General features: G+C 42.7%; 5 protein-coding genes across 5 annotated transcripts; 3 read left to right on the top strand and 2 right to left on the bottom strand.

Moving 5' to 3' along the window:
* Positions 13,236-27,707, top strand: LOC8083854. Its single transcript, XM_021451944.1, has 3 exons — positions 13,236-13,794; positions 13,999-14,099; positions 27,270-27,707. The coding sequence occupies exons 1-3, from the start codon at positions 13,236-13,238 to the stop codon at positions 27,705-27,707; spliced, it is 1,098 nt and encodes a 365-aa protein (XP_021307619.1).
* Positions 37,143-39,234, top strand: LOC8083852 (thaumatin-like protein 1b). Its single transcript, XM_002467307.2, has 2 exons — positions 37,143-38,086; positions 38,672-39,234. Exons 1-2 carry the CDS (start codon positions 37,317-37,319, stop codon positions 38,865-38,867), a joined length of 966 nt encoding a protein of 321 aa, XP_002467352.1. The 5' UTR covers positions 37,143-37,316; the 3' UTR covers positions 38,868-39,234.
* On the top strand, positions 45,641-49,446 carry LOC8062805 (pentatricopeptide repeat-containing protein At1g62670, mitochondrial). The gene is made up of 2 exons (XM_002467306.2): positions 45,641-49,125; positions 49,202-49,446. The coding sequence occupies exon 1, from the start codon at positions 45,712-45,714 to the stop codon at positions 48,250-48,252; it is 2,541 nt and encodes an 846-aa protein (XP_002467351.1). The 5' UTR covers positions 45,641-45,711; the 3' UTR covers positions 48,253-49,125; positions 49,202-49,446.
* On the bottom strand, positions 52,405-53,466 carry LOC8062804 (polyubiquitin). The gene is made up of 2 exons (XM_021451938.1): positions 53,243-53,466; positions 52,405-53,020 (listed from the first exon to the last, which is right to left on the bottom strand). Exons 1-2 carry the CDS (start codon positions 53,464-53,466, stop codon positions 52,405-52,407), a joined length of 840 nt encoding a protein of 279 aa, XP_021307613.1.
* Positions 61,339-62,565, bottom strand: LOC8083851 (polyubiquitin-B). Its single transcript, XM_021459099.1, has 3 exons — positions 62,412-62,565; positions 61,984-62,284; positions 61,339-61,778 (listed from the first exon to the last, which is right to left on the bottom strand). The coding sequence occupies exons 1-3, from the start codon at positions 62,528-62,530 to the stop codon at positions 61,476-61,478; spliced, it is 723 nt and encodes a 240-aa protein (XP_021314774.1). The 5' UTR covers positions 62,531-62,565; the 3' UTR covers positions 61,339-61,475.

Here is a 71,881-nt window from a genome sequence, read left to right as displayed (position 1 = left end):
GGCTGCGACTCCCGTGTTGGCGTGCGTGGCCGCCGCCGTTCGGTACTCCGGCCGGCCATCCTCGACGTCGCTCAGAAACTCCGGCCGGCCACAACAACTACCTGGAACTGGAGCGCTGTCCATCATATGTGTCCCGTCAGTAGCAGCAGCAGAAGATTGTTGCGGTAGGCTTCTACTCCAATCAGCAGCAGCAGCAGCGACAAGATGTTTGGCCACGCCTTGCAACGACAATAATTTCTGGGCACTGAGCCACTCGCGCGCGCGGGAAGAGGTGCGCTCGCGCGGGACAGCGGCCGGCGATGGACAAATTTCGCGATAGCAAGCGACCTAGGCGCGCGTAAATCTCCGCAATCGAGCCATACCAGAAAATTTAGCAAGTTGAGATAAGAAGTTGTTGGAGGAGAGGTTTTCATGCTTTTAGAAAATTTTAAAGGATAGCAAGTTAGGATAAGGAGTTGTTGGAGGTGCTCTATGGAAGTTTGGGAGGGATTCAAATAAATAGCCCTTAAATCATTAGTACTGTAAGCCATAATTTTTAGACAAATTAAGGCTCTGTTTAGCACGGCTCCACTTCACTAGTGAAGCTATTTTTTAGGTTTTAGCTCCATGAACAACTCTATCGGCGGAGCTGAAGCCGTTTTGGTAATCGTTTGCCAAAATAGCTCATTCCTTAAAATATGCTCTCCTAAAACGCCATGTAAGATGGGGTGAAGTCAGGAGAAGCCACTATTTTTGGTTTCTTCACACCTCAAAGCTATGTGAAAGCATGTTTTTAGAGGCTTTATCGGTGAGAGCCATTTCATTTTACGCCGTTTGGTAGAAAACGGCTCCGAACGACTCCTGAAACCGCTAGAGAAACCCTGCCAAACAGGGCCAGAGAATATAAAAGGTGCATGTACTCTTATTTTATTTCCTAATTAGACGTTATTATCAATGTGATTAGTGGTGATTGGTTGATATATAAAAAGTAGTTTTTGTCCTTAAAATATATTATATTTGATGACAAATTTTGAACGCTAGGACGCAATATCTTACTTAAGGAATTTATACACAGTACCCTTGTGAAATTTACTGTGCAAACCTTACATCTAGTAATTAACTTCTAACCAGGTTTGAACTAAACCAAACAACGAAACGTCCCCTTCTCTTGATCGCATAAGCTGGAAATTTCTACCATAGCCGCAGGTACTCTGCTGGGTGGCCTACAGAAACCTCCACCAGCTGCCTCTACAATTTTTGCGTACGTGGTGAGCACTGAGGCACTGAATAAAGAGTGGCCTTTATCCACTCGGCACTGCCTTTTTTTTGTTTTCCCGAGAGCTGATCAGCCTGCTCGCCCATCTGGCGAATTGGCAAAAGCGGATGAGAGAAAAGATATCGAAAGCAGCTTATGGCCTGCACTGCAGTCTGCATCCATGATCCATGCCGACCAACATGACACATACCTACGTGCGTGGTTGGTAATAGTACACTACAAGCAGAAGCATGCATGCAGATTTCATTTTAACAAAAACAGTCGACAAAAAGCAGCTGTATATTGGTTTCTGTTTGTTCCACTTGCATGATGCGCAACACCTAGTTCTGACATGGCAAGGCAAACACTATCCAAATTCCTATCCATATCTTTTGGTTTGACCAAAGTCCATATATATACATCTCCTTTCCCCCGGCCGGCTTTCTTTTACATGAAGTCTTCTCCTTTCAGTCACAAGGAGAATGCAACGAGCCAAGTACACTTTCTAAAACGGGTGGGTGGAGGTGGGGGTGGACTCTAAATCGATCCCAAAATAGAGAGCATATAACACTAAAATGGCCACTTTAATATAGTTCTGAAATATATACTGGAAGCGAGCGTGCCTCTCCGCTGCCGCGAACTAGCCTCCGCGGCCACACACTGCCCCCGCCACAGCTCTCTAACAGCCGTGGCCACGAGGTAACATTTGCCGGAGCTGTGCGCGCGCGAGGTCTGGCCCGGAGTGGTACGGCGCCGGCGTTAACGTTGGCGTCGTCGTCGACTACGACGGCGGCTGCGGCGGCCGCCGACGGGTAGTCGTCGTCCAGCAGCCGCGCGGGGCGCTCGGCGGCGGCGTCGTGCTCGGTGCGGAGCCTACGGATGTAGACGCAACGACGACGCTGTTCTCGCTCGGGGCCAGGATGATGCGTCCTGCTGCACTCCATAGGTAAGTCTCCATCTCCATCTCTTTGCCCCCTCCCTCATGGATCTTGCTGGTCTCTCGTTCGCCCCAGGAATTGCCACCCAGCAGCGTATCTGGCAGCGCTTTGCTGCTCCTGTCACCCACTCTGTTCTTGATCGTCATTCCTTCCTCCTTGTGGCGGCCTTCGGCCGGTGCAAGTTCAAGTTGTCCACCTCCTCTGCTAGTTCGCTTCTCCAGGCTGCTCTCGGGGGCTCTGCTACTCATTTCTTTGCTTCTCAGCTTGGTGAACGTACCTTTAAGTTCGCCGTTTCTTCAAAACAAGTAGGGTTGTTCATTGCTTCATTGAGATTTTTTTCTTGCGATGCGTTCAAGGTTTTCTTCTTTCTTTGGGGCAATGGTGGTCCCAATTGGAGAAACGAATTTCGAAACTTCCTAAAGGAGGAAGAACTCTCTTGGTCGCATCCCAAATCGTTCAGACGCTCCTTTGCCCAGGTCCTTTCTGGGCAGCCGAGCTCGAGCGGTCATGCCCTCTTGTTGTCCGGCGCCAACGCGACTCCGCTAGGACATAATCGTGCCTTCAGCGCGGCCTCTAGTGCCGAGAAGACCGGTCTGAACTTCTCTTCCTTGGCTCGCCTCCCCGCTGGTGCCAAAACCATCCCGGTTTGTGCCGCCTCTGGTGCCATGGCTGCCGGACCGAGCTTTCGCCTCCCTGCTAGTGCCAAGGCCGTTCCGTTCAGCGGCAGAAAGCTTTCCGGAGCCAATGCGGTCCCTCTTGGAAGCGGTCCGAAGCTCACCGGCGCCAATGCGGTCCCCCTTCAATCTGGTCGGATTTTTCATCATGGTAATCGCGGCTTCCCCAGACTGACGGAGCTGACAAAACCCAGCGTCAGCAGGCAGACAAGGCTCTGCTCTCGTTGCCTTGCCTCTAACCACTGGCGGGTCAACTGTCGTCAGCCAATCCGTTGTCACGCGTGCTTTCTTCCTGGTCATATTGCTGTCTCCTGTGCTGCTTCTAAATCATACAGGGGACAACAAAATCTTCTGAAGCCCAATGGCAAGAGGACCGAGGTCCAACAACTTCGTTGGTTGCCCCTCGACTCATCTGCTCAACCACCCGGTGCAAGGATCACTCATTCAAATCCCTCTGCCCAGGATTCCCGGATTCAACGGCCCTGTGGCAACCTGCAGTATTAGCTCTTCCTTGGATAGCCAGTCTAGGCCCATTAACGATACTTGGGCTGGGTGTTGACGGTCCTTAATGCTCATATTTAACCATCAATTAATCATGGAAAAGGATCCAAATGCAACCAACACCCAGACTTAGGGTTTTATCTGACAGAATTCCACGAGTTTTGGTGTTTGTCTATTTCTGCAGGGGGTTATCAGGAAATACGGAAGAAAGGCCCACACGTCGGGATTACATAGAGATATTAACGAGCCGCGCAATTTTCTATCATCTAGAAGACTCCAGAAGCCACGGAAACGAACGGGAGGCCGAGCGGGCCCGGAGGCAGGGCGCCCGCCCTCCTCTGCTGGCCAATCAGCACGAGTCTCGGGGATTATGCCCCACCGACTCTAAGGATCGAGGAAAATCACACGATGAAGGTCGGTTTGATCAGATGGTGGAGAATAACGTGGAAATTCCTTGGGAGCTACTCTTCCTAGATTTCTTGGGGGCTACTCTTCCTAGATTTCTTGGGGGCTACTCTTCCTGGACTATATAAGCAGACCCCCACCAGCCCCTGGAGGCATACCTCTTCTACAGAATCAAAGCTAGGGTTTCAATTCTTCATCCAAGTAGAGAGGATCCCTCTAGTTCTTCTAGTTCTAGTTCCTCTAGTTCTAGTTCTAGTTAGTTCTAGTTGTAATTTAGAAAATAGGGAGAGAGAAGAGGAGAGCGGAGGAGGAGCCGGATCTGTCGGATCTTCCTCAACATTGTACTTTTGCAGCAACTGGTTCGTTCTTCATCGTTCTCCAGGTTCTTCAATTCATAATCCTGAGTTCTTTAATTACTTTTATTTACATTCAAGTTATTTATTGGATTCCCGCTTGCATCAAGTGCTCTAATCTTTGCAACATTAGAGTAGTAATTAATAGATTAGACGTGGTGTTTAGTCTTGCAATTACCTGGAATTGCACCCAATCCTGCGGATTGTTGTGGTAGCCCTAGGGTAGTGACAGCCCTAACGGTCGACGTATTCCACCTCGTTCGGATCGGTGTTTGTAGGACCGTAGTCAGACCTTCCTAGCCCCCTTCTCATCTCTTTCTGTGGTTAGTGCTCTGATGTCCCGAAATAGATAATCTTGAAGTAATTCTTGATTCTTAGATCAACTAGAGAACTCTCAGGAAACTTCCTCTCTTCCCACCAAAAATAATTATATAGTTATCCTTGGGCGATCTTGGATCTTAATTAGTACACTCACGTTCCCTGTGGAAAATCGATACTCTGGAATACTCCCGGGTGAAAGCTACATCGGTATCCGTGCGCTTGCAGATTTTTCTGTTTGCGTTTAAAATACCCAACAAGTTTTCTGGCGCCGTTGCCGGGGAATGGTAGCTGTGCTAGTTACGAACCAAGTCGTCCGTGTATCATTTTTCCTTTCCTTTTTACCACACTCACCTTACCATTTTCACCACACCACATGGATTTCACTCCTATCTATAAATTCTTTGCTCCAAAGGACGAGTTATTAGAGCCACCACCATCATCACATCCAATTCTTACAGATGGCTACGACCTCGGCCCTGATCTAATAGCCATGATTCAGGAGCAACCCTTCTCTGGGCAAGTAGATGAAGATCCATACACCCACCTTAGAGAATTCGAGCAGTTGTGCTCTTGCCGATCTATTTTCGGCATGACACAAGACACCCTTAAATGGAAATTATTTCCGTTCTCCCTTTCGGGAAGAGCAAAAAAGTGGTATGCTCATTCTGTAGGAGGCATTAATGGAAGTTGGGATGAACTTCGGGACAACTTTTGTCTCGCTTTCTTTCCACTTTTTCGAATTGCTGACCTTAGAATTGAAATTCTTACATTCAAACAAAGAGAGAAGGAAACTTTAGAAGCAGCTTGGGCTAGGTTCACAAGCCTTACCAATTCCGGTCCAAACCTTTCCCTGCCTGACCATCTACTGTACTACCACTTTTATCGTGGTCTAAACAAGGAGGCTGCTTTTCACCTCGACATTGCTTCAGGAGGCTCATTCACACACAAACTCACAAATGAGGGGAGAGCTATCCTAGAAAGAATTCTTGAAAATACCCCTTACACAGGCATTTATGATGAGTTTCCTGAAGAAGAAAAAGAAGTCGAGCCTGATCCTAAACCAAAAGATGAGGAACTTGCAACCGAGTTAGAAATTCCACCTGACCCACCTATTAATTTGGTTGTAGAGAAACCTCCTGATAAGGGAATGCAAAACCAACTAAAGGATGATGAACCACCACCTTTAGAGCATCCCTTTGAATTCGAGGAAGATCTTTTTGAAGATTATGGAAACACCTCGAATTTTCCTATCCAAACACGACCTCTAGTAAGGACCACTCAATCTGTTCTAAGAGTAGAATCTGTTGACATAGAACACATCAAAAGCCTTTCGGCTATTCTAAGTTAGGAATGGCTAACAGAAGCAGAGCTGTCTCCTGAGGTAGCTCGAATCATCACTCCTTCAACCATTCTTCTGTGCCAAATTAGAAGGTCCCCTAGGAAGGTCCACTACAGTCCATATGTTGGGATAAATGTTATTTCCAAGGAGTTAGCTGACACTCTTTATCCCAACGAGTCCATAACCCCATCTCAAAAACTTTTACAAAGTCCATCTGGATTAATCCTAGAAAGCCATGGGGTATTAAGGGCAGTTCCTATTAGAATCAAGGACTCTGGAATATGTCTAGATTTTCACATTTATGACATACCGGAGATTCCTCTCTTGATTGGCAGACCAATCATGAAACTTCTACAGGAACAACCACAACGAGGTCATTTAGACTTCAAGGTTGGGAATTCCACTATTGTTGTTCCTCTTGCTAGATCAATTAACACGATAGTGGAACCCAAACTTGACCCAGATCCTATTGAGGAGGTCTTAATGGTAACTCAAGAGGAGATGACCCAACCATTCTTTAATCATGAACACTTTGTTCAAGAAGAAGAAGAGTTGGTAGAACCCGTTGAGCTAGATAAAAATGAACAACCTTCACCTCCTTCGATAGAGTTAAAACCTCTTCCTTCTGGCCTTAGATATGTCTTCTTGCACAACAACTCAAAAACTCCAGTAATTATCAGTGACAAGCTTTCCGATTATGAAACACAACAACTTGTCATTGTTCTTGAAAGACATAGATCAGCTTTTGGCTACTCTCTCGAAGATCTCATGGGCATTAGTCCCATTCTCTGTACTCATCGTATCCCTATTGATCCCAATTCTACACCTTCAAGGGAACCACAACGGAGACTTAACAATGCTATGCGAGAGGTTGTTAAGAAAGAGGTCCTCAAACTCTATCGTGCTGGGATTATTTATCCTGTGCCACATAGTGAGTGGGTTAGCCCTGTCCAAGTAGTGCCAAAGAAAGGAGGAATGACGGTCGTTAGGAATGAGAAGAATGAACTCATCCCTCAACGAATTGTCACTGGGTGGCGTATGTGTATTGACTATCGAAAACTCAATAAAGCTACAAAGAAAGATCACTTTCCGTTACCCTTCATTGATGAAATGTTGGAACGGCTTGCAAACCACTCTTTCTTTTGTTTCCTTGATGGTTATTCTGGATATCACCAAATCCCAATCCACCCAGATGACCAAGAAAAGACTACCTTTACATGCCCATATGGAACTTATGCATACCGACGAATGTCGTTCGGATTGTGCAATGCTCCAGCTTCTTTCCAACGGTGCATGATGTCTATTTTCTCGGACATGATTGAGAAGATCATGGAGGTTTTCATGGATGATTTTACCGTCTATGGAAAAACCTTCGATCATTGTTTAGAGAATTTAGATAGAGTCTTGCAGCGATGTGAAGAAAAGCACTTAATCCTGAACTGGGAGAAATGCCATTTTATGGTTCAGGAAGGAATAGTGCTAGGACATAAAGTGTCCGAACGTGGTATAGAGGTGGACAAAGCAAAGATTGAAGTTATTGAAAAACTTCCACCTCCCACGAATGTGAAAGGAATCCGTAGCTTTTTGGGACATGCAGGGTTCTATAGACGCTTTATCAAGAACTTCTCTCAAATTGCTAGACCCCTAACTAGTCTCCTAGCTAAGGATGCACCTTTCATCTTTAGTGATGAGTGTCATGAATCTTTTCAAATTCTTAAGAAAGCACTCATCTCAGCCCCAATCATTCAACCACCTGATTGGAATCTTCCTTTTGAGATCATGTGTGATGCTAGCGATTTTGCGGTTGGGGCCGTTTTAGGACAAACTAAGGATAAAAAGCATTATGCCATATCCTACACTAGCAAAACCTTGTCTGGACCACAGCTCAATTACACTACAACTGAAAAAGAGCTTTTGGCTGTTGTCTTTGCTATAGACAAGTTTAGATCTTACTTAGTGGGGGCAAAGATAATCATCTATTCAGACCATGCTGCTCTCAAGTACCTCCTCACTAAGAAAGATGCTAAGCCTCGTCTAATTCGATGGATTTTTCTACTCCAAGACTTTGACATAGAAATCCGAGATGGGAAGGGAGTTGAGAATTCTATAGCTGACCACTTATCTAGGCTTCAATATAAGGAAACACATGATGAGCTTCCCATAAATGACTACCTAAGGGATGACACCCTACTTAAGATAACACATGCAGATCCATGGTACGCAGACATCGTAAACTTTATAGTAAAAGGCTATGTCCCACCTGGTGCAAACAAAAGGAAGTTGCTTCACGATAGTCGTTTCCACCTTTGGGATGAGCCATATCTTTTCCGAGTCTGCGCTGATGGACTCTTGAGAAGGTGTGTTCCTATGGCTGAGGCTACTCAAATTATGGAAAGATGCCATGCCTCGCCATATGGAGGACACTATGGAGCATTTCGGACACATGCTAAAATTTGGCAAAGTGGCTTTTTCTGGCCAACGATGTATGAAGATACAAAGGACTTTGTCAGGAGATGCCACCGATGTCAAAAACATGGGAATATTAACTCACGAAATGAAATGCCTCTCACAAATAATCTTCAAGTACAACTTTTCGATGTTTGGGGCATTGATTTCATGGGGCCATTCCCTATGTCCGGGAATTGCAAGTATATCTTAGTAGCTGTGGACTACGTGTCCAAATGGGTAGAAGCCTTACCTTGTCGATCAGCTGATTCAAAACATGCCAAGAGAATGTTCCATGAAGTAATCTTTCCTCGCTTTGGTATACCCCGGATAGTCATAAGCGATGGAGGTTCCCACTTCATCGACAAAATCTTCCGGAAGTACCTAGCCGATCATGGAGTTCGACACAACGTCGCAACACCATACCATCCTCAGACTAGCGGTCAAGCCGAAACATCTAACAAACAAATCAAAAATATTTTACAAAAGACCGTAGATGAGATGGGTAAGGGGTGGAAGGACAAACTTCCTGATGCACTTTGGGCATATAGAACTGCATTCAAAACACCCATAGGCATGTCACCTTATCAACTTGTATATGGAAAAACTTGTCATTTGCCTGTGGAAGTAGAGTTTAAGGCTCATTGGGCACTCAAGAAATGGAACATGGATCTCCACCTCGCTAGCGAAAATCGTCTGATGCAACTATCTGAGCTAGAAGAATGGAGAGAGAAAGCCTACCACAATTCAAGGATCTATAAAGAGAGAACAAAACGATGGCATGATAAGAGAATCAAGCACAAGGAGTTTAAGCCTGGAGATAAGGTTCTACTATTCAATTCAAGAGTTAAGCTCTTTGGGCATGGTAAGCTACGAAGTAAGTGGGATGGACCATACAAGGTTATTGACACTTCAACTCATGGAGCCATTACCATCCAAGACGACATAGGTAACACTTTTAAGGTAAATGGTCAACGCTTGAAAATCTATCTTGAGCCACAAAACAACCTGGCAGAGGAACTTGATGTGATTGAGTTCATAGAATTCTCATATTAAGCTCTCATAAGCTCTAGACAATTACCTAACCCTTAACATGTTCCACGAGTTTTGTTGTCTATTTGGGTTGTGCAGGATTTTGAGGCTTAAGAAGAGTGAGACCAAACATGCAGGCTACAAGAGTGAACGACTATGTCAACATCCAGCTTGGGGGAGGCACCCCCACGTGTATCTAGATAAGTATTACTTTTCTTTCTTGGTTTTATTTACTAGTATTCATAAATAAATAAAAAATGCATAACCATGAAACCAAATAAAGTTTTTCTTTTGAGTAATATACAATAGTTTTGTGTAATCCTAAGTTTTAAATAAAATAAAAATAAAGTTTGATTCAAGTCTAGGTAATTGACAAACATGATATGAGAAGGTCTGAGCTACTATTAACTTGTTCCAAGTTTTGCTAGAGTTCTGGAGATTTTATCTTTTGAAAATCTAAAAAAATGATGAGATCCTATTTGACATAATACCTAGAGTCTTATAAGATATAACTATTAAAACTGTGGGCACTTGCTTTGTTCAAGCCATTGTTAATTCTTGTAGTTTTGGTTGAGAGAATTATCATGCTCCCAAGATCAAGATATTTTTGTTTTAAAAATATAAAAGATTCACTCTTCCGAAGTATTATTGCGTTAGAGGCATGGGACTATGCAAAAAAATTTGATTCGAAAAAAATAGAGAGTGAGACAAGAGGTAAAAATGGACAAGTGTCCGAAGTAGAATTAGGGGTACAAAGATACCCACCTGAGTGGAAAAAATGGACATGTGTCCGACAGTAGAATTAGGGGTACTTGCTGCCCACTTGAAAAAAAAGAGAGACTGAAAAAAAAAGAAAAAAAAAAGAAAAAAAAATGATAGCCCATGGTCCCTCTAATAAGCAATATGCCAGTAAGAGATGACAAACTTCTCAAAAAGGTCAAAGGTCTTGATCTAGGAGTATGACATTCCTCTCCCTTACTCCGAGCGTTGACATAGCAAAATGCAAAGTAAGTATGCTAAAACTTTTAAAGCTCTACTTATATATCTTTCGAGAAGAAGGCAAATGCCTCAGTTTTATTTTGCAGACTTATAAAAAACTCCAGAACAAAGGTAAGACAGAAGAACTTGAGACCTTAGTGATAACTTAAAAACACTATAGTAAGAGGCATAGAAGTAACCCCTGTTTTCTTGTTGATTTTAGCTTTGCTCAGGGACGAGCAAAGGTTAAGCTTGGGGGAGCTTGTTGACGGTCCTTAATGCTCATATTTAACCATCAATTAATCATGGAAAAGGATCCAAATACAACCAACACCCAGACTTAGGGTTTTATCTGACAGAATTCCACGAGTTTTGGTGTTTGTCTATTTCTGCAGGGGGTTATCAGGAAATACGGAAGAAAGGCCCACACGTCGGGATTACATAGAGATATTAACGAGCCGCGCAATTTTCTATCATCTAGAAGACTCCAGAAGCCACGGGAACGAACGGGAGGCCGAGCGGGCCCGGAGGCAGGGCGCCCGCCCTACCCCCCTGGGCGCCCGCCCTCCTCTGCTGGCCAATCAGCACGAGTCTCGGGGATTATGCCCCACCGACTCTAAGGATCGAGGAAAATCACACGATGAAGGTCGGTTTGATCAGATGGTGGAGAATAACGTGGAAATTCCTTGGGAGCTACTCTTCCTAGATTTCTTGGGGGCTACTCTTCCTAGATTTCTTGGGGGCTACTCTTCCTGGACTATATAAGCAGACCCCCACCAGCCCCTGGAGGCATACCTCTTCTACAGAATCAAAGCTAGGGTTTCAATTCTTCATCCAAGTAGAGAGGATCCCTCTAGTTCTTCTAGTTCTAGTTCCTCTAGTTCTAGTTCTAGTTAGTTCTAGTTGTAATTTAGAAAATAGGGAGAGAGAAGAGGAGAGCGGAGGAGGAGCCGGATCTGTCGGATCTTCCTCAACATTGTACTTTTGCAGCAACTGGTTCGTTCTTCATCGTTCTCCAGGTTCTTCAATTCATAATCCTGAGTTCTTTAATTACTTTTATTTACATTCAAGTTATTTATTGGATTCCCGCTTGCATCAAGTGCTCTAATCTTTGCAACATTAGAGTAGTAATTAATAGATTAGACGTGGTGTTTAGTCTTGCAATTACCTGGAATTGCACCCAATCCTGCGGATTGTTGTGGTAGCCCTAGGGTAGTGACAGCCCTAACGGTCGACGTATTCCACCTCGTTCGGATCGGTGTTTGTAGGACCGTAGTCAGACCTTCCTAGCCCCCTTCTCATCTCTTTCTGTGGTTAGTGCTCTGATGTCCCGAAATAGATAATCTTGAAGTAATTCTTGATTCTTAGATCAACTAGAGAACTCTCAGGAAACTTCCTCTCTTCCCACCAAAAATAATTATATAGTTATCCTTGGGCGATCTTGGATCTTAATTAGTACACTCACGTTCCCTGTGGAAAATCGATACTCTGGAATACTCCCGGGTGAAAGCTACATCGGTATCCGTGCGCTTGCAGATTTTTCTGTTTGCGTTTAAAATACCCAACACTGGGGAAGATGGAAGAAATAGGTTGAACAGTGCGCCAGACCCAAAATCCTGGCTGCTTTTCCCCTCGACCGCTTCGCCTTCCACCCCCACCCAGGGCACCAGAGCTCTTGCCAATATTTCTCGAGAAAACCCTCCTCCCCTCCTCCATCGCCACCCTACCCTTCACCTTTGCTTAATCCCAGACCTCAACAACCCGGCTCAAGAGGAAGTCCCGATGGCCTTCCAACGTGCTGATCCGGCGCCGTTCCTGCCAGACCACTTGGAGGTCCAGGTTGTGCCGAACCGAAGATTCATGACCAGAGCTGTGGCCCCTGTGCGTCCTCTAGCCAGGAATGAGAACCTGGCGATCGTCACCATCGACCCCATCCCTGGTAATCCTATGCACTTTGCTGCTGTTAGAGGGGTCTTAAGGGATTTTTTAAGAGAGGAAGTGCGAATGCCGTACCTAGATATCCAACCAACAAGTCTGGGTCAAGCCATGGTTAGACTGAAGTATGCTCATGCTAGAGATGCGCTTGTTCAGGATAGCCCTCATGTCTTTGACAATGTCTTAGTTACCTTTACCAAGCATGACCGAGGGAGGAACTGGCGTGCGGCAGACTTCAATCATGAGTGCTGGCTACTTTTACTAGATTTCCCCAGAGATTACCTGTCAGAAAGACACATCTATCAAGCTGTAGGAGACTTTGCAAAAGTCCTCCTGGTTCAGCTAGAAGAAGGTTCAGAATCTACTCTGCTGATAAGAGCCAGGGTCAAAGATGTGGAACAAGTACCGCAATATGTGGTGTTAGAAGACCCTGACACAATTGGGGGAGAAAGCTTCACTATCCAGTGTGAAGTCCTTAGACAGAAACAGCCCTATGAAGAACCCCCACCCCAAGACCCTGTACCTGATAACAATATTATTGAGCAGGCTCTACCCTTTGATTTCTTTGGGCTTGGGCAACCTGCCGCTAACCTTGCCAATCAGCTTCAGGGGCAAGGACAGGTAGGGTGGGATGCATGGCCCGAAGAAGATCAAGATGTCAACCAAGACTTGGAGGAAGCAGAAGAAATACTGGAGGATGTTCAGTTGGATCAGCAGAATATTGAAATCATGGAGCAGCATGGGATTGGTGGCAACGCTGGCATGGCTGAGGGTCTTGACCTTAACCAACCGCCAATGGATCAGGACCTTGACCCAGTTATCATAAACCCTGTGGAGAATGATCCTTTTGGACAGGGAGAGCAAATTCAGTACCTCCTACAGGAACAGGGTGAAGTTTTTCAGAACAATCCAGTGGCTGAGGTCGAGATATATGAACTAGGGGCAATAAATGGGGCATTGGCCCAAGAAGTAGTGGAAGCACCTGCAGAGGCAGTGCAAGACCCTGCTGAAATTCCATAGCAAAATCAACAGGGCTCACCCCTTAACTTTCTGGTGGAAGAATTCTCCCCTGAGCAGTTGATGAACTCAGAAGACCTGCTAGAGAACCAAAGCCAGGATGAAGAAGAAAATAACTTGGAACCACATCAGAATAGCAGCAGGGGGAACTCTGAGCAGAACCAGTCTCAGAACAGCAGTAGAGGGGTCAATAGGCAGAACCAGGCTCAAACTAATGGGCCTCCAGCAAAAAATATTCAGCAGGATAGCTGGGCCGACCACCTGAATCAGTCAGAAGCCCAGGGAACATCTGTAGCTCTGGAGCAAGCTGTGGGCCAACTGGAAATTGAAAACCAGCAAAGAATGACAGGGCCGGAAGGGACTCAGGAACCGCAGGGTATCAGCAATCATTTGCAGATTACAAATACTGAGATAAACTTCCTGAATAACTTTAATCAGACCAATCAGACTCATATACCTGATGAGAATCAAATCTTGGAAGCAATGGTAGCTGATAATTTCCACCAGGAACCATCAATCCAGATTGGGTTGACCTTAACCAGAGTGGAGGACAATCAGATGGCATGGTCTCAGGCAACCAACGCAGAAGCAGTCAGGCTAAGCACTAAGTTCTTTTCCTCAGGTAACCCTGCAAACCTACAAGTGTCTATTCCTGCGACCTGGGTTAATTTCTTCACTGTCCAACTGTTGGACCCCAATAATTTTGATTGGATTAAGAACATCTTAGCTTCAGGACTGATTGGTCACCTAGAAAGCCCTGATTCTGGAATAGTTGATTTCTCTGTCCCTACTTCACGCCCAGAATTTAACTTATCCTGTCCCACAGATTACCTGGGGAAAGGACATGAGGCAAGTCAGGATTACGCAAAGGAAGCCCCCCCAAAGAAAATATACAACAAAAGGACTGCAGCAATTGTGGAGACAGAGGTAAGAAGGAGTCCTAGAATCAAGAAATCCAACAAAGGCTTTAGGCCTGAGGGTTGCAAAGAAAAAAATTGCTTTGCCTGCAGAGTCAAACCACCAACCCTGAAAAAAGAGAATATCAGGAAAATTGCAATTCAATTCTGCAACCTTGATGATTCTGAGGTATGTGATGATTCATTGCAGGGGAAAAGAAAGAAGACCTACCCAGTGGCTAGGGCACGCATCACTCCCCCTACAAACACTGGGCTTAATGAAGAAGTAGAGGCGAGAGAGTCTACGAAAGAGGTAGAGGAGGAGGCTACTGATAATGCAGGAAAGGAGGTCCAATCAACCCAACAAACCAATGAAGCAAAAGAATGAAGACACTCGGAGAGGGCAAGTCTGGAGGGGTCGTCCTCAAGCACCACTTCATGGTGGCTTTTGTAGGGCTATTTTGCTTTCAGAGATGTGGTTAGACTCTGTTTTTTGCCTAAAATTCTTAGTTCAGACAGTACTATGTGTTGTATTAAGTATGGGCTACTTGTTGCTTCCATTTGTGCCTATGAGCCACTGTTCAGAACTTAAGTCTGCTGTCAGCCTAGTGAAGTATTGTCGGGTTTCAGGTGAAGAATCATGCAGTGCAGCAACAAATTTTTGGTTAAATCACGGAAATCTGTGCTTTTTATCGTGTAAAGGTGATCTGCTTATCGGGACTGCTGCTCTTAGAATGTCTACCAGTTTAAGCAATGAATACAACGATTAATAGAAGTTGGAACATTCTGCACTGGAATGTGAGGGGCTTAAACTCAAAGGAAAAGTGGAACCCGATTAGAAATAAGATAGTAGACCTCGCCGTTGACATCATCTGCCTCCAAGAAACAAAAAAGGACAGTTTTGATACAGCCTTCCTAAGGAATATCTGCCCTCCAGATTTTGATAGATTTGAATACTTGCCATCAGTAGGAGCCTCGGGTGGGATACTCACAGCTTGGAAAAGCAAACTTTTCAGTGGAGAACTCATTTTTTCCAACGAACATGCGATCTCAGTTCAAATGAGCTCAATGCACAACAATGATTCATGGCTTTTAACAAATGTTTATGCTCCATGTACTGATGAAGGAAAGAGACAGTTTGTGAACTGGTTCAAAAATATTCAAATTCCCCATGAAGTGGACTGGTTAGTGGTTGGTGATTTTAATCTCATGAGAAAACATGAAGATAGGAATAAGGAAGGGGGTGATAGTTCTGAGATGTTTTTGTTTAACAGCGCCATCAGCTCCCTTGGTCTCAATGAAATTACTTTACAAGGCAGAAAATACACCTGGTCGAACATGCAATCAAACCCTCTACTTCAAAAGATTGACTGGACCTTTACCTCTAACTCTTGGAACATCAAATTCCCAGATACCTCGGTCAAAGGCTACGATATGACACCTTCTGATCATGCTCCCTGTCTGGTAAGGGTTTCAACCAAGATTCCAAAGACCAAAGTCTTCAGATTTGAAAACTGTTGGCTGAGATTACCAGGCTTCCAGCAATTGATTTCTGATGCTTGGGGCGCGCCAATGCCTCATCTTGATCAGGCAAAAAGCATTACGGCGAAGTTCAAAAAATTGAGGAAAGCTCTAAAAGAAAAACAAGCTTCAATGGCCAACCTGAAAACAGTCATCTCAAATGTAAAACTGGTCATCCAGTTTCTAGAACTTCTAGAAGAATACAGAGATCTTAGTCTACTCGAATGGAACTTTAGATCTATCCTAAAAAAGAAACTGACCGAACTCTTAGAACAACAGAAGATCTACTGGAGACAGAGAGGGGCAATAAAGTGGATAAAGCTGGGAGACGCAACAACCAAATTCTTTCATGCAAATGCAACAATAAAAATGAGAGGTAATCTGGTGAATCAGCTACAGAAGCAAGATGGCTCTATCTTAACTGCACACAAGGACAAAGAACAGCATATCTGGGAGGAATTCAAGGAAAGATTAGGGACAAAAGAAGAAACAAGGTTTGGCCTCAATCCAGCCTCAGTACTTCAGGCAAGCAATGACCTTGAGCCTTTGGAAGAGCCTTTTACTGAGACAGAAATTGAGTCAGTAGTCAAGCTCCTACCAAATGACAAATCACCTGGTCCAGATGGTTTTAGTAATGAATTCATGAAGGCCTCTTGGCAAACTATAAAGGTGGACATTTTTAACCTTTGTAATGCATTCCACAACCACAACATCTGTCTGAGGAGCATCAACACTTCTTACATCACCCTAATCCCCAAAACCCATAACCCTGTTTCAGTCAATGACTACAGACCAATCTCCCTGCTCAACACATCAATGAAGCTGATCACCAAGCTGCTGGCCAACAGATTGCAAATGAAAATCACTGATCTAGTACACAAAAACCAATATGGGTTCATAAGGCAGAGAACAATTCAGGACTGCCTGGCCTGGTCATTTGAATACCTTCACTTGTGCCATCACTCAAGAAAGCCAATAGTTATCATTAAACTGGATTTCGAGAAAGCGTTTGACAAGATGAGTCATACAGCAATGTTGACAATCATGAAAGAAAAAGGTTTCGGGCAGAGATGGCTGAATTGGATGCAGTCAATCTTCGCATCTGGAACATCTAATGTCCTGTTAAATGGAACACCGGGCAAAACAATTCACTGTCTCAGAGGGGTCAGACAGGGTGATCCACTATCTCCCTTGCTCTTTGTCCTTGCAGCAGACTTCCTGCAATCTCTGGTTAATAAAGCCAAATGCATGAACCTGTTGAAACTCCCCATTCCCATGCAGACAAACCAAGACTTCCCTATCATTCAATATGCCGATGACACTCTAATAATAGCAGAGGGAGACACAAGACAGTTGCTAATCCTAAAGTCAATCATCAACACCTTTTCTGAAGCAACGGGATTAAAAGTCAATTTACAAAAATCTATGATGCTGCCAATCAACATGGATGAAGAAAGGCTAGATACTCTAGCAAGAACCTTTGGGTGCTCCAAGGGTTCCTTTCCCTTTACCTATCTAGGTTTGCCTCTTGGAGTCACCAAACCAACCATTCAGGATTTTCAACCACTTATCAACAAGTGTGAAGCAAGATTGGGATCAGTGGCTACTTTCCTCTCAGAAGCTGGCAGGTTAGAACTAACAAATGCAGTCTTTACAGCCCTGCCCACCTTCTACATGTGCACCCTAGCTATCCCAAAGTCGGTAATTCACAAGATAGATAAGTTCAGAAAGCACTGTCTGTGGAGAGGAAATGACATCAACGCCAGGAAACCACCTAAAGCAGCCTGGAAATTGGTTTGCAAACCAAAAAATGAAGGGGGGCTAGGTGTGATTGACATTGAAAAGCAAAATGAGGCTCTTCTAATGAAAAACTTGGACAAGTTCTTCAATAAAAAAGACACTCCTTGGGTACAGATGATATGGGAAAAGCACTACGCAAATGGCAAACTTCCAGGGCAAATCAGAAAAGGATCTTTCTGGTGGCGGGACATTCTCAAGCTACTAAACCCTTACAAAGAAATGGCTCTAATCAAAATGAAAGGTGGGGAGTCAGTCGTGTTCTGGCAGGACAAGTGGGGGACGCAGAAGCTAATGCTAGAGATGCCAGAGCTTTTCTCCTTTGTCCAACATAAAACTATTTCAGCAGCAGAAGTCTTGGGCCAGGAGGACCTCACACGATTTCTACAACTACCCATCTCTGAAACAGCTTTCCAACAGTTACAGCAACTCACTAGCAGGATTGATAATCTGGAACAGACCCAAGAACAGGATCAATGGAATTACAAGTGGGGAAATAACTTCAGTGCAACAAAAGCCTACTCTGATTTGATGGGGCATCAGCAAATCCACGAAGTCCACAGATGGCTATGGAAAAGCTTCTGCCAGCCAAAACACAAGGTCTTCTTCTGGCTATTGATCAAGGATAGGCTCAGTACACGTAACATCCTAAAACGGAAAAATATGCATTTGCAATCCTACAACTGTGTACTATGCTTACAGAATTCTGAAGAAACAACTAGCCATTTATTCCTTCACTGTGCCTATGCTAGACAGTGCTGGCAATTGCTGAATATGGCCATCCCACCTAATTCAGACTTCCCAGAGATTGCAGATCACTTCAAGCACGGTTTTAACAACCAATTCTTCATGGTCACAACAATCCTCTTATGCTGGGCGATCTGGTCAACTGGGAATAACTTGATTTTCAGAGGCATTCAGCCAACCATCGAGGGGACGAAAGAAATTTTTAAAAAAGAGCTCTTAATGCTTGAGCACAGAGTAAAGGCTTCCAACAGTTCTCAGTTTCATCAATGGATCCAACTACTTGTTTAATCAGCTTCCTCCCCCGACCCCCCTCTCTCCTGTTGATGTTCCTCTTTTTGTTTTTTTTCCTTTCTTTTGCTGTACCTTAGTTACTCTCTTAGACCTCCGCTCCTCTCTCTACTGTTTGTACTACTCTATGGTGACTGCTTTTTTTCAATAAAATTATTTTCTGTAGGGGCCTTGGCCCCTCCAGTTCCCCTAAAAAAAAATATATATATACTGAAGGAGTAAGGACTAGAGAGTGGGAAAAAATATAGGGTTTGTTTGGCACAGCTCAGCTTCACTAGTAAAGTTGTTTTTTTAGAAAATATTTTCATGAGCAACTTTCTAGATGAAGCTGAGCTGTTTTAGAAAAAAATGTTTGGTAAAATGGCTTCACCAACTACGTTATGCGTAGTTGAGAGAGCGTTGCAATAAGCTACTTTTTTTAGCTTTATCCCAACTCATGTATTTGTGAGAGAACAAGAAAAACAGCTTCACCCGTAAAGCTATTTTAGAAATAAGTGTTTAGCAAAAAAAGCTCACAATAACTCATAAAGCTATTGTGAGCTGTACCAAACAGATCCATAATGTGTGTCATGCATACAATAGCTACTACATAATCCCCATGTCCGATCCCAAATGTAAAATCAATGGCCTTATACAAGTACGTAGAATGGGACAACTACTATCCAAGAGTTTAGCATTACAGCGCTGTAAACAAATGGACTCCGGTCAGTGCACCTCAAAGGAACGCCCGAGGACATAAAAGACATATTCAATCCGTTTTATTCAAAAATTTATGCAAAATATTATTTATTTTGTTGTGGCTTAATTTATTAATAAAAGTTTTTTAAGAATAATTTAAATTTGACTGTCTTTGCATAAATTTTTTAAATAAGATATCTGGTCAAAGTTGAAATTAAAAAAGTCTAACGCCATATAATTTGGGATGAAGAGAGTACATGACTAATTTAACTTAATGGAATGAAGCTTGGATATACGAAGAAAAAAAAGAGAATCATGCAAAAACAATGCACCGGACAAGTACTTTGTAGTGCACATGCATGATAATATAGTGGTTTATCCGATGGTTGTTGGGGGCTGGCTGAAGCCCAACCACATTGGTTGCGCCTATGTTTAGTCGAAGTCAACTCAAGTTGATCAGGTTCAAAATATTTGATGATCTCGTGACATGGCCAGAGCATAACAACTAACTAGTAAAACAAGTCCAAACACCTAATTATAGGTTATTTTCTCTCAGATGTTTTGCTGTTGTGTTAAAGCCTGATTCTTTTGATTTGATCAGGTTCAATGACACATAATCAGGTCAATATTTGATGATCTCGTGACATGGCTACAGCATAACAAATTAACAACTAACTAGTAAAACAAGTCCAAACACCTAATTATAGGCTATTTTCTGTCACAGGTTTTGCTGCTGTGTTAAAGTCTGATTCTTTTGATGGTAAAATCTTCTTGCTCTGGAAAGCTAAGATGGAATTGTAGCTAACTGCTATGTCATGTTATCCAGCCGCTGAGGGCAAGCCTGATAATTTACCTCCTGCGGATGAGGCAAAGTTCAGGGCTGATGACAACTGTTGACATTCGTTAAGTGCAATAAGAATAATAAAAATTCCGCAAGCGCACAGAACATCATCGTAGCATTTTACCGGCAGTATTCCAGGTATCGTTATTTATATTTTACCACTGAGAAGCTAAGGTCAAAGAATCTGATAACTTACTATCATGCATCTACTAATTTAATAAACCAACTAGACAAAAGTAGGAGTAAATGATATATGATAGGTAATAATATAAAGGTGAGAATTCTATGATAAATGCGTAGATAGCCATAGCGGGAGGACAACGGGAGAGACATAGGTTCCTATATACTTCTCTATTACTTCAGTTCTATGATAACAAAGAATGAATAGATATAGCAATCACATATTAGCACTTTGGGACATCAGAACACCAACCACAGAAAGAGAACTGGAAGGGGGCTGGGAAGCTCTGACTACGGTCCTACAAACACCGATCCGAACGAGGTGGAATACGTCAACCGTTAGGGCTGTCAGTACCCTAGGGCTACCACAACAATCCGCAGGACTGGGTGCAACCTCAGGTAACCTCTAGTATAGACACCACGTCTACACTAACGATTACTACACTAATTACCATGAATAACTAGAGCACTCGATGCGAACGGAGATCCTATGCCAAAATATAACAGCTACACTACTCGATAATAATAAAGGCATAAAAGTAAATAGAGAAGATAAATATATTAAAGCATAAGTCTTACAATAAATATAAAGACATACCAAAACTCTGAAGACTTCTCCGGTTCCCGCTCTCCCTAACTTCCGACTAGAACTAATCTACTATATTGGAATGTCTAGCCCTAATTCTCTATAGAGGAAAGGTTATCCTTCGAGGGCACCTCTCAACTCTATGATGATATGTTTTTCTCCAGGGGCCAGGGGCCAGGGGCTTTGCTTATATAGCCTCCTCCTTTGTGCCTTTTTGGTTCAGCAGGCGATGTGGTACTAAACTTTCCACCATATCTCATTAAAATGCACATAGGCCTTAATGGACCAAAATCTGATTTGGGCCCAATTAATCCCGCAGCTCTTTTATGTGGAGTCCTTCTTTTATTAATATCTCTTGATTCCGAACTCCAAATATAGCAAATAATATATGCATTTCGATCAGCTCGACGAGATCTTTGTAATGGTGTACTCCATCCTGTGATTGGTGCTTGTACCAGGGCGGGCGCTCTGGTCCCAAGCCCGTCTCGGCTCCGCTTCAGTCGAGTTGCTTCTAGAGTCTTCCTGATTATGGAAAATTACCGCACACATTAATTCTCTATGTAAACCCAACATGTGAGCTTTTCCTTCGTATTTCCTGATAACCCTCTGCAGAAATAGACAAACACCAAAACTCGTGTAAATCTGTCAGATGAAACCCTAAGTCTAGGTGTCGGTTGTATTTGGATCCTTTTTCATTATTAGTTGACGGTTAAATGTGAGCATTAAGGACCGTCAACAAGCTCCCCCAAGCTTAACATTTGTTCGTCCCTGAGCAAAGATGGACTCAAGAGTTTTTGCAGTGGTTTCATGCCTTAAAGGTACACATGCGTTCAAACAAGATCTCATCTCTAGGTTAGGGTAAACTGTTGAGATTTAAACTTACTCATTTTACCTTCCACCATGGGGCTTGCAACCGTCACTTATGTCTTGAGTAGTTAAAAGATAGAACGGTCTAGTCAAGCGCCATGTCTCTTGTTCTTCGATTAACTATAGCTCTGGAGTTTTTGTAGATTTTTAAATAAAACTCAGAGATTCCTTGTATGACTCTCTCTAGTCTCTCTTTTGTGGTATTTCTGGATCCTTACCAAGGCAGTAATGGTGTATGCCTTCTCTCAAAGTATGTGGTATTTTTGGTATGAGGCATAGTGGTATTGCCTTCTCTCTCACCCTACTCTAATAAGATTTTGATATCTGGAGCTCATAGGTGGGAGACAGCTAATACATACTTACAAGACACTTATTGCATAGTCAAACCATGGATCCAGAAGAACAAGTCAATAAGTCAAATCAAGATGTGCATGTGTGACGAATGAATGGTGATAATGCTGAAAATAATGGTGAAAGTCTAATTCTACTTTTGCTCTTTTGAGGGGGTACATACCTTTCTTGCACTTGAGGCTTTTGAGGGGAATGAGACGCTCTATATTTTATTTTTCTTTTCTCTCAGGTGGGTATCTTGTACCCCTAATTCTACCGTCGGACACTTGTCCATTTTTACCTCTCGTCTCACTTTTTCTCTTTTTTCGAGGTTTCGGGCACTTGCCCCTTTTTATTTCCTGGTATTCACTTTTTTCAGAGCACTCACCCTCCTAGAATAATGTAGAAAGTGGTAGTAACCAAAATATTTCAAGCATTTATTTCACGGGGAATAACAGGGATAGGATAATGTTTTTTGGCTATTCTCTCCTAGATAGGAGTAGAATAATTTTGGGTGAATCTGGATATGGAAATGAGTGGATGTATGTGGATGCGTACTTCTGGAGTAGAAGCAGCATGTATGAGTGAACGTGCAAGTGAATCTTGATTTTAACCGCATGACAAGCTCCTAAGGGTCTACACAGCTTGACCACACTCAATGCTCATAAGCAGTAAAAAGTAAATGTATGGTTCATAGTCTAATAAGCTTGTATATATGGCTGTGCTATGATTTTAAACTGTCATCATACATGAACTCATCATGCAACATTTTAAAGATTTTTAAAGATAAAATTCTCCAGAATTCTAGCATCTCTAGGAACGATAAACAGCAGCTCAACCTTTCCATATCATGTCCGTTAACGACTTAGACTTTAGATCAAGTACTCTTCCCACAAGTTCAGGTTTAGAGCAAATCTTAATTAATAACAGTCATGCCTAAACTTGAGAGAGATTTCAATTTTGAGAACTAGTCATGGCAGAGCAACTATTCATCATCTCCATGTGAGAGCTTATCATGAGGGTTCATAGCAAACTTTATTTATTTATTTATTTATTTAGTAAACTAAGCAAAGATATATATATAAGCACAAGATCTTTATTTGGGTTTTTATGATTATGCATTTTTTTTATTATTTGAGTAAAGTATAAACGTGAGTAGAACACTTAGCTGGACAAATGGGGGTGCTCTTCCCCAAGCTGGATTTTAACGTAATTTCTTCTGATGTAGCTAGCAGGTGGCGTAGGTGTATTTCAATGTTGGCAGCACCCTGATAGCGATTAGGATATCCTCCGTCTGCTAGTCTTCCTTGATCCTTGAATTCTGTGGAGCTCAAATAGACAACAAAGCTTTGTGGAACTGGTTAAGTGTTAGCATAAAATCTCTTAGCCTTTATTATGTTGAGCTTCCTCTAATAAATATTACCCTCTTTAGTAGGATCATAAATTTATTTTGATATTTTCATTTTTACAGGACAAGAATATATTTATTTTATTTTTACGCCACCACAGTGAATGGGTTTTATGCCACGAGCATACTCACATGGGGCTTACAGTTTTTAACATTTTTATTTTCTTTTCAAGATAGCATGATTAACTAACAAGCTATTTAAGGAAAGTAAATAATTTAAGCAAAAAGGAATGCAAAAAGGATAAATATGGATAACTACCGATTTTACCTTTCGGTGAGGGTTCAATGTTTTAAGTCTTCTGAACAAGACTTTTCACCGTGTTTATTCTTTAGGTGCGTCATTTGAGTTAGGTGTGGACCTTGACATCTACACCTCTTGATACGGTATCACCCATGTTTTTCGTTTGCCCAGCAGTTCAAAGTGCGGCGTTGGCAGCATCCTCAGTGTGTTTGTGCTGGTAGATCCTGATCCTTCACTTGGTAGAGTCTAGGAGTTGAAAAACTCCTCCATGTTTTGCTCGAAGTGTATCCTGCTCATAGAGACAAGGCAGAGATCAAGTGCATGGGCCCTGTTGGTGGAAAACACCAACAGAACCAAAAAGTGTATTTGTTCTTCTCTAACCTTAAGCATAGTGAGCAAGACAAAGTTGATGGACGATAAGATCATGAGTGTAGCATTTAAAACATTTGTCAGATCAGATCACTCAACCTTATGGAAAGATAATCTATCTAAGTAAATGTTTTTTTCTTTACATGACTATCATTTTCCAAAGATCGGATGTGCAACATTTTAGCTCATATGGTTAAGAGTGTGGGATCAAGAAGGTAGTACCGAGAACAAAGATTAAAGGACTAAACATGTTGAATCAATTGTTTATTTTGGAGTTATAAATCATACATGTTTGTCTTTTTATCCATGTGCATGCCAGAATCAAGGAGAAGCTTATAACATTGACAGTCACATACCTTAAGATGTTACCTTAATTGAAGAGTGATGGTACAATATCACCTTGTGGAAGCTTTTCTTTCTCAATGGTTGTGCATCTTGTTCGTGGCACTCTTTGTCTCGTTCCATGGATTATCTCTCTATGATGGACGGGCTATGTCTTTCTTGTGCAAATTGTTAAACTTCATGTGTCTCCCTCTTTATCTCCATTCTGAATTTATCTCAGGACTTCTCAAATCGATATTGAAAATTTTCATGCAGGAGTTAGTCCAACAAAATATACCAGTGTCTACACAAGCAGTTTTTAATTCAATAACCAAACTAGACTCCATGTCTAATGGGATTAAGGAAGGCTATTTAACCTAAGCATCATGCTTAATTTAAATGCCAATGGAAGTATGTCGAGTACTTCCAAACCTACACTTACTTGTGAATAGACAAAGGTAGCATGACAACATTTTTGAGATCTACTCAAGTGGGGATGAAGTAGAATGATTAGTGTTTAACAAATTGAGCATGTCTTAAGGGTAGGGACAACCAACATAGCAATATGGCAAAGGATGTTTTTGTGTAAGGTATTCCCCCCAGCTTGAACAAGTCAAGTTTGGATGAATTTAATTCAATGTTGCATGATGATTGGTTGGACATACCTTGTTGTTATTCTTCACTCTTTTACTTCAAGCCTGAATTGTGAAGATAACGGGATTGCTTTCCCCCAAGCTGAATGTTGACATAGTCTTTAATCTTGAATCCGCACAACACAGATGTTCTTCAATATTCTTGAGCTTCAAAATTTCAGTGATGATTGCAGCGCTTCCAAGTTGATGAAGATATCTTGATCATTGGGGATTCTCTCTTTAAATCATGTTAAACTCAAATAGACAACAAAACTTGTGGCACCGATTAAACATTAGAAGTTGGCCACTTAAGCCTTAGTTGTCCAAGCTTTTTAGATTTTTCTTAATTCTTTTTCTAAGCAGAGTTTCAACAAGATCTCTTTCTTAATATATATATTTTTTGGGTTTTAATCTTTTTATGAAGCAAAAGGAAATGGAATAGGATGAATGCATGTTTATTTACTTTTATTTTTTTTATTCCACCACGGTGAATATCCGTGTGGGCTTTTACACACCACACAATTTATTCACATGGGGTTTTAGTATTTAAGATGCAATGAGTTATATAAAATATTTTTATTATATTTTCTAATGCAATAATAATACAGAAAGATAAATATGTTATGGAGAAATGATGATGAAAAATAAATATGCTAAAAACAAATGCAGAAAAGATAAATACAATAAACCTACTAACGCTAGTGATACATTAAATTAGCAGACATCAAGATCATTATCAAAATCTTCACACCAATTGCTTCCCCGGCAACGGCACCAAAAATGCTTGTTGGCATTCGTTAAGTGCAATAAGAATAAGAAAAATTCCGCAAGCGCACAGAACATCATCGTAGCATTTTACCTGGAGTATTCCAGGTATCGTTATTTATATTTTACCACTGGGAAGCTAAGGTCAAAGAATCTGATAACTTACTATCATGCATCTACTAATTTAATAAACCAACTAGACTAAACTTGGGGTAAATGATATATGATAGGTAATAATATAAATGTGAGAATTCTATGATAAATGCGTAGATAGCCATAGCGGGAGGACAACGGGAGAGACCTAGGTTCCTGTATACTTCTCTATTACTTCAGTTCTATGATAACAAAAAATGAATAGATATAGCAATCACATATTAGCACTTTGGGACATTAGAACACCAACCACAGAAAGAGAACTGGAAGGGGGCTGGGAAGCTCTGACTACGGTCCTACAAACACCGATCCGAACGAGGTGGAATACGTCGACCGTTTGGGCTGTCACTACCCTAGGGCTACCACAACAATCCGCAGGACTGGGTGCAACCTCAGGTAACCTCTAGTATAGACACCACGTCTACACTAACGATTACTACTCTAATTACCATGAATAACTAGAGCACTCGATGCGAACGGAGATCCTATGCCAAAATATAACAGCTACACTACTCGATAATAATAAAGGCATAAAAGTAAATAAAGAAGATAAATATATTAAAGCATAAGTCTTACAATAAATATAAAGACATACCAAAACTCTGAAGACTTCTCCAGAACCAGAGCGCAGCTCCGCTCTCCCTAACTCCTGACTAGAACTAATCTACTACATTAGAATGTCTAGCCCTAATTCTCTATAGAGGAAAGGTTATCCTTCGAGGGCACCTCTCAACTCTATGATGATGTGTTCTCCTCCAGGGGCCAGGGGTCTTGCTTATATAGCCTCCTCCTTTATGCCTTTTTGGCTCAGCAGGCGATGTGGTACTAAACTTTCTACCATATCTCATTAAAATGCACGGAGGCCTTAATGGACCAAAATCTGATTTGGGCCCAATTAATCACGTAGCTCTTTTATGTGGAGTCCTTCTTTTATTAGTATCTCTTGATTCCGAACTCCAAATATACCAAATAATATATGCATTTCGTTCAGCTCGACGAGATCTTTGTAATGGTGTACTCCATTCTGTGATTGGTGCTTGTACCAAGGCAGGCGCCCTGGTCCCAGGCCCATCTCGGCTCCGCTTCGGTCGAGTTGCTTCTAGAGTCTTCCTGATTATGGAAAATTACTGCACACATTAATTCTCTATGTAAACCCGACATGTGGGCCTTTCCTTCGTATTTCCTGATAACCCCTGCAGAAATAGACAAACACCAAAACTCGTAGAAATCTATCAGATGAAACCCTAAGTCTAGGTGTCGGTTGCATTTGGATCCTTTTTCATGATTAGTTGACGGTTAAATGTGAGCATTAAGGACCGTCAACAACAACCTCTTTCGAGGTGCAGTGATTAGTGCACTTGATCCAAAATTCTAGAAAAGCTACATAATTCTTCCAAGCGGGAAAGAATTATTGGATGCTCTTGTGGCTAAGTTTGGAGTTACTGACGCTGGTACTGAGCTGTATCTTATGGAGCAGTTGTATGACTACAAGATGGTTGAGAACCGTTCTGTAGTGGAACAAGCTCATGAGATTCAGGCACTGGCTAAGGAACTTAAACTTTTCCCTTGTCCCCTGCCTGACAAGTTTGTGGCTGGCGGTATTATCGCTAAGTTACCACCTTCTTGGAAGGAATTTGCTACTTCTCTCAAACACAAGAGGCAAGATTTCAATGTTGATGAACTCATTGGCACTCTTGATGTTGAGGAAAGGGCGAGAGCAAAAGATAATGGGAAAGGTGTTGAGCCTTCTACTGCCAATGTGGTGCAGAAGAAATTCCACAAGTTTAACAAGAAGAAAAACCAGAAAAAGAAAGAGAACAACCATAAGCCCAATCAGTCCACTCAATTCAAGAAAACTACCAACAATAACAAGAAGAAGAGAGGCTGCTTTGTTTGTGGTAGTGAGGAACACTAGGCAAGTGAGTGCCCAGATCGCAAGTTCTTCCAAGGGAAGAAATCAGCTAATGTTGTAACCACTGAGACTGCAGGAACATCTGGGTATGGTAATTCTTTGTCATATGTTATTTCAGTTTATAATTCACCTAAGTGGTGGATGGATAGTGGTGCAAATATACATTTGTGTGCTGATGTTTTCTTGTTTGCCACTTACCAGGTCGAGAGGTCTAACGCCTTGTTGATGGGAAATGGGTCGCGTGCTCATTTTCTTGGTGTTGGTACGGTCATTCTGAAGTTTACTTCAGGGATGACGGTGCCATTGAAGAGCGTGCAACATGTGCCCTCTATCTAGAAAAATCTTGTTAGTGTTTCTATGCTATGTCGAGATGGTTATAGAGTTGTCCTTGAATTGGACAAATGTGTTATGTCGAAACATGTATCCTTTGTTGGTAAAGGATATGATTGTGGAGGTTGGTTCCGCTTATCTTTGCATGATGTGTGTAATAAAATGGTGAATTCTGTTGATGTTTCTGATGAGTCTGATTTATGGCATTCACGCTTTTGTCATGCAAATTATGGTTCTCTTATGCGGTTAGCAAATCTGAATTTAATTCCTAAGTTTAAATTGGTCAAAAGGTCTAAGTGTCATGTATGTGTTGAATCAAAACAACCCGCAAGCCTCATAAGGCTGCTGAGGCGAGAAACTTGGCACCTCTAGAACTTATTCATTCCGATTTGTGCGAAATGAATGGTATTTTGACTAAAGGCGGTAAAAGATACTTTATCACATTTATAGATGACTCCTCTAGATTTTGCTATGTATATCTCTTAAAAACAAAGGATGAAGCGTTCCATTATTTTAAGGCCTATAAAGCTGAAGTTGAGAACCAACTAGAGAGGAAAATAAAACGTTTAAGGTCTGATAAAGGTGGAGAATATTTCTCAAATGATTTCGATGAATTTTGTGTGGAACACGGTATTATTCATGAGAGGACATTGCCATTCTCACCACAATCCAATGGGATTGCTGAAAGGAAAAACCGCACTTTAACAGAGTTGGTGAATGCCATATTAAATACAGTGGGATTATCCAAGGAATGGTGGGGTGAGGCAATTTTGACCGTGTGTCATGTCCTAAACAGAGTTCCCACTAAAAACAAAGAGATCACTCCATTCGAGGAATGGGAAAAGAAGAGAATAAATATTTCATATTTACACACCTGGGGTTGTTTGGCAAAGGTGAATGTGCCAATCAACAAGAAGCGGAAATTAGGACCTAAAACTGTTGATTGTGTTTTCTTTAGTTATGCTTTCCACAACATTGGATATAGGTTCTTAATTATAAAATCTGATGTGCCTGATATGTATGTTGATACTATCATGGAGTCAAGAGACGCTACATTTTTTAGAATGAGTTTCGCATAAAAAATACACCTAGTAAAACAAGTCATGAGACTATAATACCCCATGAGCAAGAATTGTCTATTTCTATAGATCATGCTGAGGAGACTCACATGCACATCCCTGAGGAGGATGACACTATAGTCACTCGAAATAGCAAGAGATAGAGGATTGCAAAATCCTTTGGTGATGAATTTATAGTGTACCTTATGGAAAACACACCAACCACCATTAGAGAGGCATATTCCTCTCCTGATGCTGACTATGGAAGGAAGCAGTAAGGAGTGAGATGGATTCTATTATGTCTAATGGAACTTGGGAGGTCGTTAACCATCCTTATGGTTGTCAACCTATAGGGTGCAAGTGGATCTTTAAGAAAAAACTTAGGCCTGATGGTACAATTGAGAGATACAAGGCAAGGCTTGTGGCCAAAGGATATACCCAAAAGGAGAGTGAAGATTTCTTTGACACCTATTCACCAGTGGCTCGATTGACTACAATTCGCACATTAATAGTTGTGGCAGCCTCTTATGGTCTTATCATTCATCAGATGGATGTTAAGACAGCTTTCCTTAATGGAGAGTTGGATGAGGAGATCTATATGGATCAGCTAGAAGGGTTTATTGTGGATGGTCAAGAGAACAAAGTGTGTAGGTTGTTAAAATCATTGTATGGCCTAAAGCAAGCACCTAAGCAATGGCATGAAAAGTTTGATAGTAATCTTATAGCCAATGGCTTTGTTGTGAATGAAGCTGACACTTGTGTGTATTATCCATATGGTGGGGGTGAGGCTGTTATGCTATGCCTTTATGTTGATGACATATTGATCTTTGGATCAAACCTCAATGTGGTTGAGGAAGTAAAGAAACTTTTATCGAGTAATTTCGATATGAAAGATTTGGGAGAAGCTAATGTCATTCTTAACATCAAGCTTATCAGAGAAGGTGATGGTGGGGTAACTTTGTTATAATCCCATTATGTGGAAAAGGTATTGAGTCGCTTTGGTTTTAGTGACTGTGATCCTGCTCCCACGCCTTATGGCCCTAGTGTGCTATTGAGGAAAAATTGAAGAATAGCAAGGGATCAATTAACATACTCCCAAATCATTGGCTCGCTTATGTACCTTGTGAGTGCAGCGAGACCTGATATTTCATATGTTGTGAGCAAGTTGAGTTGATTTGTGTCAAAACCAGGCGATGATCACTAGCGTGCTCTTGAGAGAGTGTTGCGCTACCTGAAAGGGACTATGTCCTACTGTATTCACTATATTGAAAACCCTAGAGTGCTGGAAGGCTATTGTGATGCCAACTGGATCTCTGATGCTGATGAGCTTTATGCCACGAGCGGATATGTGTTCCTGCTTGGAGGTGGTGTTGTTTTCTGGAAGTCTTGCAAGCAGACTATCTTAACGAAGTCTACAATGGAAGCAGAACTCATAGCGTTAGACACTGCTGGGGCTGAGGCCGAGTGGCTTCGTGAACTCCTGATGGATTTACCGATAGTTGAAAAACTGATACCGGCTATCTCCATGAACTGTGATAACCAGACTGTGATTACAAAGGTCAACAGTTCCAGGAATAACATGAAGTCTACAAAGACATGTAAAGAGACGATTAAAATCTGTCAGAAAGTTGAAAACCTTCGAAGTTATAACGGTGGACTATGTCCATATGTTGAATAATGTAGCAGATCAATTCACTAAGGGACTGTCACGTAATGTGATAGTGCATCGAGAGAGATGGGTATGAGACCCACAAGTTAATCTACTAGAGTGGTAACCTGCTCTATGTGATCGGAGATCTCGTGAAGTAGAGTGGTGAAACAAGCTATGAGTAGATTGAGAGGAAAGTTCCCTTTTGAACCTATCTCTGATGTATAACTTTCCTTCTGTAAGGCAAATTGGTATTTACCTTAATGTATTCTAAGGGTCTTATACAGATGAGATGTTGACCTACAGAACATGTTTTGAGGAGTACATCTATATGAGTCAGACTGCTAGTCACAGATTATGGAACTTGGGTAATCCCTAAATACTCATGAAAGGCACTAAAGTGTGACTTATATGCTTCAAACAGCAGGGATGCCTTGTGCAGCCAAGTATCAACAAAGGGCTTCAGTGGATCTCATCTCGCACAAAACTATCAATTCAAGGCTTAGTCCATTGTTCAGTTGTGAGTGAGTGAAGCTCTTGTTCTAGGTGGATGTTCAACTTAACAGTCTCCATCTAAACACTGGTATATCAAAGAACTGTGGTTCTAATGCTTCATCATTACAAATCCTAGAGTTTGGTGGGGATTGTTGGATTTATTATGGGCTAGACCCATTTAGATTTAATAAATCAATAAACTCTATGGTGTGTAATTATGGACAATATATATTGTACCAAATTGGAAGTCCAAGAGCTAGAGTGGTAGTCAGGCTGACGGTACGGGAGTTTCAACTCAATTATATAGGAGTTTCAACTCACTATCTGCGAGTGTTTCGATAGATAACTGAGGGAGTTTCAACTCTGCATGAAAACCCTTCAGATGCCCATCCCCTTAACCACCTACAGGGAGTCCCTTCCCCTCCTCCTCTTCTCTCCAGCCACAAGGATAAATAGGAGACTCTCATCTCTTTGATACAAGAAGAGAGAACACACAGATCACATTTTTGTTGCAAAGTAGAAATCCCCATCTCATAACTCCGCGCGCACGGAGAAGCGAGAGGGCAGGTGCCTTTGGAGCCCTTGCCGTTCGAGAACTTGCACGGGAGATCGGCAATAAGGTTTTTGGGGAGCGTCTACGTGACTGCCCAACTCCATTGCTGCTGTCGATCATCTTCTTCCCGAAGGTCTCTTGGTGTTGTCGGTCGCCGTCTTCTCCTTCCCGGTGATTGGTTCATCGTCTTCTCCTTCGTCTCTGCTCCATGGCTATCGAGGAAGGACAAGGTTCTGGAAATCCGAATGCGAGAGTCTCAGGGTATGATCTGTTCGTCTTCCCTCAGTTTTACGTCACTCTGTCTGTGTTTGTTTTAGTAGCTCTATCGTGCAGGTTCAGTAGTTGTGTCATACCTGTTTCACTAAGTCTGTTTAGTTGTTTCACAAGATATCTGTTGTCTGTTCCTGTTATCTTTAAGTTCTGCGTATATGCCTCTGTTCTACAGTTTTGTTGTTTCGCTAGTATCTGTTTTTGTGTTTCAGTACATTTGTTTATCTGTTTCGATAGTTATATCATATTTGGTGCTGTTACAGATAGTTATATACCTTGTCATGCTTTGATATTTGATATGCTTTATGAATCATGTTTATATGTCATAATTATGATTTATGTCATGTTTATATTTATTAATAATATCATATATGTCATCATCATATTGTTAATTTATGGAATTAAAATGATATGAAAATTGCCTAGTATTCTAACAACACTCACCAAGTCACCATATGATTCAATAATTGTGCAAATCAAACGCTGGATCCTCCAATGAATGTAGAATTGCTCTACTTGTGTGACCCGTGCATGTTTATACCCATCTAACCAACCCCTTTTGATGTTGTTGAAGCTGGCTAAGGTGTCTAGAAACACACATCTGAGAGTTTCACCATCAAAGGTGTATTCTTAATTAAAGATTGATATATACAAATAACGTTAGGCTTAGACGAACATGATTAGTGCTAGTTTAGGCTCTTAGCTTATTGCTTAATGTCTTAGCCTATAATTAGGGTGATGTTTTGCATATCTCTTTGTTTATCGGTGGTGTGCAGCACGAGTTGTAATCCATGGCTTGCATAGATGTTGTGTGAAGAAGAGTCTCTTGATAAGTTCTTCAGATATCCTTGAAGTTAGCTAACCTGAAACATGGCTTTGCAAGGGACATCAAGGACTAGTGAAACTACGAGTTATTGAATGAATAAATAAAATGTTGTCGTGCGAGGTTTTATATTCTTTACCTCTTCTTTACATTCTGCAATTACTTGTATTTCCTCCTCTATATTAATATATTTGCCTGGCATTTCTGCCAGCCTTTTTCGAAATAAAAAACTTGCATCCATGACATGACTTTATTACCTTTCCTAGGATTGCACGCTAATCGAAAGAATTGGAATACAGTACAAGTTTTCTGTTCGATCGGTATTGAAAACAACACGAGAAAAACCTGGAACACATGCAGATAGAATTTTTATATAAGTTTTTACATGGGTGAAGGAGTTGGGTATAGATTTAAGTAACCCTAGTTGAACCCACCCCTCGTAGGGCTTAGTGTAAAATATTAGAAGCCTTCGTTTAGAAATAGATGTATAATAACTATAGCTTGACGAATAAAAAAAATTTGTTTTGCTGCTTTCATATCTCTATTTTGTTCCTGCAAAGAAGAAGCTTCCTGTTCCTGCGGAGTTGGTACACTGAATTTAAATATGAAGCTCTGGAAACACGGATAAGATAAAATATAATTCCCGGAAGCTTCTTTATGCTAACTTTATATTTGACTCAGTGACCTTGTGCTCTAATCGGTGGCTACGATTACGCACATGGCACGTTGTTTTTGTCCAGGTGTTAGCTGGGCAGGAAGAAGTACTTATAAGCGGAAGATTGAGGCAGAAGGTGGCGACGAATATCTCAGTTAGGCAACAAAACCCAAGGCCTTGTTTAGTTCACCCCGAAATCCAAAAAGTTTTCAAGATTCTCCGTCACATCGAATCTTACGACACATGCATGAAGCATTAAATATAGACGAAAATAAAAACTAATTACACAGTTTGTCTGTAAATCGTGAGACGAATCTTTTGATCCTAGTTAGTTTATGATTGGACAATATTTATCAAATAAAAACGAAAGTACTACGGTAGCGAAATCCGAAATTTTTTCGGAACTAAACAAGGCCAGTCAAAGTGTCCATGCCCATGCATACGACGCTGGCAGTGACACAGATAATCCAGCATGTGTGCTAATTAACCTAGCTAGCTGATTCCCTGTCAGGTGTTGACTAACTAGTTGCAGCCAGGTTGGAACGTCAATAGACCCCTGCGATGATAGGTCGTAGTCGCAGACGTGGTTACGGGTGACCGGTGAGTAGTATTTTTAGATGGGAACATCGTCGACGCAAGTGACTTTTTGTTACAAAGGTATGTTCTAAGTACTGTTTATCCATAGAGCTAATAAATAAATTCAGCTAATAATTTAGCTAATTAATTGTTAGCTAACTCAACCAGTGTCGGAGCTACCACCCGGCCGGCAGAGCTCGTCGGCAAACTTTTTAAAAAATTTCTCTTTGTATAAAAATGAACACTATATTTTGCTAAGTAATTATATAAAAAAGAACATTGTAATTTGGCTCTGTTACTGTACTAACTAGCTATTATCTATTTATCTTATTAAATGACCTAATAAAAGAGCTAATAACAACTAATATTACTATCTAATTATGTACTGGTCGCTAATAGATCCAAATAAGATCTTATTTTCTACGACTCCCAACTAACGCTTCGTTTTTAGGTGACTAGAACATTACATCATGGCTCTTGTGGAGTATGTTCCATCTCCGACTCGGCACTACTGATGTTCGGCATTCTCATATATACAAGACAGTGGGTAAACACCATTGAGTAAATCAAATTTTTATTATAATTATAGCCCGAGTTTATATATTTATAGGAGAAATACATCATCCTCTTATTTGCTTTAGTTTTGCCACTTCCTGCCGTCACGATCGAGAGGGACGGACACACAGACGATACTAGGCCTTGTTTAGTTTCCAAAAAATTTTGCAAAATTTTTCAGATTCCCTGTCACATCGAATCTTTAGACGCATGCATGGAGTATTAAATATAGACAAAAATAAAAACTAATTGCATAGTTTGGTCGGAATTGATGGGACGGATCTTTTGAGTCTAGTTAATCCATGATTGGACAATATTTTTCACAAACAAACGAAATTGCTACCGTACCTGTTTTGCAAAATTTTTTGGAACTAAACAAACTATGCTGCTCTGCTGATGGAGAGGACAGATCGATGAGTATGCATTTGGGCCTTGTTTACTTCCCAGAAAATTTTGCAAAATTTTTTATATTCTCCGTCACATCGAATCTTTAGACGCATGCATGGAGTATTAAATATAGACGAAAATAAAGACTAATTGCACAGTTTGGTCGAAATTGACGAGACGAATCTTTTGAGTCTAGTTAGTCCATGATTAGACAATATTTGTCAAATACAAACGAAAGTGCTACAGTGTCCATTTCCCAAAATTTTTCGGAACTAAACAAGGGCCTTGTTTAGTTCCCTGAAAATTTTGCAAAATTTTTCACATTCTCCGTCACATCGAATCTTTAGACACATGCATGGAGTATTAAATATAAACGAAAATAAAAGCTAATTGCACAATTTGGTCGGAATTGACGAGACGAATCTTTTGAGCCTAGTTAGTCTATAATTGAATAATATTTGTCAAATACAAATAAAAGTGTTACAGTGTCGATTTTCCAAAAATTTTCGGAACTAAACAAGGCCCTGCCTTGGCACGGATGGACGGGCGGCAGCGTGGGTGAGGACAGAGGAGTCAAGACAGCCGACGCTGTGGATGATTTGCAAGCACAGCGAACCGGAGCCGCGCGCGGGGGATTGTTGGCAAGATTTGCCGGCGGGCCGGGATTCTTTGCCCGCCATCGACGGCTCCCACCACCAGGCTCCGTTGTTTTCTTTCCGGCGAGACGCGGGTCAAGGCAGGGATTGGATTGATGCAAAGCAGATTTGACTGGAACGATCACCTTACATTTAGGCCTTGTTTAGACCAAAATTTTTTTGAATTTTGACACTGTAGCACTTTCGTTTTTATTTGACAAATATTATCCAATCATGGAGCAACTAGACTTAAAAGATTCGTCTCGTAATTTACAGGTAAACTGTGTAATTAGTTATATTTTTTATTTATATTTAATATTCCATGCATGTACCGCAAAATTCGATGTGATGGAAAATCTTGTAAAATTTTGGATTTTTAGATGTATCTAAACAAGGCCTTAACCAGCCGCAGCCGGTGTGCCGGTGTGTACTGAATAACTTGCACCTGCTGACCTGCCTGCCTGCCCGCTAGTGCCTCCTTTCCTTTGCATGGCAAAGAACCCGGCCGGCCTGCAATACTTATCTTGCACTTCACAACCTACGTTAACGTTTACTCTTTCCTTCCATTCCAAACTATAGGTCAGCCTATCTTTATTTTAATTCAAACTTATCTGACTTTAATAACTAATAATAATATTATATGAATGTAGATATCTATGACACCAAACAGATACACTGTCACAGACATCTTGTACAATGGATCGAATTAAACTAATTTTCTGGTGGTATAAATGCTGGTACATTCATTCATAATAGACTTGATCAAAGTTAGAATTAGAAGAATTTGATTTTATTGTGAAAAAAGTTGAAATTGTTTTTTGCAAAATCAGAAATTATTAAAATAAGTGCGTAGTAAATATGTATACTAATATGATCAAGGGAAAGCCAGCATCAGTCAAGGAAACTGCAACTACCTTTTTTTACAGTCAATTACTAGCTAGCTACTAGTAGTGACGTAGACAACAGCTGTTATCACAGTATGGCCTTGTTTACTTCCAAAAAGTGAAAACTTTTCGGTACTGTAGCACTTTCGTTTGTTTGTGACAAATATTATCTAATTATGGACTAATTAGGATCAAAAAATTCGTCTCGTGATTTCCAGCTAAACTGTATAATTAGTTTTTATTTTTGTTTATATTTAATATTTCATGCATGTGCCACAAGATTCGATGTGACGAGGAATCTTGAAAACTTTTTGGTTTAACTAAACAAGGCCTATGTGCGGCTGCCGACGCGAAGCCACTGCTAATGGCTGCCAAATTGAGCTTTGACCACTTTGCCACTCGTTCCTGCTGAGCGAGCGCGGCGCGAACATGGGTCAAGGACAACCGGACAAGGTCCGCCTCCACGTAAGACACAACGCACCACTCCACCGCTCCAGCTCTGCTTCGCTTCGCAGCCAGCTCCTCCTTGCTCCTCCTTCCTCTGCTTCTGCTGAGCTTCCCCTGTCGCCATCCTCCACCGGCTAGCTACCTTACGTACGTACGTTATAAATACCCCATCCATCCAGCCATGGCTATTAGCACCGTCATCCACCACCGCATCGACTGAATTCTCCAAGCACACCACCACCGTTAGCTGGGTCTCCAGCTGCAAGCACGCGTCAACACTAAATTCCACTAGCGAAATGGCGGCGGCAGCCGTGCGTTCTTGGTGCCGCCGGGCGTTCGCGGCGCTGGCGGTGCTCCTGCAGCTGCGCGGCGCGCGGTCGGCGACGTTCACCATCGCCAACGGCTGCGGCTACACGGTGTGGCCGGGCCTGCTGTCCAGCGCGGGCTCCGCGCCGCTGCCCACCACGGGGTTCGCGCTGGCGCCGGGGGAGTCCCGTGCCGTGCCGGCGCCTTCCGGGTGGTCGGGCCGCCTGTGGGGCCGCACGCTCTGCGCCGCCGCCACGGGGCGCTTCTCCTGCGCCACGGGGGACTGCGGGTCCGGCGACGTCCAGTGCAACGGCGGCGGCGCCGCCACGCCCGCCACGCTGGCCGAGTTCACGCTGGACGGCAGCGGCGGGCTCGACTTCTACGACGTCAGCCTCGTCGACGGGTACAACCTGCCCATGGTCGTCGCGCCATCCACCAGCACCGGCGGCAAGTGCGCGGCGACGGGGTGCGCCGCGGAGCTGAACGCGGCGTGCCCGGCGGGCCTGCGCGTGGAGGCCGCGGCGGACGGCGGGCCCGTGGCGTGCCGGAGCGCGTGCGACGCCTTCGGGGACGCGCAGTACTGCTGCAGCGGCGCGTACGGGAATCCTAACACGTGCCGGCCGTCGACCTACTCACAGTTCTTCAAGACGGCGTGCCCGCGCGCCTACAGCTACGCCTACGACGACGCCACCTCCACATTCACCTGCGCCGCCGGCAGCACAGACTACACCGTCACCTTCTGCCCCGCACTGCCCACCAGGTATTCACCACTAATAATTTTACTGTATTTGGCACCAAGTAAATAGTACGTAATGACTAATCCGCACTGCTACTACACAAACAACGACCAGTTTCATCCTTCGTTCCTACTGTAAAATTTATCAGTAATAGTAGTTAAAAATGACCAATAAGAGTATTAATTAACAGTTGTACACCATTCTGTCAGTACGTACTGTAGCAGTAATTGTGGGAGTGACCAGTGACAATTCGCAGTCACAGATGGGTTGGGTTGGTCTTTGGTGACGCATTTCGAGGAGGAGGTAAGTTACCAACGGCTAGTGAGAAAACGGCTAGGAAGGGCAGGCACGCGCGGTTGTCCACGTGGACGTGGTCATACTACTACGTACGACAAGGATGCTGCCCGTTTAGCCGTTTGGAGGTGGTCCTGGCACTAGCAGTTGGCACGGCCCAGCAGGCCAAATACAGTACACAAAAGCATACATGTTTTCCTTATGGCACCATGCGTACATGCACTCGCTATCAGTTTCTGATACCATGTACATGATGTGTACTGCTTATTATTAGCTGTGACACTGAGCATTTGAATACTGTTTGCATGCAACAGCGTGAAGTCGACGGGGCAGAACCCGCAGGCCGCCGGGTTGCCGCAGCAGCTCAACAACGGCACCACCATGGTCTTCTTCGGCGGCAACACGCAGACCAGCAGCGCCGCCGCGGCTTCTGCCAACCTTCTCTTCGCCGTCACCATCACCGCGGCGGCGGCCGTCGCGCTCGCGCTCTCGGGCTCGGCTCTCGTGTGACCGCACCCCGGTCCGGTGGGGCCATGCATATCATATGCTTTTGACCGGGTCACACAATGGTGATTGGTAATTAAGCATGCATGTTGCAGCCGTAGCGACTGGGACGGAACAAGAGCAGAGTACTGTACCGTATTCTAGGCTTGTAGCCTAGGTAGGACAAGTAGAAGTAGACTAGTTTTTTTTTTTTGGCTCCGGAAATATTCTTTTCATCTGTTGAGCAGAGAAATCAGGCGTGGTAATTCTTTCTCCAACTGCAGGACTAGATAGGTTGTATCCATCAGAAGGATCTGTTGTAACCTCAAAGTGATTGATTATTGGTTGATTGATTTTATTGGGGGGAAATAATCAAATCTTAAGATTCTCACACTGTACGTATCAATAATTGGTTTTATGCTCTCACTTACGCTCTCAGCATCTTTTTGGCAAGAATCAGACCTTGTTTAGTTCCAATAAAATTTGCAAACCTCATCCGTGAAGTAATCATCGCTCCTCCCCCAAAGATTGAGGGAGTCCCGAGGGGGTTGAATGAAAGAGTGGTTTGACCCGAAGCAAAAAACGTAGGGTCAAAACCACGGAGAGAGAAGAGAACTAACCCCGAAAAGAAGGGAGGAATAATGACGAAATCATGATTAGTGACCAAGCATTAGGGGGGAACACCCCCTAGTATGGTAAAAATAGCCCTTTGATCTTCGATCAGCAAAATCCAATTCTTTGGAATCAAGATTTGATCGTCGAAGATTTCTGGGGCAATCCTGTATCTTCTCTCCTTTCAGGCAACCTCCTCTAATCTGGAAAGGAAACTACTACCTTGACTAACCACAGGAAAATATTGAGGTTTCCCAGTGTCATTCACTAATTCAATATCATCAATTTCCAATATGAAGCCAGCGTCTATCACATGAGTACCTTCGTAGGTACTCGATAGCTTCCAATCATCCAGCTGTTGTGATAAAGAGTCTATCAGTTCCTGCCGTCTCGTACTTTAAACGTTCAAGGCCTTGTTTAGTTCACTTTAAAAACCAAAAAGTTTTCAAGATTTTCTGTCACATCAAATCTTTCGGTACATATATAAAACATTAAATATAGACAAAAATAAAAACTAATGGCATAGTTTAACTGTAAATCGCGAGACGAATCTTTTGATCCTAGCTAGTCCATAATTAGATAATATTTACCACAAACAAACGAAAGTGCTACAGTAGCGAAATAAAAAACTTTTCGCATCTAAACAAAGCCCAAGTCTATGGCACGACTACCAAGGAGATATTGCGTGATCGCTCTTGTTGTTGGCATTACCTCTTGGAAATTTTAGGAACCTTAGTTTCTAAAAAAATTTGCGAAATTTTTTAGATTCTTCCTTACATCGAATTTTACGGCACATGTATGGAACATTAAATATAGATAAAGAAATAACTAATTGCATAGTTACTTATATTTTGCGAGATAAATCTTTTGAGCTTAGATAGTCCATGATTAGACAATTTTTGTTAAATACAAATGAAAGTGCTACAATGTCTATTTTGTAAAAAAAAAAGTTTAGAACTAAACAAAGCCGCAATAGCAAGTATGCTTGTGAAAGCTCGGGAGTGCTCCAGGGCTAAAAATTAAGTTTGGGGATGATGCGTGAAATAGGTAACTATGGTTTCTCTCTAGTCTAATTTAATAAATTAAATAGATAAGTTTTTCTTTTATTTTTCTATTTAGTTTATTTGGTTAGACTAAAGAAGAACCATGGTATGTATTGGGTATGTATTGGGAAGACCATTTCATCCTTACTAAAAAATCAACATGTTTTTGACACTCAAATTTAAATTGGACTCGTATATTGACACCGTTCCTGGCGCCACATCCAGCTCCCACGTGTGCCGTGGCGCTTCTCGAATGCAGGATGCAGCGCGGAGGCAGCCGACGAGCGTGTTGTTGCTGTGCAGCGGGCACCAGCACACTTTCCGCCGTCATATGCCGCGCAGGATGAGTCACACATGCGTACCACACGCACGCGGAAGCGGTGGAGCTCGCACAAAAACTCAAGCACGTGCGCACAGCTCCAGGGACACGCGGTGCACGCCTGGGTACCGTGTGATGGTCTGCCACGTCATACCGCTTCTGTGACGACACCTCGGCAATGGAGTTTTAGACCTCGTGCGTGCAGTAGAGCTAGGGATTGACGTCCAGGATGGAGGCGATGCCGCCGAAACACTCGATACAGTATCGATGTTAAATATTATACGGATGGATCTTAACCTCTCTAAATAAATTTGATCTCAAATAAGGTCGAAAAATATCCGTATCATTTTCATCTCTACTCCCGACTGTGATTTTGTTAAAACTACAGTTCCCTATTGTTGCGACATGTGTGCGTGGGCTTCAATCCATTAGCCAATGTTGGAGAATGGTTGCATCCTTCCCCCTGGTAGCGTCTAAGGATGCCCTTCACCCGAGGAACCTCCGACTTCTAAGGCGTCGAAGGATAACCTCCACCCAGAGAACCTCCGTGGGAAAGCATGCGGGGGATCCTGAAAAAAAGGCTAATGTTGATGGCTCGTCTTGTTATGCCAAGTGTGTGCAGGGACTGACGCTGACGGAGGCCCACGAGCGGAGAAAGGAGCGACCTCAGACTCCCCCCAAGCCCGAGGACGGCCAGGAACGCGGCGGAGGCGGGGGACCTCCGACGCGTTCAAACCCCAGGAACCTCCGACGGAAAAGCGTCGAAGGATGGCAACCGAGCGGACTAAGGAATCTCTAAGATGGCTGAGCCGAGGGACTTTCGATGCGTCCGAGCTAGGGAACCTCCGGCGTATGAAGAGTCGAAGGTTCCATGATCGGGCGGAGGATCCAAGGCCTCCGACCAGCCGAAGCCCTAGCCAGGGATGCGCATGGGATGTGTAGTGTGGAATTACGCAGATGGCTTAGGGTCAGTAGACTGTAATAGGAGAATATGCCGGGATATTCCCCCACCGTCACGGGGTATTTTTGTAAATGTCATTAGGTCGGTCTCTGGGCCCTATATAAGGGGCGGAGCCGTCATTAATGGGGAGAGAGAGCATTCACTGTATTCACTTACTGTTGAGCCCGCTGTTCGCCAGTGCTCAAACTTCTCACGGCACCGAGTGAGAAGGTTCTCGATCCACCGTATTGCTGGGGAGTGCGGTTAGCAATTTCCCAACAGCCAAGAATCGGTTTGGCCAAAGATTGAACCCATTATGCACCTGAACTATTAAAGTCCAATCTAAAATGATTTAAACCTTTTTGACTTCACCAAAAAAAAAAACAAATTCGATCAAACTATTTGTGAAAGATTACCCATTCCCACCAAACCAAAGCCTAACCACGACAAAGCACAACATATAAATATCGGTTGCACACTGAACTATTAACGGATTTAATAGTTCTTGTGTGCTAATGGTTTCAGAAAGAATATGAAACTGGCTTTGCATTTTCGGAGTTAAAAAGCAAAATTTCTATGAATTTTTTAATATTAAATCAGATTTATACTTTTAATGCATATTTATTATATATAAAAAATATTTGGTTATCTTTTGACAATCATTTCTTAAACTTTTTATTAAGTCTATCATGAAAGTTAAATGCACTTTTCTCGTGGAGCCATGTAGGATGGTTTGTGGCGTGAAAAAGTCTAGAAACGCGATGTTTTAATTAAGAGAAAACCAGGAGAATTTCCACGCGTTGCGTTGCCGCGGGTATGAAGGAGGAATATAAATATGATCTCATTGTAGTCTATCGAGTCATCTATATATTAGAAAGAGAGAAGGTTATGTGAGAGAATAATTGATAGCAGTATGTATGCATGGTCATGTGTAGGTAGCTTGAAAACTATTTGTGAGTGGGCACTTAATTATTGCATGGGGCAGTAGAAGAAGTGGACGATGATGTGGCACAAAGAGGTGCAAGAGAATTAGCTTAGTGGGATTTGTCTTTATAGTATATATAGATAATCTAACATACGCTATAGTTGAAAGAGATCAAATGAATTTTTTCCACCAAACTAATATTTCGGGCCCAAAACAAAAACTTTAGCACAAAAAACTAAGGCCTTGTTTAGTTCACCCTAAAATCTAAAAACTATTTAAGATTTCACATCACATCGAATCTTGCGGCATATACATGAAACATTAAATATAGACGAAAATAAAACTAATTGCACAGTTTACCTATAAATCACGAGATAAATCTTTTAAATCTAGTTACTTTATGATTAGATAATATTTGTCAAATAAAAATAAAAGTGCTACAATTCCGAAAACCAAAAAATTTTCGGAATTAAACAAGGCCTAAGCCTAAACATGAAAAGAGTTAATGTCCACGTAAGTGGCACGCGGGATCCTACATAGCCACTGGCCCACTACCATTGCTGACACGCCAACAGAGCCGTCTTTCCCAATTCCATCCTTACGGTGAAATCTATTTTAGCGAACATTGTGCCCTATGTACACCTGCATCCACTGATGTAGTGCGTGCGGTCTTACGTCATTTTGAAAAAAAAAAAGTGAAACATTTTATTTTAAAATATTATAATTTTTAAATGGTGTATTCGTATTTAATTCCGTCTGCACCGGTATGTTCAGTACGACGAGACGAACAAAACTAGACCCCACTTAGATATATTTCAAAAAAAAATATTTTAATAACAATTTTATGCAGTATATTTTTATATTTTATATATAAAGTATAATTTATAATATACAATTTAAGTATAACTAGCAAAAAATACTTATGCGTTGCAACGGGATACATAACTTATATTATAAAGTTAGTTAAACAATTTTTAATTTAGATACTTATTTAACAATTATGTCAATCTATTTTATTTTAGTTTAGGATTGGACCGCAAGACACGTGTGTTTTTCGGACTATATAAGCACATGTTACTCTTACTTTTACGCCTATAAGAGAGCGCGTGTCATTTCTTTAGACTCCAATACGCACCTGAATATGTTGAAGATGTGGAAGAGTGATTACATCATATCTACATGGACTATTCCAATTAATATAGCATGCTTTATGTATTAAATCAACTCCATGGATGTCAATGGAGCTCTTGGCAAATAATTTTTTTTATTAAGAGTGAGCCTTTCTTATTGGTCGTGTTTTATTGTTTTGATTTGATATACATTCATATATATTAGCCGTGTTGGGATCGAGCAAGAGTGATGGGCACCAACTTCTCTTGTATTTTGCAACGTCTATTTTAAAGTTCGATTCGATTCCATCGTGTTTCTTATGGGATTGGAACTTCGGGTTATGTAGAACTCATCTCTCGTGCAGCAAAGTCCATGTACCATATGTTAAGAAATTTGTATTCAATCCGGTCGTTTATGATGATGGAGATCGAATCTCTTCTTATTGTCCGCACAATGCTGGACACGACAAAATTTGCCCGAGACATGCGTGTCCTAGTTGGTGTAGAGTGGATTAGTTTAATCTGTGATATATGGCTGGATAGACACATGAGCCTTTTCTTACTGGTCGTGTTTTATTGTTTTGATTTGATATACGTTCATATATATTAGCCGTGTTGGGATCGAGCAAGGGTGATGGACACCAATTTCTCTTGTATTTTGCTATGTCTATTTTAGGGTTCGATTCGATTCCATCGTGTTTTTTATGGGATTGAAACTTCGGGTCATGTAGCATCTCTCGTGCAGCACAGTCCATGTACCATATGTTAAGAAGTTTGTATTTGATCTGGTCGTCCATGCTGATAGAGATCGAATCTCTTCTTCCCGTCCACACAATGCTGGACACGACAAAAATTGCTTGAACATGCATGTCCTAGTTGGTTTAGAGTGGATTAGTTTAATCTGTGATATATGGCTGGATAGGGCAGACAAAAAAATATTCTAGACTTAGAAAAAGCTAAAATTTTTGCCTCTTTAGTATTTAGTACAGACATAACATAAATTATACACAACTTGTATTGAGTAACTTAAGTACAAAAATTATATAGCGCAACTTATAAATTGTGTTTCATAACATTTGCATATAAGTTATGTCTCATTACTCTTGTGTTTTTATGTTTTGGTATAAGTTCTAAGTTATTTTTTTGTGTTTCCAATTTTTGGTATAAGTTATAAGTTTTGGTTTTAATAACCTTTTGCAATTCATAACTGTGTTTCTAACTTTTCACATAAGTTAAATGTTACTATAAGTTATACGTTATATGTTATAAGTTATATGTTATAAGTTACACTAGTACATATAAATTATTATAAAAAAATCCATATGTAAGTGTGGTCTAGTTTAGAAACTATAGCATTTTAAAATAAATATTTTTTGTTTTTTTCCTGAATGGTGTCAGTGCTGATGTCATGCACAACGAGAATAAAAGAAAGGGGCGCGCGATGAGTGCTTCCAAAAAGGAATGAGGCGGGATTTTGTTTTTCCAATCCAAAATAGAAAAAGTCTGCTTGGTTGGAGAATCATTCGTTGAATTTGAATCTAGGCCTTGTTTAGTTCTACCAAAATCCAAAGAGTTTTCAAGATTTCCCGTCACATCGAATCTTGCGGCACATGCATGAAGCACTAAATATAGACGAAAACAAAAACTAATTACACAGTTTGCCTGTAAATCGTGAGACAAATCTTTTAACTCTAGTTAGTCTATAATTAGACAATATTTACCATAAAATAAACAAACAAAAGTGCTACGGTAGCTAAATCAAAATAAAATTCACATCTAAACAAGACCCTAATGGACGGTCGCCAATTAGTGACGTCGGCCTTCTTCTTCGTTTTTATAAGCTGAAAAAAAAAATCCACTTTCCTCCGTTTCCCTCGCGCACCTCCTGTCCTCCTCCCACTGCCGCCGCCGCCGCCGCGCCAGATGCGCCTCCTCGCCGCGGCGGCGAGACAACCAAATACACCGCACCGTATTCTCGTTAACCTCCACCACCTCATATCCACAACGACGACGACGACGACCACCTCCTCCGCATACGATCCAACCGCGCAGTTCCTCCATCCCGACCATCATCGCCTCCTGTCACTGCCAGCATCTCTCCGCCGTGGCGCCCTCCTCGCACTCGCGCGCCTTCTCAAGACCTCCCCGCAATGCCACCTCGCGCTTCATGCCGTCAGCCCACTCTCTGGCTCCCCATCCTCCACCCCGCTCGACGCCCGCTTCGCCGCCGCATCGCGCCTCGCCACGTTGGCTCCCGCGCTTCGCCCCTTCGCAGCGATCCTCATCGCAGCGCTCCTCCCGGTCGCCTCCTCGGACCTCCTTTCGTGGTCGTCTGGTGACAGTGCCAGCGGGAGCTCGCGCGCGCGGTACGGCGCGCTCAGGCTAGCGCTCCACGCATTCCTCGCCGCGGGCATGGCAGCCGAGGCACTTGATGTACTCACGCGCGTCCGCCGCTCTGGGAAAACGCCCAGCCTCTCCGCGTTGGCGGCATTACTGCGTCTTCTATTCCGAAGCGGGGAGGTCCACGCTGCCTGGAACGTGTTCGAGGAAATGGCCGCAAGGGGACCGCGGCCAAGCCTTGCCACTTTCAACGCCATGATCCTCGGTTTCTGCCACAGGGGGCTGGTACGCGTCGCCTCTGGGCTTCTTGGGATCATGGGGGAGTTTGGTATCGTCCCAAATGTGTGCAGCTATAACATCCTCATCAAGGGGCACTGTGTGTTTGGGTGGTCACGGGACGCCTTCAAGCTGTTTGAAGAAATGCACAGATCAGGGTGTGAGCCAACAGTTGTGACATATAACATATTAGTGGATGTTCTGTGCCATGAGGGGAGGATGCCAGAAGCAAGGAGGCTGTTCGATGAAATGGCCCAGGTGGGGATCCAAGCAAACACAATCACGTTCAATGTTTTGATTGATGGATATGCAAAGACCGGACGGATGGATCAGGCCTGTGCAGCCTATAGGGAAATGAAAGCGAGGGGATTAGTACCAGATTCCTGCACCTTCAACATTATTGCTGCTGGAGCTTACAAGTTCGGGCATGCTGCCCAGTTAGTCCATGATCATGACATGTTTGGTTCACATATGTTGGCTGATGGGATGGATATGTTGGTCTGTAGGCTTTGTTGGGATTGTCGATTGGATGATGCCTGGGAGCTTCTGCGTGGTGCTATTGAGCAGGGCGCTCCATTGAGTGTTACTGGATTTAATGCATTGATCGCTGCTTATAGCAAGGAGGGACTCCACGAAGAAGCTTTTGAACTGTATAGAATTATGAACAAGTTAGGGCTTGCACCATCATCGTCTACTTTTAATTACTTGATAATGGGGCTGTGCAATCAAGGAAGGCTTGATGAAGCACAGCTTCTTTTAGAGCACATGGTTAGTAAAGGATATTGTCTGAGTACATCATTTACTATCTGCTTGGATGCATCTTTCAGAGAGGGTAATGCAGTCTGCGCATTGAAATGCTGGGATGATATGGGCAAACTTGGTTTGCAGCCTGATTTTATTGCTTTCTCTGCATATATCAATGGCCTGTGCAGATTAGATTACGTGAATGAGGCTTATCAGGCATTTGCTGAGATGACAGCCAGAGGAATTGTACCGAATAATTTTACTTACAACTCCATCATATCTGCACTCTGTAGAGCAGGCAATATGACTGAAGCCTTGAAGTTACAGCAGAATATGAGGCAGAATGGCCTTGTTCCTGACATTTACACAAGCAACATTCTAATCGACGGTTTGTGCAGAGAAGGAAAGCTGGAGATGGTGGACAACCTTTTATTGGACATGTGCAGTAATGGTCTAACCCCAGACACAGTGACATATAATACGATAATCAATGCATATTGTAGGGCTAAGGATATGAACAGTGCCATGAATTTCATGAATAAGATGCTCGCAGCTGGTTGTGAACCAGATATTTTCACATATAATATATGGATGCATAGTCTCTGCAGCAACCATATGTTGAACCAAGCAGGGAAGGTGCTAGATGAGCTTGTTGCTATGGGATGTCCTCCAGATTCTGTTACATACAACACATTGATGGATGGCATTTGCAGCGATGTTCTTGATCGGGCTATGATATTGACTGGCAGGCTTATTAAGATGGCTTTTCAACCAAACACTATCACACTTAATGTTTTCCTTTCTCATTTCTGCAAGCAAGGATTTGGGAAGAGAGCCCTTATGTGGGCTGAGAAGCTCAGAGAAGATTCTTTTGTTTTTGATGATGCTACTAGAAATATAATTGACTGGGCACGAAGGGAATTGGAGGATGACCCCCATGCTAACAATGAGGACATAGAAAGGTGCCTATTTCTTGAGTTCTTAATGTTCATGACATATGAGACTATGCATAACAGCAGATCCTCAAAGGCTACACATATGCCTACAGATAAAGGTTTTGATCCTGTTGGCAGAAGCATGATTAGAATTTTGGATACTGGTTGATAAATGAATTTTATAATCCTATAAAGTATTAGAAAACTTTTTGGTAGCCGATGGTTCCTCTGTACCCTTGCTATTCAATATCCACTATGAATCACTCTGTTTGAGATGAAATTAGGCATGAAAATTTTTGGAGCTATGTACAATCAGGAACTGTCTAATTGCTGATCTGCTGTTCCAGCATTTCCTTGCTATGAATTTTGGATGGTGAGTGATGGTTGCATAGGCAGCGACGATTTCTTGTCTTCTGTGATTTTCGGTGGGGGTTGTTCATGCTGGTTCAAGGTTGTTTTGTGGCAGTGGCTGGGATGAGCTGTACAGATCATTGGCTTCTCACAGCATATCATTCTTTGTTCCTGTTGCGCACTGCTATTTGTGCGGTTGGTTGATGGTGTCCTGGTATTCATCTGTTACTCTGCAACATCCTTTGGCTGAGAAGGCACCTGTCCCTGGGTGTGGCTGCTATGGCGATTGAGGTGGTAGAAACTGTTAGCTGGCTCCCAGGTGTTTGCCCTCAATCACATACGTGCATGCGCTTCTCCCTGGGTAGGGAGAGGGAGAGGGAGCTGAACTGGAGGTGCAGCTAGCCTTATACATTTCATGTTTCATATATACATGGCAAATTGTGCCAACTACATGGACATACTGCCAATTCTACAACTATCAACTACTAGGCCATAAAGGCCATAACTACTACAGCATGACCTGTTTTATAGACAAGGAAGGGCATGGTCAAAAGAATGGAGCACTACATGCTCATGACATAAACAACAACAACAAAAAAAAGGACAGGACAGCAAGGGCTAGCCAATCCAACAGAAACTGCAGTGCAGCTCACATCCTATCGATACTGATCAGCATCAATGGCATTCACTGGTAAGTGGTCTTAGTTGCTTTGTGCAGTTCAGTTTTGTCCTTGTGCTTATCAATTTGTGCATTTGTTGTCTTTCAGATGATGCCCCTGATGGCTGGAACAGAACCTGCTCCTTCAGTGGATGCAATGAATTTTAGTTTAGCTGATGTGATGTGCCATGGGTTCATTGGATAGTAAACATCATAGTGCAAGGTTTCAATTTGTTTGTGCAGAAACAAGTAGTGGTTAGAAATGTACAAGGTTCCCTCTAATTGTGCAATTTTGGTACCATTGATTTTCCTTATCAATAAGAAGTGCAAGATTATGTGCTGTTATGTTACTGATATGCTAGATCATACTGTTACACCTTTTTTAATTCTTGATTGGACATAAGCTGCAAAGTTGAAGTCCATAGCAGTTTTCTTTCTCCTTGTCAACTGCCTTCTCTATCTTCATACTAGCTATTTTTCTTGTTCTTTTAAATGATTATTTTGTCTTGCCGCCAGAATGGGTTTATAATCAATAATTCTAAAGATGGATGCTGCTGTCCAATTCATCCAAAGGATCATAGATTCATAGTATGGATTCCATAATCTATACTAGGCCGTGTTTACTTCCTCAATGAAAAAATTTCGTAACATTATAGCATTTTCGTTTGCTTGTGGTAATTATTAGGGATGAAAACGGTACGGATATTTTCTGACCGTATTTGAGATCAAATTCGTTTAGAGAGGTTCAGATCTGTCCGTATCCGAGTCCGAATATTCAACATCTGATACCATATCCGTATCCGAATATTTAAATCGTATATTTATGATGTTGACATCTAATCGTATCTTATCCGACATGATTGACATTATCCGTATTCGAATCCGAATTTGACCAGAAATATGAAAACAAATATGATATCGGTGATATCTCCGTATCCGATCCGCTTTCATCTCTAGTAATTATTGTCCAACCATGGACTAACTAGGCTCAAAAGATTCGTCTCGTCAATTCCGACCAAACTATGCAATTAGTCTTTATTTTCGTCTATATTTAATACTCCATGCATACGTCTAAAGATTCGATGTGACGGAGTTTTTGGGTGGATGTAAACAAGGCCCTACTGTAAATGTGTAAGAGGCTCATCAAAGTATACCCTTTTAACTGCAAACTTTAGTTAGGTGGAGTCAGGTGGGACTTCAAAGCAAATTCTTTTTCATAGAATAAGTCATTCCGCTACTGCATATAATAAAATTTGTGAACAGATTGTTCTACGCCCTCTCAGCTTAGATTTGTTAGTCTAGTGTGACTGCACTTGTAAAATGTTATGATGATGTTGATTTTTTTTTTGCTTGCTGTCTTAATTTTCAGTTTTGAAGACACCTTGTTAACTACAGGAGCTTGTTTTTAGTTTGGGCCCTACCAAAAACTGGTAATACCTAACTTTTCAGCTATGGTTTCCTGCTTTCTAACTGTGGCTGGCCAAGCCCAAGTTTGGCATGCATTGTTCCCTTGTGGGGCTCAAAGTTGTGCATCAGTCGTGTGCCCCAAAATGTTGGCAACAAGACGTTCCAGCCTCGTTGCGTAATGTTGCTCCCATCTCATCCAATTTGGAGCTTGTTTTCTTTTTTCCTCTCAGCTCAAAGCTGCGGTACTGAAAATTGAGCACAAGATCCGACATAATCCCCAGCCGGCAGTGCTGTGGTAGTAGCCAGGACTGCACCCTTTCTCTCTGCATTAGTGAACCTGGTAGCAGAAACAAGTTTTCTCCAACGACAGCATCTTAATCCCCTCAAATGTGTCACTGGCTTATGCATCAAGTGCTTTCTGGTGAAGATTTGCTGCATATGCAAGGATTATTTATCAGGTTGTGAAATTTTGTTATTTTCTCAAAATTTTGGCAACTATTGTGGTACTATCCAAACATCCTCATTCCAAAATTTAGCCATGTGTTTGCTTTAATCGCGAAAATTTTTTGGTTGGTCTACATGGCCTGAAACCAAACAAGCTCTGATCGTTTGAAAATAGTTGCCTTAGTCAAAATAGTACTAGTAAAAAATTGTATGGTGAAAATAAAAGTAACATTCTCATCTTCATTTTAATACAAGGGAGATCGTGCGCATTTGCTCAATTGGCATACTCATTTTTTTGTGATAGACTTCATTGGATATTGGAACAGAATTCTCTACACCAATCTCTTTGCTAGTAATCCTTAATGGAACTGTTTAGCTTGGTTGTGCTAAAGACAGTCTAATACTTGGTTTTTTCTTATGCCTGCTGATATTCTTTTATCAGATTGGGCAATGAAGAGTGAAATGCGGTTAAGAACACAGGTTGGTTTCGTATGAAGTTCTTATCGTGGAACATCATCTTGGTGTCAAGAGGATGGCTAATTGGGTATTGATTGATGAGTTGGGTGTTTGGACCGAGCTGCCTGGAAACACCAGGGATAACAGATGACAGTAACCCTTCAAAAAGTCAGCACCTCTCAAACTGAAATTTAAAGATGTCGGCTCAGCTTTCCTGTGCCGACAAGAAACATACTCTTGTTTTGTTACTGATGTTTACCATTATGTTTTGTATGCCAAAATACCACATCTACGTAAAACAGCCATTACTCATCGGTAAAAGGTATGTTTATACTCTCTGTGCTCAGCATACCATTTCTTAATTTATGGGAAGAAACAATCTTGTAATCGTAATTTTCTTAGGTGGACATGTTAAGTTATTAATCAAAATATATGCCAAGTTCTTTCTTGCAATTTTTTTTTTGGCGGCTCTCATTCAATCTCTTCCAGTTACTATTTTGGCCCTTCACACAAATATATAGACAACTAAGGGCTCACTGGAGTTCAGGGAAGAAACTTAATTTGAATACAGAACTGCAACACAACTAATAATGAAGGAAAAGGTCATGTATAAGTATAATCAATAGATGAACTAAAAAAAAGGAACAGGTATTTGAGTATAGTAAATGGATCAAATGAATTCTCCAAGTGCATCTCTGCTGAATATTACCAGTGTCAACAAAATGCATAGCGAAATGACAGCAAATCTAAACATCAACGAATCTAAAACATGGACAATTCACAGTTCTGAGAAATATGTAGGGCAAATAGCAAAGACGCATGTTCTTGCCACTACATTACCAAAAAAAAACAAAGACAGATAGTGTCACTTGAAAGACATGCTTGCGAAGTATACAAACAGAGTCATCACAAGATTCCAACCAGACACTGACAAGGACTAGTCTATAAGAGGAAAAATATATTAAGTAGTAGAAATAAAAAACAAAATACGCCAAAATTTTCTAGCTAAGCATCAAGGTGCAGGGTAGACCCCATATGGACATTGCACTCAGCAAGTGTCTTCCCATTGTCAAGCTCGTTGCCATCAAAGGTGAGACTCATGTGGTGGCCAATTTTCTTCATGACATCGTCAACGGTATTAGATGGCTCCACCTCTAGAGTGATCGTCTGGCCAGTGGACATCTTCATAAAAACCTGCATGGGACAGTCAAGGTGCAGGGTGGATAGTCTCTGGACATCGTAATCGGCGAGCGTCTGCTCATCAACAAGCTGCTGTCCGTTAAAGAGGAGCCTCTGTTGGTCCTGAATCTTTGCCTTCAAATCGCCAATCGTGTCAGTAATCTGCACCTTGAACCTGATGGCCTCGCTGCCAGGGAGTGGGAGTGTCTTCACGGCAATCTGCATTCCATTTCCATCACGCGGGCAGAGATCAAGGTGCAGTGTGGAATGGTTCTGAACCTTGCAAGAGCCAAGCTTGCGCTGGTCATCAAGTCGGCTGCCGTCAAAGATGATCTTCTGCTGGTCCAGCATCTTTGCCTTGACATCACCGACTGTATCAGATGGGTCTACCTCAAGGGTGCTGGTCTTGCCGTTGAACGTCTTCACGAAAATCTGCATGCCGAAGTCGAGGTGCAGGGTAGCGTCGTTTTGGATTTGATAGTAGTATCCAAATGTTCGATCATCCTGGAGCCTGTTGCCGGCCAAGAAGAGGCTCTGGTGGCCACTAATATTTTTCCTGACATCAGTGACCGTGTCTGACGGCTGCACTTGGAGCGCGATGGTGTTGCTTGTGCGTGTCTGTACGTAGATATACCTGTCAGTACTGGATGGACACTGACGACAAGAAAGAAGACGCAGGACAAGGTGCACGGTGGCAAATTCCACGATTTTGTATTTGGAAAGTTTGTGCCCATCCTCGAGCTGGTAGCCACCGACAAGAAGGCGCTGCAGCTTAGCAGGAACGGCCTCCAACTCCTCGACCTTTGCCTTGAGGCTGTCAACCGTGTCAGAGGACTGCACTTCGATGGTGTAGTGTCTGCCAGCGAAGCCCTTTAGGAAGATCTGCATCTAAACATAGCACACAACAATATAATCAGTTTTGTGTATATCATATAATGTAAGCTACTAATTCACCATGATTTTTTTTATGCTAAACCCATCCAAAAAAAACTCTCACTAAGGAGTCCTCAATCCATTCACCTGGTATCCAGAAAAACAACACATTTAAAACAAACCGTCCATTCACCTGGTACTTAAATCGAATAATCTGTGTATCATCCTTGTCGTCCTCCTGCGCCCTAGGAAAGCCAGCTGCGGCATGCCGCTATTCACGTGCGTGACCCACGCGCCCGATCCCCGCTCGCGCCTCGCGCTCGCCAGGCCTCACCGCTCCTTGCCGCGATCACGCAACCACTAGCGGTCGCGCATGGGCACTAGTGCATTGTTCCTGTCTCGCTCGCGCTCGTAGTCGTGGGCTCACGTCGTGGTCTCGACCAGCCACCCCCAATTTCTTATAATTTAGTCTTTTTTTAAAAAAAAAATTACATTTAGCCCTCTAAAAACGTAAATTGATCTTGAGACTCTAGGGTCAGTGTTAGAACTCATAGCTCCGAGGTAACACGTCTCGGCTTGACTCCGAAGTGCTTAACAGACATCCTAGGTGGCGGTGGCGTAGCCAGTACCCGGAGCCCTCCGACCTTAGAGCCACAAGTCTTGGCGTCGAGTGAGAAACCTGAAGGCGTGTTGCCGCAGCCTTTCTTCCCCTCTCGCACTCTGCCTTTCTTTCCCTCTCTCACCGCCGCCACTGTCAAGCTGCTTGCCTCCTATGTCTGTCAACACCCTTGACAGCTAGCAACCCGCCAACCGTCATTGGCCGCGTGCCGACTCGCTCCCTCGCGTCCCCGTCCACTCACTCCGGCTACCCTCATCATCCCAACGCCATCCTCCGCACAACCGGCGGTGAGGGCAGCCCCCCATGTCTCCCCGACGGCCGCGCCTTGTGGCATCATCCTCTCCCCCAATGCCCACCCGTGAGGCACCACAAGCTCCCTAATCCCCTCGGCCGGCCCTGCCTACTCCCTCTGTCATGTAATATAGTGCATTCTAGAAATTATAGGACAAAATAAGAGAGAACAAAAAAGACATGTACCTTTGCTTTATTTCTCAATGAGATGCTATCATCAACTTGATTAATAGTGATTGGTTGATAAATGGAAAGTACCTAATACAAAAATAGATTTTGTCCTTTACAATGTATTATATTCGATGATAAATTTTGAATGCTAGAATGAGTTATATTACAGGACGAAGGGAGTAGGTGATTTTTTAAGTAATTTTGTATATAGTTTGTTTAGTTTAGATAATTTAGCTAATTATTATATTTAGTTATGTAGTCATATAGTTAGCTAATTTAGTTATATATATAGCTAATCTAGTTTTAGTTATCTAGTTCTATAGTTCGATTTAATAGGTAGTTATAGCTTGTTTGTTTGGCAGAAAAGTCATGGCTGAAAGTATTGTTTACTGATTTGTTATGAGAGAAAAACACAGTTGAATAGCTGGCAGATTCGGTAGATAAGCTTAAGCGTAGCAAATTATTTTTATAAAGGTACTCCCTCTGTCTTGTAATATAGCACATTCTAACATTCAGAATTTGTCGTCAAATATAAGGCATTATAGAAGACGGAGACCAGTTTTGATGATAGCATCTTATTATTTATCAACCAATCACCGCTAATAGTGTTGATGATTATGTCTTATTAGAAAATAAAGTGAGGGCACATGCTTGTGCGTCTTCTGTGATCTCTCTTAATTTATCCTAAAATTTCTAGAATACACTATATTATAGGACTGATGGAGTAGATAGCAAATTTAGATAGATATTTAGTTAGATTATTATATGATGTAGTTAGGCAATGTATTATGACCTTGCTTATTTTGCATGTCTAACGACTTTGAAATTATGTAGTTGCTTCTACGAAGGACAAAAACCTGAGAGGGAGGAGAAACAAATGAAAGCAGACTCGGGTGGGAAAACTTGGTCATGGTTTGTGAATATAAGCTATGATCTCTGACTTCAAGGTCGGAGCCACAAATCTTAGCTATGGGGTCGGATCTTGCCTGGGCCGCACAACCATTGCGTTGGACTGTCTCCTGCGGTCCTGCCGCCGCTGGCCCGCCTCCCAACATCGTCTCACCGCCACAAGCGGCCTCCCAACATCGTCTCACCGCCACAATTGGGCAGGGGTGCCACCGCACTTGTCAATGCTGCTGGTGGTGCCGCAGATGGGGAGGAGGTGGTGGAGGGCTTGGTTGGTGGTGGTGCCGGCGTCCAGGTGGGTGAGCAGGCCGGACGGCGGTGACTCCGGTGAGGCTGAGGTTGGAAAAGAGCAAGTGCAGGAGGATGCATCAGCGGGAGAGGAGCTTCAGCAAGAGGAGGAACAAGACGTCGATGAGGATGGGCAAGAAATGCAGGAGGATGGGGACAATGCTGATGCTTCAAATGACCTGGGTATGTGCAAATCATCCACTTTTCGCTTTTGAATGTGCTGATTCAGTTGTCATGTGCTTACGATCACGATAGCTTGCTTCTGCCTTACTAAAGGTGTAGTCTGGTTATGAAGCTTATGCAAGCCTGCAACGATGTGTTATTACATGGATGCGACTGTGCAAGTAGGAGGATTTGAAACAGAAAAAAAAATGGGTGCATTCAGCAGGGCATTTGATATGCAAGGATTGGCCTAATATGGTTTTGGTTCTAGGGGTTCCACAGTGAAATTTGATGTCAGTCAAATATGCCAATTAGGAATGATCATATATCATCATAAGAAAACTTGAGGCACTGTATTTGTGTTGTACAGGTACTGTACAAAAGCCTGGACTTATGCAGAGATAAATGCCTGTATTTTAGCTTTATTTTCAACGAACGGGCACACGGGCCGGGCTCTTGTTGCTTCTGTCTTATTTCAGGTTCAAGAGGGCTTACGGGCTTGCAACTACTGCCGACACATACATGATAGATGATGATAAGGCCTGTCCGAATGTGAACGGTTAAATCATAATATCTCAAGTGTATGCATCTTACTTTCTCAATTAATGTATGTGTCTTCTTTTTTGTCTAAGGTAATCCGCATAGGATTCATAAGTTAACTTCAGACGTAACGAGACGTAGCGTTAACACGGGCAGTATATTTCTAGTAATCAGTTTAGTGTACCATATTGTGTTATTATACCAAACCAAACGGCGGCAAGGGAGGTAGTAGATGAAGACAGTCAGCGCACACTTTCAATACAAAAACGTTGTAGTTGTACAGACATCGAAATTCTCGCACACACGTTCAACACACGAATGCATATCGTCTCTGTACGAACGTGTCTATACCAGACATGCAAATTAACCTAAGAACTACGTAAGATATATTTGCTAAGTGGATTTATCGACCAAGAGAGTATAGCTGTGGCGAACACACAAAGAAAGCAGATCAATGCGGAGGGATGGTTTAAAGGATCACCTCGTCTTGGTCGTCGCCGTCGGCGGCGGCGGCGGCGGCTACAACGATGGCGTCGTGTCGTGGGAGCGCTAGGTCGTCGCGATCAGCTAGCCAATAACGGAGGAAGTCTTTAAGTTATATATAACCAATATACAGCTCGGCCCAACTGAAAGCCAATCTATCGTGCAAGGCCCACGTCACCCCCGCCGCGTTTTCGTGGGCCGAACCAATCGCCCTGCTATGCCTGATCCAGGTGAGGCACAGCTGCTTCTCATCTGTTTTTGTCTCAAATAAAGCAGGTTTTATCTTTTTCGTTTTCTTTTATCTCTTTTTCTTTTTTTCCCAAATCCGTATCATTTATCGTTACATACTGTCTATGTGGCTACATGGTCAAAGTCAATCTCTATATGTGGGCTTCGATCGTCATATGCTAGCTCTGTCGAAAACACAAGCATCCAAATACCTCTTTGGGCGAGCTCTCCGCTGAGGGCTTCGGTTCACATGCCAGAGGTTTCCAGTGAGCTGTAGAAATCGACCAGAAGCTTTTTACACCTTCCATTAACTATTAGGGGAGTTTAGTCCCCTCTTTTGCCAAAACTTTTATCGTTTTACCTTATTTTTTTTAGCAAAATGGATCTAAACAACATAAATAAAAAAGGGCAAAACTTAGACTACAAAACTTTTGGCATTTAGGACCGAAGAGGCCTAAAACTAGGCAAAAATGTCATGGGGCATGTGTTGTGTCTGTATGGCTAAAGTTTTGTTATATATCTAAACATTAAGATGTAAAGTTTGAATGGATAAAAGTTCTGCAGCAATAGATTCGGTGACCATTTTTTGTAAAACCCTTGTTGTCCGACTACATTGTCCCTAACCTCCATTGCAACCTCTCGCTGATGAGCACCAGAAGTTAACGTGTCTGCCAAAAACTTTGCCAGCGTCTATGCACTGTTTGGAACCTTCGGTGCACCAGATGATCACTCGGGAGTTCCGATGAATGTAGAAAAACATCACAAAGTGCAGCTCTCAAACCATCTTGCAAGTGTGTTAACTCCCAAAACTTGTCCGACGGGACAACAACACCTTAAGCAGAGAGTTATTAGCTTTTCCAGCACATTTTTTAAAATATTTTCACTTGCTTTCTGACTAGTTCACTAAGTCTAGTACATGTACAAAGTAAGTCGTCAACTAGTGGTACTAGATTTTGGATAAAGGAAGGTTTTATTAAATCTTCAAGCACATTATATTGAGTTGATACGGGTTGAAAATAATTCTTCTAACCTCTGTTTGACATGAAGCACACAACCAATTAAAAGAGGGGACCAAACTCTAGTGGCTACCAATCCTAGATTAGAATGCCACCTATATGCCTACGAAAAGATAACCTTGGGCACATGTGCTAAGTACTGCGAAACCACCATGACAAAATCCTATGTACCCAGTTTTTGAAGGTTAGCTCATATACAGAGCCAATGAATGACCAAGAAGATAATCTACAAAGGATATGAATAATTTTTCTTTTCAAAAACTATATCATTCCTACATAACCAAATCAACCAACAGCTGACGATATATAACAACTGTTTTAGAGTTTCCCTCTTAACGGTAGAACTGTATATCCTAAATCTAACCATACACTCTATTTTATCTTAGTCAGCAAAACAACACCCTATTGATTAATGGCATATTTACTCCAGTAATAAGTTGATACATGGGAGATAGCCTTGAGACGTAAATGGCTTTGCTTTATTATGATTTAGATTACGAATTGGAATGAATAAATACGGCTAACTAAAAGAGAAAAGACGATCTACAATAATTATATCTCAATGTAGAAGAATAAGAAGTATACTCCTATTCTTTTAAATAGAATAATTAGAAAGAGAGAGAGAGAGGGGGGGGGGGTATACAGTGAATCTAATATAAGGAAGCATTTTATACACACACACACACACCCTCCTTATATTACATTGTTGACGCAGCAAGGGCTAGCATGCCCAAGGTCGTGCACCATCTATCACATGCAGCAAGCAACTCTAAAACCAGCGAGACCGAGATCAAGGGATCCGTTGGGCCGGTTCATAGTCCATCCTTCACCGTACTAGATATATATATTATATGCCCAGATACATAAGTATAAGCTATGTATATAACTAGTACATAAAGCTTAATGGAGATGGACAAAATTGGTTAATGGAGGCAAGCTTCCCAACCGCCTCAGGTCTCGGTTAATACGTGACCTATAGAGGCAGTAATTTTGCACCTCCGTAAATCAATGACGGACCTAGAAAAAAAATTTAGCTGGGGCGAAATCCAAAGAAAATGAACCAAGAAGACATCAACGCACCGCACTCACATATTATCACATTGAACTCGAACCAATACTCAAAGTTGGAAAATAACTCTTCAAGTCTGCATAAAATTACTTGTCAAAATAGAATTTATAAGTTGCTAATAATTTGAGATGCTAAATTAATTTTTGAGAGAAGAGATGCTAAATTAATAACGAAGTAATGATTTAATACCATTTTTCTTGCCAATGCCACTCCTGGGGACGCCCCTTGAAGGCTTGAACCTCGGCCTCGGTGGAATCCAGATGTTGGTGGAGCTACAGGAGCGCTTGCTCCTCCGCCGGCGCTAACCTGTTCGCTACCGCGACCATGGCCAGCCCCAGACCCCTCAATACCAGGCACCAGCTCCTCCTCCCCTCTTCCGTTGCCTCCTTGGCCTCCTCCCTCCATCTCCACGAGCACGAGCTTGCTGGCTGCTGCCTTGCTCGGCGCCTAGTCGGGCAGCGGGCGCACCCGACGACCTCGTGGCTAGGCTGGGCGGTGGTCGAGGAAGCGAGTGAGGCGGAGCCACAGAGGAGCGATGCGGCGCCGCGCCTGGCGAAGTCGTGAGGAAGCCGGCGCCGGGTGGGATAGCGGCGGTAGAGTCACACGGGAGCTGGGAGTGGGCTGAACAAAATAATAAAGCCCATCAAGAATTAGCTAATACTGCATTGTCCTCGCGTTGTTCATGCCGCTCGCTCACCTTGCGTCGTCGTGGTTCATCGCCGCTCGCCGGAGATAGAGAAGAACGGCGAAGATGAGGTCTTGGGGTCTGCTTCTACGGTGCCGATAGCTGGGGCGGCCGCCCCACCCCGCCCATAGGGAAGGTCCGTCAGTGCCGTAAATCAAACATAGAAAACAAAAGAAAAGAAAAACATGTGATAGGACCACCGAGCCCATTCACTGCTAGCTCAGTGCCTGTCGGGATGCGGCCGCCCGTCGTTAGACCCGGCTTTCCACTGCCAAATCAGGCTGCCGCCACTGGATCCGGACTCCCACCGTTGGATCGGATCGCTTGCCGTCACAAACCACCGGATCAACACTGATGAAGACAAGCACCGCACCTCGCTTGCGCCAGCCCTTGATCCGCCTCCAGAGTGTTGGAGAGGAACGCCGCCGCCGTTGCTCAGAGGGTGGGGGAGGGCCGCCATGCCACTGCTTGGAGGGTGGAGGGCGTCGCTCACTTGATTTAGCCTGCGTCGGAGAAGGAGCCACGGGCCACGGCCGCCACAGAATAACAAACCCAGAACCTACAGAAGATGAAACACATTTCTTGTTCTAAATTGATCCAATGCACAATACTTGGGAAGAAATTTTTTTCCCCATATAGAGAGATAAAGAAGATGGCTCTGCAAATATTCTGGTACGTTATTTGAAGAGTTATTGAATTCTTAGGATGCAGGAACAATAGCTTAGACTGACCATCGCTCTCTTAGGTTACCCAATCTAGAAAAAATGGTCCAAAGGCCTGAGTTCGATCCAAGTACTAACCTTCTAGTTGTGATTTGTAAAGATTGAACTTGAACTTTGAGAGAGAGAGAGAGAGAGAGCTCAAGAAACATAATTTGAATACTTGAAGTACAGAAAGGAATTGCACACAATTAATGAAGGAAAAAGCTCATGAATAATCAACAGATGAATTCAAAAAGGAAGCTCGAATGCACCTCTGCTGAATATTTCCAGTCAGAAGCTCAGATGGGTACGAGGTGCCAGTGTGGGCAAGTTTATGCACCAACGAATTTAAGTATGGACGGTTCTGAGAAATATATAGCAATATATTTCATAGACCCATGTTCTTACTAAGGGCCTGTTTGGTACAGCTCACAACAGCTTCATGAACTGTTTTTTTTTTGCCAAACACTTATTTTCAAAACAGCTTCATGGGTGAAGCTGTTTTTCCCTCCTCTCACAAAGACATAAGTTGGATGAAGCTGGAAAAAAGTAGCTTATTGCAGCTTCTCTCCCATTTATCTCTCTCAACTATGTATGAAGTAGTTGGTGAAGCTATTTTGCCAAACACTTTTTCCAAAACAGCTCAGCTTCATCTAGAAAGTCACTCATGAAGCTATTTTCTAAAAAAACAGCTTTACTAATGAAGTTGAGCTGTGCCAAACAAGACCTAAAAACCAAGACAAAGATAGCTTTACTTGAAAGACACTTGCTCGCAAAGTATACGAACGGAGCCATCACACGATTTATATCAAGTAGTAGAGCATCAAAATACAAAAAAAAATAAAAAGACGCCAAATTTTTCTAGCTAAGCATCAAGGTGCAAGGTAGACCCCATATGGACATTGCACTCAGCAAGTGTCTTCCCATCGTCAAGCTCGTTGCCATAAAAAGTGAGACTCTGGTGACCACTGATCTTTCCCTTGACATCGTCAATGGTGTTCGACGGCTCCACCTCAAGAGTGATCGTCTGGCCAGTGGATCTCTTCACAAAAACCTGCATGGGACAGTCAAGGTGCAGGGTGGATAGTCTGTGGACATCGTAATCGGCGAGCGTCTGCTCATCAACAAGCTGCTGTCCGTTAAAGAGGAGCCTCTGTTGGTCCTGAATCTTTGCCTTCAAATCGCCAATCGTGTCAGTAATCTGCACTTTGAACCTGATGGCCTCGCTGCCAGGGAGTGGGAGTGTCTTCACGGAAATCTGCATGCCATCACACGGACAGAGGTCAAGGTGCAGTGTCGAATGGTTCTGAACCTTGTAAGAGGCAAGCTGACGCTGGCCATCAAGTCGGCTGCCGTCAAAGATGAAAGATGACCCACTGTTGGTCCAGTATCTTTGCCTTGACATCACCGACTGTATCAGATGGGTCTACCTCAAGGGTGATGGTCTTGCCGTTCAGCATCTTCACGAAAATCTGCATGCCGAAGTCGAGGTGCAGGGTAGTGTCGTTCTGGGTTTCATGATAGGATTCAAATGTTCGATCATCCTGAAGCCTGTTGCCGGCCAAGAAGAGGCTCTGGTGGCCACTAATCTTTTTCTTGACATCAGTGACCGTGTCTGACGGCTCCACTTGGAGCGCGATGGTGTTGCTTGTGCGTGTCTGTACGTAGATATACCTGTCAGTACAGTGTTAGCAACCTGGTATCTGAATTGGTAGAGAAAGGTAGAGAAGTAGAGAATCAGTGGAAGCTAGGGAGAAGATGAACAGTAAAGGAGAAGAGGAATTCTAGAGGAGGAAATAACCTGTTGGTTTGTTTGATAATTGTTCGATCCTCCTTGCTGCTGCCCCTGTGCTCTTCTTGTAGATGTCGTTCAGCAGTCCAACAGGCAGCTGCCCGACTAGGCCCAAGCCCATGGCCCATATGAAGGCCCAACCATGGGTTGTTCCTAACATTCCCCCCTTCTTAAGCTTCGGCTTGCCCCCAAGCCGATGGAAAAATTTTAGTACCGCCTGGATCCCAGGGCACTTGGAAGTCCTTAATGTTGAAGAGCAATCTGCCATGACACCAGACCTGGGTATCTGACATCCCTTTCACAGGATTGATGCTTATTGTAACCATCATGTTGTATGTTCTTGTATGAGTTGGCCAGATAGACTCAACGAAACCATATGCCAGAGTCCTACCACAGATAGGCATTGAAGTCATTTTGCAGTCCAGCCAAGTCTTCACATCAGTATATCTGACATCATGATTTTTGTTCTGACCCAACTGAAGCTCATCATAACCCAATGTTAGATCAGAAGCAGCTAATGTCACATGATCACGAACATTCAGCTTGCTGCCAACTGATATTGTTTCAACAAGCTCACTGGCAATGTTACTATGAAATATTGCAGGAGGTGGCCATGGAAGCAACGCAATGCAGCAAGTAGGGAACCAATCCAATCTGATTCTGAGTAACCCAGCAGTTGCCCAACACTTGCTCAACACAAGTACTGAGGTTAGATTGTAGGGGAACCAAACCTTCATGTCGATGTGTGTCACTCCAACAACTTTTCTCTCACGCAGAAACAAACTTTTAGCCATCCATCTTGCAAAGCATACAGGCAATAAGGGAGCATCTTCAACACTTCCACTTAACAAGAATAAGAGAGAATTAGAAGCCCATTGGGACAGCAAGTGTAACAGCCGGACAGGTTCAACCAATCCACCATAGATGCAACAGGAACTAATATAATGGAGCACGTGAAGTTCAGACTGAGCAGTAACTGATGGATGCGCAAAAACATCTCTTGCAATCCATGTCTCGAGTAGCTCAAAATCACCCAGCAACTCAAATTCAACCAATGGTGCACTCAGCAGCTCATTCTCTCCAATAGGTAGTATAAAATATAGCATAATTGTTGCGTTGACAGATCCAAAGTGCATCTCACTAAAAGCATATCCTTTAATAATCAGTGAGGTAAAGAAAAATTGCTTCATTTGACAGACATAGCACCAAGTATGTAACTGAAATGACTCAACAAAATCCGCCCATAAACCAACACTACAGTTTTGCTGTACCTGAAACCACAGAACCACTGAACTGCATGCGCCAACATGTGGTGACCAAGGAACTTTCAACAGTGCATTCATTTGGAAGTTTTTCTGAGCTTTTCTACTGTCAAGTAGCTTGAATGTACAGAAATCACACTTCGAACTGTCATTTGTAACAAGAGGAGTTGTACCTGAAGTATAAGCTGCAGAAGTAATTATCTCAATTATTAGGCTTCGGACAGGGCAACCAACAATTTGTATGCGCCCAAAAGAAACCCAAGGTGGAACAACTAACACTGATGCCTTCAAGTACATAGGAGTTGCATAGCTACAGAAAAATAGCCTGAGTTGGACTCCATAACATTTAATCTCAGTTTAATCTCAGTCATCGCATATGGTGATATGTATTGCATAGGAAAGCAACCCAAATAGGATGGTGACCGGAAACTGCAGCATAGTTGAATGGTATCCGCAAGCAAAGTATTGCAGCCCTGCTTAGGAGGTGGACGTTGTTGCTTGTGAACTTCAGATAATAGCTCTAGCACCATAGGGTTGAGACTGAACATTTCCATCAATAAAATATGGGTCTGAAGAATGCTGATAGCCTCACACAACAAAATAGAATTCAGGTCCACATCATTTCCCAATTCATAAGTGAATATGCCTTGTTGAATTAGAGATGGCCTCAACCTTACTGAACTCAACTCAGCCATTTTCTGAGACCTCTGATGTCCTTCACGCACAGTGGCAGCACAATCCAACAACAGAACATACTGCACAGGAGTAGGGGAAATCATGGCGATATACCTGCTGATCAGTTCGCAGATGATAGGGTCCAGGAGGTGAGCCAGAACTGGCGGGAGTTCCAGTCTTCCAGCTCGCACACCAAGGCGACTATCTTGACGCTGCAGCCACAAATGCAGCCTACGTAGCGTAACTCCTCCAAGCACGGGCGGAACGGGTAGTCGGCACACCCGTCGGGCAAGGGGACGAAGCGGAGCACGGTACATTCCTAGTGTGGGTTGGTGCAGGCGACGACACCGTGCAGCAGATCCACCCAGCACAGGGAGCCGCCAGGCTCGACGAAGGAGGCGTCGGCGTGGAACATGTGCTTGCCAGGCGCTCAGCAGCTCGCCTCGCAGGGAAGATGGACCTCCTTCCTGGCCCGCTGGGGCGTGGCCTGTTCGACGGAGTGCCACAGGAGCACCTCGTCGGGGTTGGCCATCCGGAGGTCGGTGGTGAGGAGACCCGGGTTGCCCTTGAGCGCGGCGATGAGCTTTTCGGCGTGACCACGCAGATATAGGAGCCAGAGCTGGACACTGGAGACGAGCGCACGTGAGCGAAACGCGGTCGCGCCGCAGCGCTCGACGATAAGGCTCATCTGGTGCGTGGTGGACCCGAGCGCGCGGGGCTCGTCCGCGCGCGGCGCGAACGTCCTTGGCACACTGCAGGTGAACGCCCTGGACGCGGCCCGGATTCCTGGGGGCGTAGGGGGTTGCGGGTCCGAGGAGGAGGACGGCGCAGAGAATAGAAGGCCACCCTTGTGGAGCTTGACTCCGACGGAGTGGACCTGGGGAGTCGTCGGCAAAGGTGAGCGGCGGGAGAGCGCGGAGGTGCGCGCGGCGTGTTGCTGGCAGCAGCCGAAGGCACGAGTGCGAGCGTGACCGAGGCGGTGGCGAAAGGCGCGGGCGCGGGCGTGTCCGAGGCGGTGGCGAAAGGCGCGGGCGCAGGCGTGTCTGAGGCGGTTGCGGAAAGTTTATGTCCATCCTCGAGCTACTTGCCGCAGAAAAGAAGGCGCTGCTGCTTAGCAGGAGCGCCCTCCAACTCCACAACCTTCGCACCGAGGCTCTCAACCGTGTTCAGAGGACTCCACTTGGATGGTGAATAGTCTGCCAGTAAGGCCCTTCACGAAAATCTGCATCTAAACACAGCACACGTACAATAATGATTTTAGGAGAAGTTATAGTACAAGACCAAATGGCAAGGGAAATGGTAGAATGAAGACACTCAACACCCATTCGATGCAAAAATTATACTAGTTGTTTTTGTAGAACCGACGTCGAAACACTCATATGCACGATCAGCTGCAAATTAATTAACCTTTGCTTGGTGGATGTATCAGGCAAAAAGAGAATATAGTTGTGTTGTGGCGAACAAAAGGGAAATTAATAATTTTGTTATAAACATGTGGATCGACGATCGATCAGGCGTGTCGAAAAAGCAGAAGAAAAGGGTGTACTACAAATCTACAAACATGTGCAAACTATACGGGCCGGGGCTAGGGAAAGCAGAATGCGGAGGCTAGATTAGAAGGATGATGATGATAACCTCGTCGTGGTCGTCGTCAACGGCGGCGGAGGAGCTACCACGATGAGCGATGGCGTCGTCGTGTCGGGGGAGCCGCTAGGTCGTCGGGAGTCTTCAAATATAACCAATATGCGGTTTGGCCCAACTCAAAGTCAATCTATCGCGGGCCTTGGCAGGGCACTGGACCAAACAAAGGATGAATGGGCTGGACTTCATTGGTTTTCGGCCCACGGCAGCCAACCACAAGAGGCGCATCGTCGTGACCTCTGGCAACAGAAGGACGTCATCCAACACCAGAAGCACGAACCCGGCGGCGGCGAGCACAGCTGACTTTGAAGTCACTTGGTTGGGGCTGGAGCCAGCAACCGCCCCTACAGGCTGTCCTTGCATTAGGAGATATTATAGGGGCGGCTCAATTACCTATCGTCCTTATAGTGGATCACTCTAGGAATAATTGGTGATTGAGCCGCTCCTACAGTGATCTGTAGCTATAAATTGGCAGGCCTCTTCTTCCTCCTCGAGCCACTCTATTCCACTTGTTAAAAAAGGCTTGAGAGGTCTTAGATACCTCCCAAAAATTGTTCTAGTAAGGGAGGAGGTTTTGATCTCAAATCCTTTGGTGGAGAGCTTATTTAAGGTAAAAAAATGTTATCGTAACCCTTTAATTCAAGTTTTGTTGGTTGGTTAGTGAGCAATTTAGATTTTTGTTTTCTCTCTCTTCCATGGAGCTTGAGCTTTGTGTTGAACAAATTGGAGCTTAGCTTTGATGTTATTAGTGTAGATTAGGTGGAGACATGACCTTGCACTCTCAACTCGTCGATCTAGCTTGATTTTCGTGGAGATTAATTATAGTTTCATATATAGAGAGGAATGCTTGTTCTAGATCTAGGGTATTCTTTTTATTTTGTAGTTTTTATTTCATAAAATTGGAATGAGGTTGGCATGAAAAGTTGTTGGTAAACTAATAATTGTTGTTGCTAATAATGGTAGATAATAATATTTATTTTATCTATGTTGCTAATATATATATTATTTTTGTAAATATTTATGTATGCGGTTAATTCAATTTTTTATAATTATTCTCAAGTAATTACTTTATTTCTTTTTTTAAAGATGGAGGACAGGGCTACTTGGATGTATGGTTTGCCAAGGTACTCGCAACCTATATTGATGAGGTGGACAAATTTATTATAGCCGCAATGAATCATGCAAAGACGTTGTCAGAAACTAATTATTCAGTATTTGTCCCGTCGAACGCTGGGCAGCATCCGATGCCCTAGCATCTGGGTGTATGACGCCCCCGAGTTCAATGTAGTGAGAGAGCCAACAATTCTATTTCTTTGGGGCCCAGGCTTATAAATTCTCAGTGACCAGCTCTTAGGTGTCTCTCTTGGTATTTTAACATACTTGACATCCTTGTGAGCATAATAAAACACCTTCCACTCATCCGGATCATTGATTCATCTTCATAGTGAGATTGGGAGTGATTTCAAGTGCATTTGCATGAGTTATTGCATCTAGTGGCCCTTGGGGATAGTTTGAGCTGCGGATTTCTTATTACTCTTGGTGGTTGCCACCATCTAGACGTCTTGGAGCTGCGGAGGAGCATTGACACGAGTTTGTGATTGTTCATGGCCATCTCCCGATGATTATGAGGGGTCTTATCCCTTCTCCGGCGGAGAGCTGAGAGGTAACTCTAGTAAATTGCTTGTGTCATTGAGTTACCTCACTTGTGGGTAGGTTCTTGCGATGTCTAATTGTGTGGACGAGGTTCGTGCGACATCTCTTAGCCGCCGAACCAGCAAGTGTTGGTCGACACAACAGGGACTAATGTGCCGACAAGCATGAGAACCTCGAGAGAAAAATCTTGTGTCTCCTTTTGTGATTGTCTCATTGGAGTTCTCCTGGTGATTGGTCTTCATCATATTAGTTGGTTCACTTGCCTCTACACATCGGTATAAAGATCACATACTCTCCATTTACATTCTCGTGAAGTAGTGTAATTAGTTTTAATTGCTAGTTTTGCCTTGTGTAGCTTAGTTCACTAGTGTAGTTTGTAGTGACATAACTATTGTGTGCCTAGTTCACTAGTGTAGTTTGCAACCCTTGTAGAGATAAAGCAAATTTGCATTACACCTTCTGTTATACTAATCATTTGCTCTAGTGCTTTGTAGAATTTATAAATAGGCTATTCACCCTCCTCTAGCTATATTAGGATCTTTCAGCAGGCCGAGCTGGGTTGAAAGCTAGAGCAGGGCGAAAATGGGGGAGGAAAAAGAAAGTAAAAAAGAAAAGTTGTTTTTTCTTTTTTATTTAGAGATATTTAATCCATTTTTCTAAACTATTCTCAGTCCAAATTTGATTCACTAAATTTTAGGTTAACTTTAGAATATATTTTTAGACTATTTTCAAAACTAAAACACATTTTATTTTATTCAAATTTTTAGATTATTTTTCAATCTCATATTTGAATTAGTTTTGAAATAGGACTTTTGGAGTTTTATTTTCGAAAAACCAAAAAAAGGCCTAGTGACGGCTTGCTCAAATTTTAGAAGTTCATTTACTCACACAAGCACAAGAAAGCCAGACACAAAATCCCACCAACACAACCATATTACTTTGTAAAAATTTTAAAATCCATGTTTTTCTCATTTTAGGAAAGACAACAGTTAGTTAAATCTTGGAATATTTTTGAATTTTTTAAAATCATATTCAGTGTTTCTTAATAACAATTCAAAATAGGATTTTTGGAGTGTTATACTCTCTCTCTTTCTGCTTCTCTAGTGCCGCCACCCGCATTGCACGTGCCCCAAGCTTCTCTGTTCCTCCTTCCTCAGCCTCATGGCTTGCAGCCCCACCCTGGACCCACATGCCGCTCGCCCTATGTAAGCTAGGCCAACATAGTCCCGCTACGGGCATAGCATGCTGCGCCACCGGCTACAAGCCGCCTGCCCTGGTTTGGCTAGTCGAAGCTCCCACTGCTACATAAAATCTTTTGTGAGGTAATTTCATTTTTTTTCCAAGAGCATTAACTGAGGTGGTTATTTGTTATTAACTGAGTCGATTATAAAAAATCGCCTCGCAAAATCTATTAAAGGAGACAATTATCTATATCTCTTATAAAAGTAAACCCCACTAGCCTAATTCTCTCGCACCTCTTTAAGCCACGTCATCATCCACTTCTCCTGCTGTCGCATGCAAGTGCCCACTCATAATGTTTTTAGTAGTAGATGTAGTTACCTATACATGACCATGCACACATACTGCTAGCACTATTCTCTCACATGACTTCCTCTCTTTCTCCTCAAAATTCCTCTCTTTCTCCTCAAAAACTGACTACTAATAAATATAGATGACTCGATAGACTATAGTGAGGACATATGTATATTTCCCCTTCGTACCCACGGTAACGCGCAGAGAATCCTTCTAGTTATAAAGGAGTCCGCCTCTAGAAATAGCCCTATTAACCAAGGCGGGCCACTTATAAGATCCGCCTCAGTTAACATGGCCAAGCCCACAAAAAAGTCCACTCGGCCCAAACTCTGTCATAGCATATATATAAAGTCAAAACCCTAGGCCATCTCCTCTCACTCCCTCACCTAGCCGCCCGACTCCCTCACTCATCTCCTGTCGTCCCTCTCCTCCCCTCTCCTCCCTAGTAATTTGGACATGACTCCTTCACATACACATAATAATCCTCCACTGCATATTCAAGGTCCAATCACAAGAGCTCGCACGCGATAATTGAATTTAGAGGTAAGTTCATTCCTAAGCAACTCTTTATATGATTTTGAGAATAGATTGCTTCCTAATGATTACGTTATACTTAGAAATCAAGGAGAGGACTAGGAGACTCATAAAGGATGGCTTGGAGGTGTGGAGTACCAGCAAGGGCACCAAATGAAGATGGAGGCCTAGTCCAACTCGAGTTTGAGTCGGCCTCGGTCTTTAGGACCAGTTTGTAGTAAAACAAACGCCTAGGACACATCTAGACTCTATTTTCTCCACATATGGATGAAAATATAATTTCATAAGCTAAATAATGGTTATGGTTTGAGGCCCAAATGCCATCAGAGTCGATGGAAATCATCAAAACAATTTGACATACACAATCTATTCTAGTGCCGCATCACCGTCTTTTGGGTCGTTGGGTCTTGTAACGTGTTGGGGAACCTTATGGACATGTGACATCTATGGACATTGTTTAGGTTATATTAGGATTTGGATTTTGCTTAGATTATTTTGTTAACAACAGTTTCGCCACTATCGGTTTGTGAGACTCCAACTTTATGAGATTAATTATATTTATGTGTAAATTTGGTTGTATTCTTTCTTGTTCTTGCTTATGTTGTTTGATTCATATTTGTTGACATTTACTACTGTTATCACTAAAAACAGAGATAAAATCTACTCCTAGTAACAACACCAGAAATGCACGGTATATAATTAACTTGTCAATTAGCAACAAGCCACTTACTTAATTATTAATATTCCTAAACATGAAGTATGTTGTCATCCCTAATTACATTGCTAGAAATTTATAGATTCATATGTACTATTTGTGACTAGGCAGAAATAAAAGATATGAGTGTAAACTAAATGGGTTCTGCAAGCGGACAGATAATTATACCGTTATAGCATTTTACCTAGGAAGTATCAAGGTTGTCGGTTTATATTTATACCACTGGGAAGGCTAAAGGTTAAACTATATTATATTATATTGATAAGAATGAATAAATGATATTACCCAATTCCTATAATCTACTCATAATAGGCAGAGGTCACAAGATAAATAATGATAAATAATAGTGATATCATAATCATCAAGTATCATAAATAAGGATAATCATCAGAGCATCTACTAGTCATAATCATAGTTAGCCAAAGAATAAACTAGGGAGTTGGATCTAAGGTAATGCTATAACTACACCAATAAATAACTCTAATTAGTGCAATTACATCTAGAAATCATTATTAACTAAACCCTATATCATAATTACATGTAAAGAGCCATCAACTAATGAGGGTTTTAAGACACAACCGTCACTTCTTTCGCGACTGCGCCCATGCTAGCCCTACATACGGAGGGTGGACTACAGAGGAACAAACGCAGCTGTTACCTTCGCGGACTACCACACGACCCGACACGTCAGGGGGCACTAGTAGACAAACAAGATATCTAGACACCACGTCTACATATTGTCTATCATCTACCCAACGATCGATTAGGTAAACGCTATACGAGCAATTACATAAATTCAATAAGATCAAACCAACTATCCTAGACATATAATCAAAGTAGACAATGACTAATGTAATTAAGCATATGAATCAATTAAGAGTAAAGTCTCCCTAATATACAATGAAATACTATGAAGTAGAACTAGAACTATTACCGAACTCTTGCGCTCCAAACCGACGCCAGGGGCTCCAGATCCCGATGAAGAACTAGATCTCCTCTACTTCTAATCTAACTAACTAGAACTATGAACTAGAAGGCTCTTGATGAACTTGAAGGCGCTTGATGCTTGATGGCTTGAGGCCTTGATAAATAATGAGGTGTTGTCTCTAGGGGGTCTGCCCACGTATTTATAGTCTCGTGGGAGTCGCGCGCGCCGTCGGATCAAACCGGCTTAACAAGGGCCGAGATGACTCCTCAAAGTCGATGGAGGAAGCTTCCAAAAGTGGGGCACCAAACCCTAGAGAGGGGCTCGGCCGACGCTAGGGTGGGGCCGGCCAACCCCACTTGGTGGCAGCTGGTCCTCCCCTCGCGTCGAGTGTCTTCTAGAGTGTTCCCGAATCCTCTCGCGCTGTTTCTCGTGGCGGATACGTTTCCGTGTTTGATTTGCATTAGAGTCCCTATTTTGCAGCTTTCCTGAAATTCACCCTAGAAAATACAGAATATACAAAACTCGTGAAAATTGTTAG

This window comes from Sorghum bicolor, chromosome 1, assembly GCF_000003195.3.
Source record: "Sorghum bicolor cultivar BTx623 chromosome 1, Sorghum_bicolor_NCBIv3, whole genome shotgun sequence".
In the NCBI taxonomy this organism is placed as follows: Eukaryota; Viridiplantae; Streptophyta; class Magnoliopsida; order Poales; family Poaceae; genus Sorghum; species Sorghum bicolor.
The sequence above is the reverse complement of the archived record's forward strand: the minus strand, read 5'-3'. Positions and strand labels throughout refer to the sequence as shown.

Coding starts and splice junctions, on each gene's coding strand:
- LOC8083852 (XM_002467307.2), top strand. CDS start 37,317: ATGGCGGCGGCAGCCGTGCGTTCTTGGTGCCGCCGGGCGTTCGCGGCG. Junction 38,087..38,671: donor TGCCCCGCACTGCCCACCAG/GTATTCACCACT, acceptor TGCATGCAACAG/CGTGAAGTCGACGGGGCAGA.
- LOC8083851 (XM_021459099.1), bottom strand. CDS start 62,530: ATGGGCCATGGGCTTGGGCCTAGTCGGGCAGCTGCCTGTTGGACTGCT. Junction 62,285..62,411: donor ATTATCAAACAAACCAACAG/GTTATTTCCTCC, acceptor CTGTACTGACAG/GTATATCTACGTACAGACAC. Junction 61,779..61,983: donor AGATACTGGACCAACAGTGG/GTCATCTTTCAT, acceptor TTGAAGGCAAAG/ATTCAGGACCAACAGAGGCT.
- LOC8062804 (XM_021451938.1), bottom strand. CDS start 53,466: ATGCAGATCTTCCTAAAGGGCTTCGCTGGCAGACACTACACCATCGAA. Junction 53,021..53,242: donor CTTGTCCTGCGTCTTCTTTC/TTGTCGTCAGTG, acceptor GCACCTCGACTT/CGGCATGCAGATTTTCGTGA.
- LOC8062805 (XM_002467306.2), top strand. CDS start 45,712: ATGCGCCTCCTCGCCGCGGCGGCGAGACAACCAAATACACCGCACCGT.
- LOC8083854 (XM_021451944.1), top strand. CDS start 13,236: ATGAACTCAGAAGACCTGCTAGAGAACCAAAGCCAGGATGAAGAAGAA. Junction 13,795..13,998: donor CACTAAGTTCTTTTCCTCAG/GTAACCCTGCAA, acceptor CCTGTCCCACAG/ATTACCTGGGGAAAGGACAT. Junction 14,100..27,269: donor CAGCAATTGTGGAGACAGAG/GTAAGAAGGAGT, acceptor CTTATGGAGCAG/TTGTATGACTACAAGATGGT.